Source organism: Carcharodon carcharias, chromosome 19, assembly GCF_017639515.1.
Source record: "Carcharodon carcharias isolate sCarCar2 chromosome 19, sCarCar2.pri, whole genome shotgun sequence".
NCBI classification, from domain to species: domain Eukaryota; kingdom Metazoa; phylum Chordata; class Chondrichthyes; order Lamniformes; family Lamnidae; genus Carcharodon; species Carcharodon carcharias.
The window spans coordinates 78,191,348-78,263,436 of record NC_054485.1 but is presented as its reverse complement, the minus strand read 5'-3'; the positions used below and the strand labels follow the sequence as shown (position 1 = coordinate 78,263,436).

At 44.3% G+C, this 72,089-nt stretch overlaps 1 protein-coding gene and 3 non-coding genes across 8 annotated transcripts; all 4 read left to right on the top strand.

Moving 5' to 3' along the window:
• Positions 1-20,646: 20,646 nt before the first annotated feature.
• On the top strand, positions 20,647-40,902 carry LOC121291493 (bromodomain-containing protein 2-like). 5 transcript variants are annotated; one of them, XM_041212753.1, is made up of 13 exons: positions 20,647-21,046; positions 26,551-26,694; positions 27,091-27,400; positions 29,022-29,159; positions 29,311-29,446; positions 30,532-30,752; positions 31,793-32,155; positions 33,782-33,910; positions 34,902-35,108; positions 36,742-36,965; positions 37,459-37,769; positions 38,559-38,678; positions 39,279-40,902. In XM_041212753.1, the coding sequence occupies exons 3-13, from the start codon at positions 27,170-27,172 to the stop codon at positions 39,416-39,418; spliced, it is 2,220 nt and encodes a 739-aa protein (XP_041068687.1). In that variant the 5' UTR covers positions 20,647-21,046; positions 26,551-26,694; positions 27,091-27,169; the 3' UTR covers positions 39,419-40,902. The 5 variants fall into 5 exon arrangements, with proteins under 5 accessions (XP_041068687.1, XP_041068689.1, XP_041068688.1 ...); XM_041212754.1 differs by lacking the exon at positions 20,647-21,046 and adding an exon at positions 22,432-22,548; XM_041212755.1 differs by lacking the exon at positions 26,551-26,694.
• Positions 27,889-28,025, top strand: LOC121292054. Its single transcript, XR_005946177.1, has one exon. It is a non-coding gene; the product is annotated as a small nucleolar RNA SNORD10 (small nucleolar RNA).
• LOC121292053 lies at positions 30,253-30,390 on the top strand. The gene has a single exon (XR_005946176.1). It is a non-coding gene; the product is annotated as a small nucleolar RNA SNORD10 (small nucleolar RNA).
• LOC121292051 lies at positions 37,231-37,321 on the top strand. The gene has a single exon (XR_005946174.1). It is a non-coding gene; the product is annotated as a small nucleolar SNORD12/SNORD106 (small nucleolar RNA).
• Positions 40,903-72,089: the final 31,187 nt, after the last annotated feature.

Here is a 72,089-nt window from a genome sequence, read left to right as displayed (position 1 = left end):
AGTTTAGTGACTGGGTCTGCACTGGTGTGTGTTATATTTACTGTAGTTTAGAGACTGGATCCTCATTGTTATGTGTTATACTTAAGGTAGTTTAGAGATTGGATCCTCAGTGGTGTGTGTTATTTTAAAGGTATAAAGTGACTGGATCCTCCGTGGTGTGTGTTGTTTTTAGTGGTATTGATCCTTCTTATTATTATTAGGCAGTCCCTTGGAACTGAGGGTGACTTTCCTACATACGAGCATACGAATTTGGCTCAGTTATTAGCAAATCAGCCCTTCCAGCCTGCTCTTCTTTTCAATCAGATCATGGGTGATCTGACTGTAACCTCCAACTTATCCCAGATAACTTTACACCCGTCAGGAATCTAGCTACGTCTGCCTTAAAAATATTCAAAGGGCAAAATTCTCTCGTTGACAGGCTCAGCATGCCCGTGTGTAAAATGATATATGGTGATGTCGGGTGAACGGCCCAACATCACCGTGCGCCATCGCGATATTTCGCTAGGCGGGTACGCGATGATGTCCGATGCGTGCCCGCCACTAATTAACAGGCCACTTAAGTTCCTCGACTCACCAGTTGACGCTAATTTTTCAGCAGCCATGCAAACTTCAGGTCGGTACATGGGCGCAATGGGCAGGCGGGTAGCTCACTTTGTATAAACCCCATCCATGAGCAGCATAAGAGGGCTCACTGGGGTCGTGAGTGTGCACTGTCAAGTATTTATTTTTCAAAGTTATTGAACTTGCCTGTGTGATCTGTAGTGCTTCAAATTGCATACTAGCTGCTTTTTCTGGACTCTTAACCTTCAGGTCAGCACACTGCGGTGAGTAATTTTTTTCGGTGCCTGCATATTTCAGGGAGCCTTCCCCTAGCCGGGGAATGGGAGCAGAACTGTCCATTGGAGGCACCTCCTCTGAGGAGGAAGGGAGGGCTAGAACGGGGAGGAGGCCAGGAGTGCACATTCAGCCTCCAGGGGAGCCATGTTCGGGAAGACAGTTGTAGGCACAAGGGGCACAGGGCCAAGGGGTAGTCCAAGGTGGAAGGGGCCACAGAAGACGCCACTATCCTGCTGCCAAGGTATACAGGCGGCGAAGCAGCTACCTCAATAAGTCTGAGGTGCAGTGCCAAAGGAGGCTCCATCTCTCAAGAGAGACAGTCAACTGCATCTGTCAGATGATTCAGCCTGAGATCTCCGTTGTGTGGGTGGGCATCCAATGCCAGTGGCTCTGAAGGTCACAGCTACCCTCAGTTTCTATGCCTCTGGCTCCTTCCAGGGCTCGGTGGGTGATCTGTGTGGTATCTCCCAATCAGCTGTCCACACTTGTGTCAAGCAGGTTACAGACGCTCTGTTCAGGCGGGCATTGATCTTCATCCACTTCCGCTGGGAGAAGGCAAGCCAGACACAGTGAGCCAGAGGCTTTGTGGCGATTGTTGGCATCCCCCGCATCCAGGGTGTAATAGACTGCACACATGTGGCTAACAAGGCGCCAGCAGGTGAGCCCGGTGCCTCCGTCAACAGGAAGGGCTTCCACTCCATGAACGTGCAGATGGTGTGTGATCACAGGATGCTGATTCTGCAAATTTGTGCAAGGTACCCAATCAGCTCCAATGACGCCTATATCCTCAGACACTCCCAAGTACCAGGGCTCTTATGTGCTCCATCCTGGCTTGATGGATAGCTGCTGGGTGACAAGGGCTGTCCCCTCAGAAGGTGGCTCATGATGCCTCTCCACCATCCAAGAACAGAAGCAGAGCAGCAGTACAATAGGAGCCAGGGCACCACAAGGACTGTGGTGGAGAGAGCCATTGGTCTTTGCAACATGTGTTTCTGAATCCTGGACCGCTTGGGGGAGTCACACTCCAGTACCCCCCAGATCATGTGTCGGTAATAGTGGTTGCATGCTGTGGTCTCCACAATCTTGCGCTGGAAAGAGGGGATGCAGTGGACGGTGAAGACGTCGAAGCAGTGGCTGCGGCTTCACACAATGAGTCCAGCAGTAAGTCCGAGGATGAGTATGCTCAAGGAAGTGCTGAGGAGGTAGGCGCTGACCCGGGCATACTGCAGGGAGGCAGAGACACCCGGGAGGCTTTAATAACGAACCTTCAGCTAGCACACCACAGATGGGCCTCCAGGACAAGTAAGCTCCATACTCAACATGTAAGTGCAAACTCTGCCAGGTTAGGAACAGTAACTAAGGGCCTTGTTAATAAAGCTAAATGTCCAACAAAGCACTCATAATATTTTTGGAAACCATCCACTCGCAGAAGAAAAGAGGCACTCTCAGTCATGGTGACATATCTGAATTTAATATGTCAAGCAAACAAACTTAAGCAAAAAAAATGACAATAATGTTACAAATCAATACAAATCATAAGGACCTCATCTCGGGCCAACACAAAAGCACCAGTGTAAAACCTATGGTGTGCCTAAGGTGCCTTATGTTTTTGTTTTGCTGAGAGTGGCATCTGAGACAGCCTGCTGACTCTGCAGTCCTGTTGGCCTCGATGACCTGGGCAGTTGTCCTCTGGCCCGTGGAGCCTGTGCTGGCCCCGCCAGGGAGGGAGCTGCCAGATCCACAGCTGGCACCTCCCCAGTCATCGCAGACTCACCGGATGCAACGGTCACTGGCAGAGGGGCGGAGGAGCTGCTGCCCTCATCTGGAGCACCCTGAGAGGTGCCCGCAGAGATGACAAGCAGCTGCTGCACTGACATGAGGTCGCTTCGGACCTCCCTGGATGGGCACCGAACTAGGAAACTTGATGCCCAGACCATCTCCCAAACTGGCACTGACCAGCTGAGGTCACTGCTGGTGTGAGGGCTTGCTGATCAGAGCGCATCTCCAGGAAGCCCTGACGGGTCTCCTGGAGGAGCCTCTCCATGAGAGGCCATGGAAGATGTATGGTGCTTGGACCATGTGGCTCATTGCTTCGGCGATTGTCTGCGTAGACACCCGCACCACGGAGACCAAGCTAAGCATAGCCTCATATATCTCACCCAGATGGTCCCATACACCCAGCTGCATTTCCTGCCCCTGCTGCGATGTGGACAACTCCAAAGGCACATCATCAGGCACCGACTGAGTATGTGGTCTGGTCCCCTGCAGTCCTCCAACTGCTGGCACCATGGGCACTCTCTGGCTCTGTCAGCTCCTCCAGTGACTGTGAAGTGCCCTCACCACTGTGCCCTGGGACACTAGCTGATGTTCGAAATCTCACCAGAGGTGCTAGTATCTGCGCTGGTGCCTGCCTCGCAGGGATGGTGTGACGCTGGTGAGGCTTCATGCTCCTCTGCTGCTCCTCCTCCCGGTCCTGCTCCGATGATGCTGAAAGGAAGAACAAGGACAGTGGATCAGTTAACGTGGAGACAATGTCAACATGCATACCTGTCCCCTGGATGATTATGTGCTCATCCTTCCATAAGCAATGGTCAAGCCATGTTGCAAAATTAAATCAATTGACATTCAGCACTGCTATGGCTGTTGGGACAACAATGCTGACCTCACTGTTGGGCATAAATACTTGGCCATGGCACCCCATCCTTACCGACACCAGTGGACCTGGGCGCATGGTGCCTCTCCAGATCCAGAGCCTCCTGCTTGAAGCGGCTAAGAATGGTGCTCTGCGCTTGGCCGCTGCCATTCCTCACCCGGTCTGCTGCGTTATGAGCCTTCTTCTCTTGAAAATGAGAGAAGAACATCAATTTGTGCAAATTGTACATAGACTCTCTTCGCGCATGGCCCACCCCAACCAGAGTGAGACATATCAGGGCTCCAGTGCTGCTGCCAAGTACTCACACAAAGATGCTAGGCTTGTTTCCTCCCCATGCCGGACACACGTTGTCTACATCACATTAGGCACCACACGGTATATCCTTCCATAGCAAGGAAATGCAAGCACATGGAGCGCAGAGCGCAGCAGATGGTTCGTTGCCACGCCACCTTGAAGCTCCCCTCCCAGCATGTCATCACCCTGACTTGGACATGTCCTGGAGTTCGAGCACAGCACCTAGGTGCAGCTCCTCCAGGTTGCCCCCAAAACAGTCATGTGGGACTCAATGTAACACATATTGCGGGGGCAAAACCCTCTCTTCATCGCCCTCTTAGGTTGACCTTGGCATGGGCAATATCTGCTGGCGCGCCCAACAAAGGACACATGCCATCAATGATTCAATGCAGTCATTGCACTCAGACTTCAGGGGGGTACAGCAAGTTGGGGGGGGGGGGGGTAAACCGACCTGCTGGGTTAAATAACCAATGCCAACTTGGTACTCACCCTGCCAGAGAGCAACAAGTCGTTGAAGTGCTTGCGACACTGGATCCAGGTGCGCCACACCACATCGCAAGAGCTCACCACCTCTGCCACTTCCTTCCAGGCACGTTTCATCATGTGGGCCTCTTCCTTCCATCCTGAGGAACCAGCAGCTCCCGCCGTGCTGCCACCTCCTCAAGGAGGGCAGCAAGCCAGTCATTGGAGAAATGAGGGGCACACTGCCCCCCCCCCCCCCCACCCTGGCCTGGCCTGCCCCGATGGCCTACCCGCCAGACTTGCATGAACTCCATTGCACCTCTGCAGAGCCCTTTGCCCAGCCATTGTGAGCAGCCTTTCCAAGGCCGCCAGGGCCTTCCTTTATACAGGCCGCCGGGTCGTCATTGGACCCGGTGGCCTGAGCGTGCCCGCCACTGCCCGCCCATTCCCGCTATGCACGGGAATTGTGAAGTTGCCTTAATTGGCCTGCCCGTGTAAAATGGTGGCGTGGACCCAATCGCGAGCAGTGATCGGGTCCGCTCCCGCCTCCGCTTTGCCCCCCTGCCAACCAGAAAATTCATCCCAAAGAGTCTGCTTCCACTGCCTTTTGAAGAAGGGACTTCCAATGATATTTTATCCTTGGAGAAATAATTTCTCCCCTTCTCTGGCTTAAATGGGCGATCTGATATTTTTAAACCGTGACCCCTAGTTCTAGATTCTCCCACAAGAGGAAACATCGTCTTGACATCATCCCTGTCTGGACTCCTAAGGGTCTTATATGTTCCAATCAAGTCGCCTCTTAATGTTCTAAACTCCAGGGAATACAAGCCTAACCTGTCCGGCCTTTCCTCATTAGATAACCCGCCCATTCCAGTATTAGTCTGGGAAACCTTCTCCGAGCTGGGTCTAATGCATTTACATCCTTCCTTAAATAAGGAGACCAATACTGTTCACAGTACTCCATTTGTGGTCTCATAACTCTGTATAACTGAAACATAACCTCCTTACTGTATATTCAATTCCCCTTGCAAAAAAACAATGGCATTGTATTAGCTTTCCTAATTAGTTGCTGTACCTGCATACTTTTGTGATTCATGCCCTAGGACTCCCAGATCCTTATGAATCTCAAAGCCATGCAATCTCTCACCAACTATAATATAAGCTTCCTTTTTATTCTTTCTGCCAAAGTGGACAATTTCACATTTTCCCATATTATAATCCATTTGCCAGATCTTTGCCCACTCACTTAACCTATCTCTGTCCCTTTGTAGCCTCCTTATGTCCTCTTCACAACTTACTTTCGTACCTATCTTTGTGTCATAAGCAAACTGAGCAGCCAGGCGCTTCAGTTCCTTCATCCAAGTCATTTATATAAATTGGAAAGAGTTGAGGCTTCAGCACAGATTCCTGTGACACACCACTCTGTGCCAACCAGAAAAAGGCCCATTTATGCCAACTATCCATGGCAATATGTTACTGCATACACCATGAGCTTTTATTTTCCACAATAACTTTTGATGTAGCATCTTATCAAATGCCTTCTGGAAATCTAAGTACAGTACATCCACCGGATCCCCTTTATCCACAACACATGCGACTCCTTCAAAGAACTCCAATGAATTGGTTTATCATGATTTCCATTTCATAAAACCATGGTGATTCTGCATGATTGCTTTGAATTTTTCTAAGTTCCCTGCCATAACATCTTTAATAATAGCTTCTAACATTTTCCCTATGACAGATGTTAAGCTAACTGGCCGGTAGTTTCCTGCTTTCTGTCTCCCTCTCTTTTTGAATAAAGGAGAAACATTTGCTATTTTCCAATCTAATGGGAGCTTCCTGGAATCTAGAGAATTTTGGAAAATTAAAACCAACGCATCAACTATCTCTCTAGCCACATCTTTTAAGAGCTTAGGGTGAAATCCATCTGGACCTGGGGATTTGTCAGCCTGCAGCACCAACAATTTACTCAGTACTACTTCCCTGGTGATTGTAATTTTCCCGAGTTCCTCCTTCCCTTCCATTTCCTGATTTACAGCTATTTCTGGATTATTACTTATGTCCTCTACAGCGAAAACCAATACAAAATATCTATTCAGTTCTTCTGCCATCTCCTTATTTGTCCATTATTAATTCCCCAGATTCACTTTCTATAGGACCAATGCTCACTTTGTTAACTGTTTTCTTAATTCAATACCTGTGGAAACTCTTACTATCTGCCTTTATATTTCTAGCTAGATTTCTCATGTACTCTAATTTTTCCCTTCTCATTAATCTTTTGGTTATTCTTTGCTGTTCTTTATATTCTGTCCAATCTTCTGACCTGCCAACTGTCTTTGTGCAATTATATGTTTTTTCTTTATGTTTGATCCTGTTTTTTAGTTTTTAACTTTTTAGTTAACCACAGATAGTAGGTCCTCCCTTTGGAATTTTTCTTTCTCATTGGAATGTATCTATTCTGAAATATTATAATATTAACCACTGCATCTCTATTGGCCTATCCATTAATCTAATTTGCCAGTTCACTTTATCTAGCTCTGCTTTCATGCCCTCATAATTGCCCTTATTTAAGTTTAAAATACTAATCTCAGACCCATTCTTCTCTTCCTCAAACTGAATGTAAAATTCAGTCATATTATGATCACTTCTACCTCGGGGCTTCTTCACTATGAGATAATTAATTAATCCTGTCTCATTGCACAATACTAGGTTGAGTATAGACTGTTCTCTGGTTGGCTCCAAAATGTGCTGTTATAAGAAATTATCCTGAAAGCATTCCATGAACTCTTCAGCTCGACTATCTTTGCGCATCTGATTTTTCCAGCCTATATGTGGATTAAAATCCCCCATAATTATCGCTGTACCTTTCTAACAAGCTCCCATTATTTTTTCTTTATACTCTGCCCTACCATGTGATTAGTTAGGAGGCCTGTACACCACTCCCACAAATGACTTCTTGTCATTTTTCATCTCTACCCAAATGACTTCTATATCCTGGTTTCCTGAACTTAGGTCGTCCCTCTCTATTGTGTTAATAGCATTAGTAATTAATAGAGCCAACCCTCCTCCTTTTCCTAGCTTCCCAAATAACATATACCCTTCAATATTCAGGTCCCAAGCTATGTCATCCTGCAGCTATGTCGCTGTAATGCCTATCAGATCATATTGATTTATTTCTATTTGCGCTCTTGGTTCATTTGTTTTGTACGAATGCCATGTGCATTCAGATACAGAGCCTTTAGTTTTGTTCTTTAATAATTTTTGTAACCTCTAGCCTTACGCATTGATGTACTCGTAGATGTGAGCTCTCTATCCCTTTCTGTCATAATCTGTTTATCATTTCCCATATTAATACCTTTCTCTCTTGCCTTGTCTCTATTCTTTGATTTACCACATCTTCCCAAATTTGATCCCTTGCCCCTACTATTTAGTTTAAAACCCTATCTACTTCCCTTGTTATGCAGCTCGCTAGTACGCCCGTCCCAGCACAGTCCATCTATTGACAGTCCCAACAGTACAGCCCCTGCTTTCCCCAGTATTGGTGCCAGTGCCTCACGCACCATGACCCAATTCTCCCTTGCCAGTCTTTGAGACACGGATTCATTTCTCTAATCTTATTTGCCCTATGCCAATTTGCACATGGCTCAGGTAATAATCCTTCTAAATTTGGTGCCTAGCTCTTCATACTGACTACGCAGAACCCCTTTCCTTGTCCTGCCTATGTTGTTGGTACATGGACAATGGCTACTGGATCCTCCCCCTTCCAATACAAGTTCTTCTCCAGCCTTAGCAGATGTTCAGAATCTTAGCACTGGGCAGGCAAACAGCCATCTGGACTCTCACCCTTTGCTACAGAGAACAGTGTCAATCCCTCTCACCATGCTGTCCCTTACTACTACCATGTTCCTGTTTGCTCCACTGGCTTCCTGTACCACGGTGTCATGGTCAGTTTGCTCATCCACTCTCATCCAAACAAGCTGAAAGAACTTTATTCCTGTTATACAATTGCAAAGGCTGAGATAAAAGCAAAATACTGCGGATGCTAGAAATCTGAAACAAAGACAGAAAATGCTGGAAAAACTCAGCAGGTCTGACAGCATCTGTGGAGAGGAAAAAAAAGTTAACATTTTGAGTCCTTATGACTCTTCTTCAGACTTGCAATGGCCAGCAGAAGGGCTCCCCAGAGCACTGCTTGAGAGCAGGCCAGGCAGGAGGGTAGGGCAGCAGGGAAGTGTGCCACTCGGTTTTCTGAGGAATGCCTAGCTGCCCTCCCGGAGGAGGTGGCAGCACGGCAGGAGGTCCTCGTTCCAAGGGATGGGAGGCAGAGGCCTCCCCACCTGACCAAACGTGCCTGGAAGGAGGTGGCAGACATAGTCAGCCTCCATGACGTGGTGCGACGCACGTGGGTCCAGTGCCGCAAGCGATTCAGTGACCTCTTGCGCTCGGGAAGAGTGAGTACCATATTGGCAGAGGTCACTTAAGATAGCAGGTAGGCTTTCCCCCCAAGCTCCACACACCCCCCAACTCTAGTGCAGTTATAGCATTGAATCCTTTACAGTGTGTTTCCCTCGCTGGGTGGGCCAGCAGATATTGCCCATGCCTAGTTCACCCTGAGAGGCTAGTGCTGAGATGGGTTCTGCAACTGCAGCATGTGCGACTCTGACACCTACAGTACTGTTTAGGGGGCAACCTCAAGGATCTGTACCTAGGTACAGTGCTGGAACTGCAAAACGTGTCAAAGTCAGGGTGCTGACATGCTGGGAGAAGAGCTTCCAGGTGGCGGGGCACCAATCCAACTGCTGCCCTTGGCGTTCCACGTGCTTGTGCCTCTTTGCTTTGCAAGGTTAGACCGTGTGATGCAAAATGTGATGGAGACAGCATGTGAGCAAGTGGGGTTCAGCCCTGGCTTCTTGGTGTGAGTGTGCGGCAGCTGCGGGGTGACGAAGCACTGGAGCCCTGCAATGTCCCACTGTGGTTGGGGTGGCAAGGATGCAATGGGAATCCAGGTAGAGGGTGGACTAATCAATGCTCTTCTTTCCTTTTCAGGAGAAGACTGCACACAATGCTGCCGAGCGGATGCGGACTGGCGGAGGCCAGGCCCAGTTGGCCATCGTCACCAGATACGAGCAAGGGGGGCGATGGATCTGGAGAGGCAGCATGCGCCCAGGTCCACCGGAGGCAGTGAAGTTGGGGTGCCGCATGGAGGTAAGATTGTTGAGCACTGAGGTCACCATGTGCGTCCTAGCAGCCATGGCAGTGCTGAATGTTCAGTGATTGAAGTTTGCAACATGGGTTTCCATTGATTATGGAAGGATGAGTGCATAATGATCCGGGGATCAGGCATGCACATTGACATTGCCTCCACTTTAACTAATCAAATGTCCTTGTTCTTCCTTTCAGCATCACTGGAGCAGGGCCTGGAGGAGGAGGCAGAGGGGCCACTTCTCACACCTGAAGGCCCTGAACAATTGGACTCACCAGTGTCACACCATCTCTGCCAGGCAGGCACCAGCGTAAATACTAGCATCTCGGTGGGAATTAGATCATTGGCTGGTGTCCGGGGCACAGCGGTGAGGGGACTTCATACTTGCTTGAGGTGCAGAGTACCCATGGTCCAGCAGTCAGAGGACTGCAGGGGGCCGGGAACATGCTTGATTGAAGGCTGATGATGTGCCTCTGGAATCGTCCATGAGGCAACAGATGCTGAAGTGCAGCAGGGTATGCTAGAGGATCTGGCGTGAGGCAATGCATGGCATGGTGCCTGTGCTGGAGGAGCCCACGCGGCGCATCACTGATGCAATGGGCCTCATGACCGAGCGTTTTGTTTCCTCCATGAAGAGACAGTGGTGACTCCTTGGAGAGGTTGCTCCAGGTTGCGCATGAACCTGCAAGCCCTCTCAGCGACATTCACCTCAGCTGGTCAGTGCCAGTGTGGGAGATAGTTTGGCACCAAATATTCCAGCTCGGTTCCCATCCATCAGTGGTGAGCAGGGAGGTCCAAAGTGACCTCACGTCAGCGCAGGAGCTGCTTGTCGTCTCTGCGGGCTCCTCTCAGGGTGCTCCGGATGAGGGCAGCTCCTCTGCCCCTCTGCCAGTGACCGTGGGGTCCGATGAGACTGTGGCGACTGGGGAGATGCCAGCCGTGGAACTGACCGCACTCCCCTGGGTGGGGCTATCAAAGGCTCCATTGGTCAGAGGATGCCCGCCAAGGTCATCAAGGCCAACAGGACACCAGTGAGCGTGATGTCTCAGATGCCAGTGCCAGCAAGGGAGGAGCACCCAGACGTAGCACCCAGAAACATAAACTTAAGGCACCTTAGGCACAATACGAGTTTCTCACTAGTGGTTTTATGTTGCTTTGCTATTAGTTGATGACCACTCAGTGTAATGCGTGACATCTTTGTAGTTTTTTGCGCTTCATTTTGTTAATTCATTAAACTTTGATGTGTGAGCATGGCTGAGGGTGATTCCTTGCTTCTGCAGGTGGGCGGGAACCTATGATGTTATGAGTGACTTATTTGTCATTGAGCTTTATTGATAAGGCACATAGTTCCTGTTCCTAACCAGGCAGATGTTGCTCTCAGGTATCAAGTATGGAGCCTGCAGGCCTGGCTTGTGTTGGCGGTCCATCTGTGGTGGGTTAGCTGAAGGCTCGTTGGATTAAAGCCTCCTGCTTGTCCCTGCCTCCCTGGAGTATTCCTGGGTCAGCATCTACCCCCTCAGCGTTCTCCTGTGCATGCTCGTTCTCGGACTCACTATTGGACTCATCGTGTTCAGCCAGAGCAACTGCGTCTACATCTTTTTCCTCCACTGCATCCCCTTTTCAGTGCCAGATTGTGGAGAGAGCAGCATGCGACCACTATCAATGACCCCCCTCGATCTGGGGGCTATTGGAGTGTGCCCCCAAACGGTCCAGGCATTGAAAGCGCATCTTGAGCAGACCGATGATTCTCTCTGCCACAACCCTTGTGGAGGCGCGGCTCCTATCGTACCACTGCTCTGCCTCTGTTCTTGGATGGCAGAGGGGTGTGATGAGCCACCTTTTGAGGGGTCACCCAGCAGCCATCCATCCAGCTGGGCTGGAGCACTGAAGACCTCAGCACCTGGGGGTGTCTCAGGATGCAAACATCATGGGAGCTGCCTGGGTACCTTGCACAGACTTGCATTATCTGCATCTTGTGATCACACACTATCTGCACATTCATGGAGTGGAAGCCCTTCCTGTTGACGAAGGCACCGGGCTCATCCGCTGGTGCCTTGATGGCCACGCGTGCAGTCGATTGCACCCTGGATGCAGGGGAAGCCAGCAATGGCTGCAAAGCCTCTGGCTCGCTCTGTCTGGCTGGCCTCGTCCCAGCAGTAGTGGATGAATGTTAATGCACGCCTGAACAGAGCGTCTGTCACTTGCTTGACACAAATGTGGACAGCTGGCTGTGAAACTCCACAAAGATCACCCACTGACCCTGGAAAGAGCCAGAGACATAGAAGTTGAGGGCAGCCGTGACCTTCAACACTATTGGCACGGGGCGTCCACCCACACAGTTGGCACAGATCTCCATCTGACAGATGGAGGTGGCTGCCTCCCTTGACAGTCGGAGCCTCCTTTGGCAATGCACTTCAGGCATATTGAGGTAGCTGCTCCGCTGCCTGTATACCCTTGCAGCAGGATAATGGCATCTTCTGTGGCCCCTTCAGCCTTGGACCTGCACCCCTCGTGCCTGCACCTCTCCTCCCAAAGGTGGCTGCCCTGCAGGCTGAATCGCATGGGCCCCGAAAAATCATAGTCAATTGCTGCCTCAAGGGCCTTAAGTGGCCCGTCAATTAATGGCGGGCGAGCATCGGAGATCATAGCGCGCCCACCCAACGAATTATCGCGATGGCGCTTGGTGATGTCGGGACGCTTGCCCGACATCACCTGGCCTCCTCCCACTTCTGGTCCTCCCTTCCTCCTCAGGGGAGGCGTCTCCAGTGAATAGCACAGCTCCCATTCCCAGGCTAAGGGAAGGCTTCCTGAAGCCAGCAAGGCCCCAGAAATGATGTTTACTCAGAGTCCTGACCTGAAGGCTGTTACTCCTGTCCCAGCAGAAGAGTTTTGAAGTATTCCTGCTCACACAGGCAAGTATTAGTAACTTTAAGCATTAAATGTCTGACAAATAACCCTCGCGACCCTACTCACCCCTCTTATCACGCCCGTGGATGAGGCTTTTACAAATGTGGCCAACCCGCCTGCCCGTTGCTCTTGTCCAACGACCTGAAGATCACACAGGCCCCAAAAAAATCACTGTCAATTGCTGCTTCAAGGGCCTTAAGTGGCCCATTAATTAATGGTGGGCGAGCATCGAAGATCATCGCGCACCCACCCATCGAAATATCGTGATGGCACTTGGTGACATCGGGACGCTTGCCCAACGTCATTTTACGCAGTATGGGCGCCCCCACAGCCGACGAGAAAATTAGAGTCATAGAGGTCTACAGCACAGAAAAAGGCCCTTCAGCCCATCAGGTCTGCGCTGGTCAAACAAGTACCTAACTATTCTAATCCCATTTTCCAGCACTAGGCCTATAGCCTTGTATGCCATGGTATCGCAAGTGCACATCCAAATACCTCTTAAATGTTATGAGGTTTTTGCCTCTACCACCCTTTCAGGCAGTAAGTTCCAGATTCTCACCATCCTCTGGGTGAAAAAATTCTTCCTCACATGCCCTCTAAACCTCCTGCCCCTTACCTTAAATCTATGCCCCCTGGTTATTGATCCCTCCATCAAGGAGAAAAGTTCCTTCCTGTCTGCCCTATTTAAGCCGTTCATAATTTTATATACCTCAATTATGTCCCCCCTCAATCTCCTCTGCTCCAAGGAAAATAACCCCAGTCTATCCAATCTCTCCTCAAAACTAAAACTCTCCAGCCCAGGCAACATCCTAGTAAATCTCCTCTGCACTCTCTCCAGTGAAATCACATCCTTCCTATAAAGCAGATTCCAGAACTGCACACAACATTCTAGCTGTGGCCAAACAAGCGTTTTACAGTTTCAGTATAACCTCCCTGCTCTTCTATTCTATGCCTCGTCTACTAAAGGCAAGTATCCCATATGCCTTTTTAACCACCTTATTTACCTGCCCTGCTACCTTAAGTGACTGATGGGCATGCATACCAAAGTCCCTCTGATCCTCGGTACTTCCCAGGGTCCTACCATTCATTGTGTATTCCCGTGCCTTGTTTGTCCTACCCAAATACATCACCTCACACTTATCCAAATTAAATTCCATTTGCCACTGATCAGCCCATCTGTCCAGCCAATCTATATCCTCCTGCAATCTAAGGTGAAAATCCTTACTATTTACCACGCCACCAATCTTCGTGTCATCCGCGAACTTACTGATCAATCCTCCTACATTTAAGTCTAAATTGTTTATATATACCACAACAGCAAAGGATCCAATACTGATCCCTGTGGAACCCCACTGGACACAGGCATCCAGTCAGAAAAACACCCCTCGACCATCACCCTCTGCTTCCTGCCACTCAGCCAATTCTGGATCCAATTTACCAAATTTGCCTTACTATAATGCAGATTCCAGAACTGCTCTTACCTTCATTATCAGTCTCCCATGCTGGAACTGCTCCAACGAAAATAACCCCTGTCTATCCAATCTCTCCTCATAACTAAAACTCTACAGCCCAGGCAACATCCTGGTAAATCTCCTCTGCACTCTCTCGAGTGCAATCACATCCTTCCTATAATGCCAATTCCAGAACTGCACACATTTAGCTGTGGCCGAACCAGTGTTTTATACAGTTCCAGCATAACCTCCCTGCTCTTATATTCTATGCCTCAGTTAATAAAGGCAAGTATCCCATATGCTTTCTTAACCACCTTATCTACCTGTCCTGTCTCCCATGCTGGATCTTACCAAAAGCCTTGCAGAAGTCCAAATAGATTACGTCAAATGCATTGCCCTCATCAACACACCTGGTCACCTTTTCAAAAAATTCAATTAAGTTGGTCCGACATGACCTCCCCTTAACAACACCCCTTCGACCTTTTGTTTATGACATCTTTTGCTATCTCGCCCTTGCCTCCATCTGTCACTGGCCTTCTATCCAGCTTCACCTTTCCCCACCCTCTTTAACAGTATATATTTCATCACATTTCTACCTCTCTTTAGTTCTGAAGAAGTCATTCAGACTCGAAATGTTAACTCTCTTTCTCTCCATAGATGCTGTCAGACCAGCTGAGTCTTTCCAGCAATTTTTGTGTTTGTGTTATATTTACTGTAGTTCAGTGACTGGATCTGCACTGGTGTGTGTTATATTTACTGTAGTTTGGAGATAGGATCTTCACTCATGTGTGTTATAGTTACTATAGTTTAGTTGCTGGTTCCTCACTAGTGAGTGCTGTATTTCTTGTAGTTTAGAGACTGGATCCCACTTGGTATGTGTAACAATTACTATAGTTTAGTAACTCAATCCTTACAGGTTTGCATTATATTTACTGTACTTCAGTGACTAGATCCACAGGGGTGTGTGTTAGATTTACAATGGTTTTGAGACTGGATTCACACCAATGTGTGTTATATTTACTGTGGTTTAGTGACTGGATCCTCACTAGTGAGTCTTATAGCAACAGTAGTTCAGTTACTAGATCCTCACTGGTGTGTCTTATATGTACAGTTATTTAGAGACTGGATTCTCACTGGTATGTGTTATATTTACTGTAATTTAGAGATTGGATCCTGACTGCTGTGTATAATTTTCTATAATTTAGTTGTTGAGTCCTCGCAGGTGTGTTTTATTTACTGTTGTTAACTGACTGGATCCTCATTGGTATGTGTTTTATTTACAATAGTTTCGAGATTGGACGCTCACAGGTATGTATTATATTTTCAGAATTTTGTTGACTAGGTTCTCACTGGTGTGAGTTATATTTACTGTAGTTTAGAGATTGGATCCCTACTGGTATGTATTATATTTACGGTAGTTTAGAGACTGGAACCTCACTGTTGTGTGTTATATATACATATTTTAGAGACTGCATCCTCATTGGTGAGAGTTATATTTACTGTTGTTTAGAAACTGGATCCTCACTAGTGTGTGTTGTATTTACATAGTTTAGAGACTGGATCCTCACTGGTGAGAGTTATATTTACTGTTGTTTATACAAACTGGATCCTCATTGGTGTGTGTTATATTTACAGTAGTTTAGAGACTGGATCCTCACTGGTGTGTGTTATATTTACTGTTGTTTAGAAACTGGATCCTCACTGGTGTATGTTGTATTTACAGTAGTTTAGAGACTGGATCCTCACTGGTGAGAGTTATGTTTACTGTTGTTTAGAAACTGGATCCTCATTGGTGTGAGTTATATTTACTGTTGTTTAGAAACTGGATCCTCATTGGTGTGTGTTGTATTTACATAGTTTAGAGACTGGATCCTCACTGGTGAGAGTTATATTTACTGTTGTTTAGAAACTGGATCCTCACTAGTGTATGTTATATTTACTGTAGTTTAGAGACAGGATCCTCACTGGTGTGTGTTATATTTACAGTTGTTTAGAAACTGGATCCTCATTGGTGTGTGTTATATTTACATAGTTTAGAGACTGAAGCCTAAATGGTGAGTATTATATTTACTGTAGTTTAGTTGCTGATTCCTCACCGACGAGTGCTGTATTTACTGTAGTTTAGAGATTAGATCCCGCCTGATGTGCTTCACATTTTCTGTAGTTTAGTGACATGATCCTGAGAGGTGTGTGTTATATTTGCTGTAGTTCAGTGACTGAATCCACAGGGGTGTTGTTATATTTACAATAGTTTTGAGACTGGCTCCTCACTTGTGGGTATTACTTTTGCTGTATTTTCGTGACTGGATTCCCCTTGGTGTGCATTATATTTAGTATAATTTAGTGACAGGATCCCCACTGGTGTGTATTATATTTACTGTACTCTAGTTACTAGTTATTCACAGGTGTGCTACATAACTGTAGTTTAAAGACTGGATCATCACTGGTGTGTATTATATTTACTGCAGGTTAGACACTGGATTCTCACCGGTGTGTTATATTTACAATAGTTTATGGACTGGATGCTCACAAGTATGTATACAGTATTATATTTGCTGTATTTCAGTGACTGGAGCCTCAATGGTGTGTTACATTTACTGTAGTTTAGTGTCTGTATTCTCATTATTGTGTGTTATATTTATTGTAGTTTAGTGACTGGATCCTCAATGGTGTGCATTTACTGTAGTTTAGAGATTGGATTTCTACTAGTTAGTGTTATATTTACTATAGTTTGGAGACTGGATATGCATTAGTGTGTGTTATATTTAGATTAGTTTAGAGACCTAATGCTCAATGCTGTGTATTTTATTTACAATAGTTGAGAGACTGTTTCCTCTCTGGTGAATGTTATATTTACTGTAGTTTAGAGGCTGGATCCTCACTGGTTAGTGTTATATTCTATAATCTAGTTGCTGGATGCTCACTGGTGTCTATTATTTTTACGGTAGTTTAGAGACTGGATTCTCACTGGTCTGTTATATTTACTGTAGCTTAGGGACTGGATTCTCACTGGTGCGCATTATATTAACTGTAGTTTAGAGGTTGGATCCTCAAAAGTCAGTGTGATACTTACCATGGTTTAGTGGCGGGTTCTTCACTGGTGTATGTTATATTTACTGTAGTTTAGTGACTGGATTGTCAGAGATGTGTTAGATTTACAATAGTTGCAAGACTGGATCCTCACTGGTGCATGTGATATCTACTCTAATTTAGTCACTGGATCCTTACTGGATAGTGTTATATTTAGTAGTTTAGAAACTGGATCCTCACTGGTATGTTTTATATTTACTGTAGTTTAGAGTGTGGATCCTCACTGGTGTGTGTTATATGTACTGTAGTTTAGCGACTATATCCTCACTGGTGTGTGTTCCATTTACTGTAATTTGGTAGTTGGTTACTGACTGGCAAGTGTTATATTTACTGTAGTTTGGAGACTGGATCCCCACTGGTATCTGTCATATTTACTTTGATTTTGTGACTGGATCCTTACTTCTTCTTCCTCTTTATGCTCCTTCCATTGCAGCCTTTGTCACCACAATGATGGTTGAACACCCTTCACAAGCTCCCCTTGGCAGTCACCTATTCCTCTTCCAATCCCGCTGTGATTAAGTTAGTTGCACCGCATCTGTCCATCTGGTCTGATGCCTTCCTCTTCTGCTTCCTGTAGAAGTCCCATCTCTATCACTCAACACACCACAATTTCTCCCTCACTCTGCAGCAGATGATCATACCATTTTATTCTTTCTCAGATACTCTCTTCCATGCTTCCCCCAATCTTCACTGACCTCATGATTTACTGGTTGCTAATTTTGTTCCTTCTAATTACTTCACAAATCCTCATTGGTTAATTCTTCCTTAACCAAGGTTTTCCACCCACGGTGGTTGACAGGGCCCTCAACCGTGTCCGGCCCATCTCCCGCGCATCCGCCCTCACTTCCTCTCCCTCCCAGAACCATGATAGGGTCCCCCTTGTCCTCACTTATCACCCCACCAGCGTCTGCATTTAAAGGATCATCCTCCGCCATTTCCGCCAACTCCAGCATGATGCCACCACCAAACACATCTTCCTTTCACCCCCCCGGCGGCATTCCGCAGGGATTGTTCCCTCTGGGACAGCCTGGTCCACTCCTCCATCACCCCCTACACCTCAACCCCCTCCCGCGGCACCTTCCCATGCAACCACAGAAGGTGAAACACCTACCCCTTTACTTCCCCTCTCCTCACTGTCCAATGGCCCAAACACTCCTTTCAAGTGAAGCAGCATTTCACTTGCATTTCCCTCAATTTAGTCTACTGCACTCGCTGCTCCCAATGCGGTTTCCTCTACATTGGAGAGGCCAAACACAGACTGGGTGACCACTTTGCGGAACACCTTCGGTCTGTCCACAAGCATGACCCAGACCTCCCTGTCGCTTGCCATTTCAACACTCCACCCTGCTCTAATGCCCACATGTCCATCCTTGGCCTGCTACATTGTTCCAGTGAAACTCAACGCAAACTGGAGGAACAGCACCTCATCTTCCGACTAGGCACTTTACAGCCTTCCGGACTGAATATTGAATTCAACAATTTTAGATCATGAACTCTCTTCTCCATCCCCACCCCCTTTCCGATCCCCCCTTTTTTTCCAATAATTTATATAGATTTTTCTTTTCCCACCTATTTCCATTTTTTTAATGTATTTCCATCCATTGTTTTATCTCTACCTTTTAGCCTATTTCAATCCCTTCCCCCAACCCCACCAGGGCTATCTTCACCTTGTTCATCCTGCTTTCTACCTTAATGTCACCTATTATCACATTCCTTAGATAATATCACCACCTTCAACACTTCTTTGTCCTTTTGTCTATGACATCTTTTGGTTATCTCCACCTATCACTGGCCCTCTATCCAGCTCTACCTGTCCCACCGCCCGTTAAACCAGCTTATATTTCACCTCTTTTCTATTTTTCCTTAGTACTATTGAAGAGTCATACGGACTTGAAACGTTAACTGTGTTCCTCTCCGCAGATGCTGCCAGACCTGCTGAGTTTTTCCAGGTATTTTTATTTTTATTTTGGATTTTCAGCATCCGCAGTTTTTTGCTTTTAACTGAGCATCCACTGTTGACATGCATATCGCTCCAAAATGTTGCAAATAAAAGGGCCGAATTTTATGATCCCATCATGTCAGCAGGATTTTCCAGTCCTGCCAAAGTCACTGGACTTTTGAACGCCTCTCTGCACTTTACAGCCCTGCCCCTGCCACGATGGGGCCATAAAATTCTGCTCAAACCTGGGAGTCCAGGGTTATGGGTGACAGGCAGGAAAATGGAGTTTAAGGCCACAATCAGAGCAGCCATGATCTTACTGAATGGTGGAGCAGGCTCAATAGACTGACTCTTGGTCTACTCTTGCTCCTATTATTATGATCTATGATATCTGCTCTGAACCATTGTTTAGAGATTTGCAAGAATGTTTCCAGGGCCTGAAAATTGCAGCTAAGAGGAGAGATTGGATAGACTAGGGTTGTTTTCCTCAGAACAGAGAACGAAGGGGTGACCTAATTGAAGTGTACAAAATTATGAGGAGCCAAGATAGGGCAGACAGGAAAGATATGTTTCCCCTAGCTAGGGATCAATTACCAGGAGGCATATGTTTGTGATTGGTAAAAGGATTAGTGGGGACATGAGGAAAAAACTTTTTCACCCAGCAGGTTGTGGGCATCTGGAATTCACTGCCTAAGTTGGTGGTTAAACGCTTAACTCAGCTCAAAGGACTAAGGGTGATGCGAGGAAAAACTTTTCACCCAGAGAATGGTTGGAGTCTGGAACAAACTTCCTGAAAGGCTGGTGGAGGCAGGTTCGATCAGGGTATTCAAAAAGGAATTGGATTGCTACCTGAAAAGGGAGAACGTGCAAGGTTATGGAATAAGGCAGGGGGTGAGACTAAGTGGAATGCTCTTTCAGAGAGCTAGTGCAGACTCGATGGGCAGAATGGCCTTCTTCTGCATTGTAAATATACTGTGAAGTAATTTAAAACGTACAAGGATCTGTATCTGAAGTGCAGTAATCTGCAAGGCTACGGACCAGATGCTGGAAAATGGGATTAGAACCAATGGCTAGTTTTTTTTTCTCTTTTTTTCGGGCTGGTGCAGACATGATGGGCTGAATAGCCTCTTTGTGCACTTTAACTTTTCTATGGTTCTGTGGTTCATTTCAAAATCACTCCTGAAGAGTGAACAATAGCAATCTTGATTGCCTGGCCACGTTTACAAGCATTGTAGCAAGAGTCACTGAATGCTGGATGTTTAGAAATTTTATGGAGGAATGGTGGGAAGTTTGGAAAAGAATTAGGCCAAGTAGCACATCCCTGTGTTGGCTGTTATACAGTAGACATTAAACTGTATTGCTTTCTGCTGCTCAGGAAATTGTGGATTGCTTTTGTGATCATTTTTTTCAACTGGTTAATCAGGTCTTACATTTTTGCTCAGGTTTTAGTTAGAATTCACCATTTAGTACATCGTGGGGTTGGATGCACCACCCTGTCTGCTAACTTGCCAAACCTTTGTCGTCTTTTGTCAGACATATTTGAACAACAATTCTGGTGATTTAAGTGTGCCTTTTGTTCTGTTATGGTCATTCTTAGAAAAAAAATACATTTAGCTCCGCAATAAATCTGGTCTGTGCCTTGTTACTGGTTTCACAGAGAGGGGGACGGTAGTAAGTCCAGCCCTAAGCTTTACTGAACAGAGACAAAGGTGGAAGGAAGAGCAAGTACTGGGGAAAGGGGGGAAATGCGCACGCGCATTGTCAGCACGGTTCCCATCCCCCTCTCTCTGCACATGCGCAGTTCGCCCTCCAGCGGGACCACGCCGACATTAACCCGAAGCCGCCATCACAGTCGAGACACCCGAGAGGGTTAAAGAACATGCAAAGGGCGCTGCTGCAGACCCGATACTTACGGGAGTCGATGCATCGCGGTGCCAATGCTGCATTTCGAGGGCGGAATGCTGGAAAGCGGTGGCCGGGGAGGAAGAAAAAGTGTTTTAAAGCTGGTGGCACGTCACGTGACCGACAGGCGGCCAATGGGCGGGCGCCTGCGGGGCGAGCGCTGACGTAGCCGGGGATTTTCTTTGTTAACATTTTGTGGAAAATGGAGGACAAAAGGCTGTTAAAAGCGGGCTCCCGGAGCCGGGCTCGACGCAGGGGACGGAAGAGGACGCGGCTGAGGCGAGGGGAGTTTGGCCGCCGGGCGAAAGGTGAGAAATGGGCTCGATTTCGGGGTGAGTTGTCGGCGAGGGGAGGCTGCGGGGTCATGTGACCGGCCGCAGCCAATTAGCCGTCGAGCTGGCTGCTCCGGCAGCCGTTAGGAAATGGAAGCTGGAGGAAAATTTCAAATCCAATTCCAAATTCCTGACAGCTTAACGGAATTTAACGGTGCAAAAACAAAACTCATCGTCGTCCCTTTGAAAACACCCGCTGTAAAAACCCTTGGACTGTCTGTTTGACGGCCATTCACTTACTGAGAGGAAATTTTTAAAATGTCAATTTTTTTTAAAGTCATAAGTTAAAATACATATATTTCGACTTGTTGAAAAACCGAGGCGAAATATGTGGGTTTGAAGAAAATCCTTCAGGCTTTTGAGTTGGCTGATCTGGTTTGGGGGAAGGGAGGAAGCAAAGCATCAACTAGTTAAATCGATCAACTTTTTTAAAAAAAAAAGTTTCTTCTCCAGTTTCAACATGTCTAAGCGCAGTTGGAAATATGACCATGGATTAGAGTTTAATAATTTGGCAGTGATTTGGTTTGAGTTGCTGGTTTAAATTGGGGTTATTGGGGGAGGGGAAGGAGGTTAGGGCTTCCATGGCTCTCCCTTTGCCCCACAGCACGCTACGGCCCCTTAACCCTCGAGAGAATTACAGGGTGAGGTAGCAGCTCTTGCCGTAGGGCCTGAGCTGTTTGCGACACTCTCCTACCCCCGCCGCGCCTCTCCTGTGGCAGCCCTGTCCTGTTGTATTTTTGCTGTGTAATGTTCCCAAAGATGGCGGCGGGCCTGTGCTTTATAGCCTGAGGCCTGGCCCCAGCCGGCGCCGCCTTACATTCCTGCGTTCCCCTGCTGAAACCCCCACTCTGTCGGTGTATGTTAAGCCACAGGGTCTTATCTGTCGTTGGCTTCGCTCCCCGTTTTCTTTACTGGGGAAAAGAAAAGACGTGGAATGAAGGAACCGTGTTAATTCCTCCAGGGAGTGAATCTCCCCTGGTGGGCTGGGTATTTTCTTCTCCTCCTGCCGCTATCTGACTCCACCTCGGTGGCTGCAGTGTGTATATATGGAAAGCCGGGGTTTCGGCTCCGGGTGCAGTATCCCTGCCCCCCCCCCGTAATATGTGTCTCCCCTCCCTGTTGTGTAATGGCTGACTTGTCCTTTCTCTCCCTCTCGGCTGACGGCCGCCACCGGCTCGGCCGCGTGACTCGGCTGCTCCATCCAATTGCAGCGCGCCCGGCCGCGGGGCCTGCGCTCACGTGTCATTCCTCGGCCAATGGTGGGTGGCGGCGTGTGACGGGCAGGCAGGCTGCCGGCCGGCCTCGCCCAATCAGCTGCAGCGGCCGGGCGGTGGGCGGTATAAAAGGGCGGGCTGGAGCGTCGCGGCGCCATTTGCTTTTGCCGAAACCGGAGAGGGAGAGACGTGGGGGAGAGAATCGAGTGGACGGGCAATCAGGCGGCATCTGATGGAAACGGCCACTCATCCGGGGCTCGACAGGTACGGCAGAGCAATGCAGATCCCCGGCCGTGTAATGGAAGCAGTATTGAAGAGAAATGCAAGGGCAAGCAGGCAGAAAATCCCGGAGGCGGAGTGAGAGAGAGTGCCCAGGGAGCAGGAGAAGGCCCGGCAGCCGGGGCCGCCATTTTCTGCCATTCACAAACAGTATACATACAGTACACATCCGGGCTGGGATGCAGGGGAGCGGGGATTCACTGAACTGGGGGGGAGGGAGGCGATATCCAAATTAATAAACGATCATTTCCAAAACAGAATCTCTCCACAAGTGTAGTGCTACTTCGTTTGCAGCTGTGAATTTTGTTTTATTTTTCTGAACCACATTTCCAAATTTTTGGTCTGTAACTTGTCAATGCTATTCGCATTATGTCTACATTAAATGGAACGCTCTTCACTAATATTTGCAGAATGTGTTTTATATAATCAGCAATTCTCAGGGTATTTTCTGCTGCAGAACTTCTGTAATTTGAATGAATTGCAGGAGTTCTGTCATCATTATGTTTTTGACCATCTTCTCAGCTGAGATTATTGGAAAACTGAGCCATGCTGTTTATTTTTGGTAAGAGTGCTATATTTATAAAAGGACAAAGGGGACATTTACTGTTAATTGTAACATCTAATCTTAGACCCTTTGCCATTCCTCGATGTCTATGGTTCAGACCAGAACCTGATTACCTCTTGGTGATGAGAAAATATAGTTTGCGTTTAATTTAGATGTACATCAAAGGTGCGCAGCCTGATGCACTTTTAGTGGGAATACACGTGGGTTCAAGTACACAAATTTCAGAATTATGTCTAATGATGAAAAAACTAATGGAAAACAATCTTCTATAGTATGCTGTATCTCTTCGGTGTTCAACTATTTGCACTGTATATATCTCTTAAATTAAAAATTACCAAACTGGCTTGTTGAGCTGTTTCATTTTTATTTTTGGATTTATTTTAAATTTCAGTGCTACTTACATTGTCATGCATATGTTTGTAACAGCTTATGTATTTTTTGGGCACAGTGCAGATTGTCTTCATAACGCAGGAGAAAATTGGTTTTTTTTTTGGGTAATAATCAGAATATTTGAACTGTTGTTGTTGAGGGAAAGAGGGAGGGGCTCCAGGACAAAGTAGCCATGTGGAAATGTATCTGATGTCACTTGTAGCAGAGTGGGCGTGTGTAGCAGAGCATTTAGATCTGATGCTAAGGGTTTTTCTGTCTCACCCGAGCCTTAACTGCACACAGTATTTGATCAGTTACTAGAGTTTTACACATTACACATAAAATTTCCCTGAGATTTGTGTAGGTGTGCATCCTTTCAAAATTGAAGGCAAGCAAGTAATATTAGATTGCACAAGTGGACAGCAAGTGAAGTTCATTAGGATGGAAAAGTAGCCTACTCATTTTCTGTTTTAAGCAAATGTTGTTCAACTGTCTACTGGATGTGTTTTTCCCTCTTTCCAGCCCAAAGATGTGATGAGGAACAAGTCTAACTGATCCCTTAAGCAAGGAGTCCTAACCTTAATTCCTTTCTATCTTTATCTTACGTCACATTTCTTTACAATCATTTATTTGTAGTCGTTTTTTCTTCTAAATGCTGTGCAGTGTAGATTTGGCCTGAGATGTGTATTTTACCTTGTGTTGCTTTTCATTTGAGAGTCTTGTAATTCACACTAAAGTTAGCTGTATAGGTGAACATTTTTTCCTTACTTCATTTCTGATTCTATTCCTCTCCCACGGTACAGTTTTTTTCGTCTAAATGCTTCCACCCACAAAGTTTTGTAATTTTCTGCACCTTAAATTTTGATTACACTCTGACCAGCTTGAGGACTACCTGAAAACATTGGAATTAACATAATACATATCCTTAAATGATTTTTTCAGTCCATTATTGAATGTCTTGTTTACAATGGGGCAGCATCAGCGAAACGATGTTATGATTCCATATTTTGGCTTCAATAAGCACAATAGATCAGCCCAAGCAGCACTTATATTAACAGTGGATTGTGGATCCCATGTGTTGCTGTGAAATCTGATTCATTGCTGGCTAAGTCATGACATTGAATGTCTGTCCACATAGAATGACAAGTTCTAGGACTGGGATTCCAACCAAAAATGTTTCTAATGCAAAGCTTCTGAATTTTATTTTGGGTTAAAAAGAAATTCAATCATTGATTCTCACAACTTGGGAATGTCACGCTAGGTTCTTAACATTGAATAAGTGGGTGTTAGCTTCCACAAAAGAGGCTGGGCTGCACCGTTTAGTAGGAGAGTGGAATTGCATTCATCTGTGTAGTTACATCTCCTATGTTTTGGTGGATGAAAAATCCTGCATTTGATGAAGCAGCTGTTCTCCTTGGCAAAAAGCTCTTGCTGTGCTAAGTCATTGGGGTTGCAACTGGGCCTCTGCGTTTCTTTAAATATTGTTGTTGCATCGGCTGGTGGGGCCGGACAGATGGTCTTGCTGACTATGTTGAGGGTACAAGCTGCAATGGGAAGACTACAGTCACTGCCATTGAATTGGCCTTGTGTGCATCTTGGTGATTCTCGAGCAAATTGCACAGTACTTGTATGCAACATGTTGCATACTTTAACTAGAAGGGAGGAGAAGTGTTGTGACTTAATGCAGACTGGATTGATTTGACCTGCAGAAAAAATGTATAGAGATGGTTAGTTTAATATACCAGTGACTTCATTACCCTAGCTAGTGGATGCATCAGTTCATTCGCACATCAGTGATCGATTCTCATTTAGCACTTAGGGTAAGAGTGTTTCCCTTTAGAGGTTCCTGGTTTGTTAAACAATGCTACAGTGTTTCATGTATTTGTATTGCAGTATTTTGAGGCTGCTTTGTAACTACTGCATATATCAGGTACAACAAATGTTTATAGTTCTCTTACTGACAGCACAGAATAGCTGCTTTGTGTTGAGTTAGATGAACTATGGATCATGTCCTGATCCTAGCATTAGTAACCATATAACTCATTTGGGTTAGTTACTTGCCTACCTTGGCAGACAGTGACCGAATAATCCTGGAAACTTGTGCTTTTACTGCACCTTGCCATTGGTTGTATAGCAAAGTTGGAACTGTTTGCTTCAGAACACTGGTTTACAGTGAATTATTGTGCTGTTCGTGTAGGCTGCAACATTCACTATGGAATTGAGCTTTTAAACATGGATGGAATCCAGTTTTTCCTTTGACTCTCATTCCTGTTTGTGTTTTTAAGCATGGAATGCTTTGACTGCAGTAATGAGTCATCCATGCATTATAATAAAACATATTGATCAAGTTTGAAGAAATCTATAGCAATTTTTTCTCCTTGTTTCTGCTCTTAAAAAACTTGTTAGCCATTGGAAATGCATCATTACACATGCATCAAAGTTACCTCAAAGACACCTTTGACAACCTGTAGTTTGGATTGGTTTTCAGTGTTTCCATTTTGAGTAATTTGGTAAATAACACTAATGGAGTTTGTAATATTGGAACCTGTTGGGGGGAAAGGAGTGAAATGGATGTTTGACTGATGTGACGGAGGATCTAATTTTGATAGGATATGGGGAGGGGAAAAGTAGTAATCATTTTGGTGGGAGCTTGTTTTTCCATCAATAACCCCATTTCTTTTGAGTAATTTTGAGTTGAGGCCCTTTTTTTCACATGTTGACCTTGATGGATTGTGATCAGGTAATGCTATTAACTTGATTTCTTACTGTGTGCAAATGCAGCTTTTATGATTCGTTGCAGTCTTGAGTTGCCTGTTTTCCTGTGGCTCTGGAGGTGCTTGGTGGCCTGGTTTTTGGAAGTCATGCCTTGTGAGACTTTCTTCTTCCCTTGTGATGACAATCTATTCAAGCTGGTCATGGTGCTACCCTTGCTAGCCAATGTTCAGAAGGATTACTGAGTGCTGATTTACTTTGTGGGTGGTAAAAAGTGACAAATGAAATTCTGCTGCTTTCAAAAAGGTGTTTGAACATTCTGTATTTTTTGTTTCTTATAGCAAAATTTCCCATGACGAACTTAGAATTATCAGGACTGAACAGTACTGACGGCAGAGAAGACGATCTACAGCCAGGCCTTTATGTAGTTGCCTCTCTATAGGGATCCTCAGAAAATCAAGCGACTGTTAGCCTGATTCCTAGTGGTTGGTATTTTTTATTTTATTTTATTATTTTTGCACCAGTACAACTCAGTCAGGTTGGAGAAGTAGTTTCCATCAGGCTGATAGCAGTAAACCGGTGGGAGGGGATGCCTGGGATTCCTTATGGTAAACGGGGTCTAGTCAATATAGTCCACATGGCATTAAGTCTGTCCTGGTGCAATGTGCAGTGTAGATGTGGCATTTAAACGTTATGGGAGGAGGGACGGTCTGGATGGTGTCTTTGAACAGTCTTCTGAACATGATCCTTATGGAATTAAATAAACCTTGGAGTCTGGCTGTATCGGGCTAAATAGATGCAATCAGACAATTTTGTAAATTTTAGAGCTGCATTAGGATGTTTAATGCAGTGAACATTGAGCTGTTTTTGTTTTATTGAAGGTTGCAGGGGGACGCTGGTAATGGGATAACTGGCCTGTCTGCTGATCCAGGGTCTGGGAAGCGCATCCGTAAGCCATCTATGCTGTATGAAGATTTCGAGAGTCCCACAATGTCCATGTCTACTTCAATTCATTCTCAGAACAATTTTGTCATTAGTCCTCCTCCACCTGAGGTGTCCAACCCCAAGAAACCTGGCCGAGTGACTAACCAGGTCCAGTACATGCAGAAAGTGTTGATGAAAGCGCTTTGGAAACACCAATTTGCGTGGCCGTTCTATCAACCAGTGGATGCAGTGAAACTCAGTCTCCCGGTGAGTGCGGATACCTGCAGGGCAAGTTGTGTTATGTGGTATCAGTTGCCATATAATGTGTTAATAATGTACTCTGGCTGCATGGAGAAGTATGGGTAGCAGGTTGAGAGTAGTGTGCACTTGAGTATGGTGAAATAAGTGACAAAAAGTAATGAAGTTTTTAAACATTGCTCTCAACGTAAGCTAATTTATGACTGGCTAAGTAGATGTGGGATTTACTGCACCTACTACTGGGTATCTTAACAGTGGGTCTCAAAGATAAATCTCAAATCACTCGTTCTAAGCAAGAGGTTATCAATTTTTGCTAATTTAATCTGGAAATTAAGTTCACACTTAAATGCTATCATTTTGCAATTTCAGTGACTGAGTCTGATTGCTTAAGATTTTGTTCACTGACCTGTGAGCGCCCCTGTTAACATGCAGTAAAGTTTCCTTTTCTTGTTTAAAGAATGGTGCTTGGAGGAGGAAGGACCTCATTGCACTACACTGTTTTATGATGATCACATGCGTGTCAGCTGATCCCAGAGTTTGCCACGTGACTGGCTGCTTGCTGATGTTTTGTTAGTGAGCAATGTTGGTTACTGAAGGATTTTGGGAACATGATCATGCTATCTTTTCTGAAAACAGTTTTTGCATATGTGGTAGGATATTTGGATCGGAAGCCAGATTCTTTGAAGTGATATTTCTGTTGGAAACCAGTAAACTGGATCCTTGTCTCATTTATTCAATTTGGAACACTAAAGTTGTCAGTGGGTTTTTGCCTGGCTTTGCCTCAGTTTTCATTGTCTGCTATAAAACTTTTGCAAATAAACATCAAATATGATTTCTGGCCTGTGTTCAATTAACTAATCTGCCAGAATGACAGTGGAGATAACACCATTTTATCTTGGTCTCCTGCAACTGCTGAGTGGTTTAGGTTTTAATACTATAGTTCCTGATCCTGATTGAATTAACAGAAATGCGCTTCAATCCTGTGTGGATACAGTGTTTGTTTCTTTCCTTGTAAAAGAATAAACAATACAGGGAAAGTTAACCTGATATTAAGCATGCTTTAATTTCAAATGAACAGATAAGTCACCGTGCAATTTAAGTTAAGTCAAACCTCTTTCTCTTCTCCCCCCCCCCCCCCATATCTAGCCCTTTGCAGGGCTTCCCATGGCAATTGAACAGGGAGCTTAATTACTTTTGAGTGTGCTCACTTGTAGGAAAGGCAGCCCTACAACCTACAAAAACTGATGATGGTTTGATCTATTCTGATGAATGGTAGCTGGAAGTACTGCCCTGCTCTTTGGATGTTATCGTGGCACTTTTTCCATATGTACCCGAGCAGTATTTCTGAAAATACAGCATTCCCTCAAACCGCATGAAGCGTCAGCTTAGGGACTGTGCTCAAATGTTAGAGAAAGACATGAACCTGCAACAACAGGGGAGTAGTGCACTTTTATTTGTGAATCCTAGTTAAGTTTATCATGATTTGTATGGTGATGTTAGGGCACTATGTCTTGTGATTTGGTAGAGCTGCTGAGTTAGTTACCAGCTTGTCATCTGTGATGTGCTTATGCAGTATAATAACTGGGCAGTTTTATCTAGAAACACTTTATTAAATCTTATTCTTTTGCAGGATTACCACAAGATAATCAAGCAGCCAATGGACATGGGCACTATCAAGAAGCGTTTAGAAAATAACTATTACTGGAGTGCCAGCGAGTGCATGCAAGACTTCAACACAATGTTTACTAACTGTTACATTTACAACAAGGTAAACTCTGGAGCTCTTAATTAACCCACGTGCTTTTTTTTTTTTCCTTTTGGCTTACTGATTTTAATTTAGTTATATTCTGAAGTGTGCTGTGCAGTTTATGGCAGTAAGATTTTCCTTGATGTAGTGATTTGACTTTTGTCTTACACAGCCTACGGATGACATTGTGCTGATGGCTCAGACTTTGGAAAAGCTTTTTCTGCAGAAGGTGGCGCAGATGCCCCAGGAGGAAGTGGAACTAACACCTGCACCAAAATCAAAGCAGTCAAAGGGCCGTAAAATGGGAGGTACGGTTAACCTATTGGGATGGGGCAGCGTCGTTTTTAATTATGTGCACAAATTTGACAATTTGGAACAGGCCATCTCCCCGCTCAAGTATCAGTGTTATGCCATTGTGACATCTAATGTAGAATTCCCATCCAGATTTGGAAATAGCAGTGCTTGTGGTCAGAATGTGATTTCTAAGTTTCGAAACTGGCTGGATGGCCCTTTTGGCTATTTCCTGATGTGTGATGGGACAGGTGTGCGTGTTTTCTGTGTTAGTACCAACAGTTTTTCACCAGTTTCAATATATAAACTTGATGCATCTTAAGTTTCCGACTGCCATGGCAAATGGTGAACAGTGGGAATACTCCCATTTTCTCCCCTGACTTGGACAGACATTAATTTATAATGGTGCGCACCTCAGTGTGTGGCCCTTGTGAGAGTTTGGACAGAATGTTAGCAGCTACATTCCGACAAGGATGTCACAAATGAACCCATTCTCATCCTTTGTTGCCCACACTGTTAAGCATCTGGGCAGCTTTCACTCAAACATGAACTTCACTGTCGGATCAAAATCCTGAACTCCCTTCCTAACAGCACTGTGGGTTACCTACACCACATGTACTGCAGCGGTTCAAGAAGGCAGCTCAGCCCCACCTCCTCGAGCCCAATTAGGGATGGGCAGCAAATGCTAGTGCCACGTTCATCCCATGAAAAAATTAATCAGCATGGACAACTTGCTTGCCTTTATCATCAAGAAGTTTTACGTTTAATTGTGTATGAAAATATGTTGCTTACTGTTAGTGGGAATGGAGTGGAGCTCTGCACTGTTTTGTGATGATCACATGCGTGTCAACTGATCCCAGCGGTTGTCTGGTAGCTAGCACCTTACTGATGTTTTATCAGTGAGTGATGTTGATTATTGGAGGATTCTGGGAGTATGATCATGCTATTCACTTCTGAAAATGGTTGCAGTGCTGATAAGGCTTGAAGGTGGGGACAGGGAGGGAGGTATTTGTTTAAAACAAAACATTGAACCCTTTTTTGCATTCAGTTAAATGGTTGCAGTAAGTTAAAGACTCTTGTGCTAATGGGTTCTTATTCACAGGGGTGCCATCTGTCCAAGGAGGAGTGACCATGTCTCAGGTCCCAATGGTATCTTCTGTGTCTCAGCCAACAGCCTACTCTCCTCCGACACCAGAAGTGCCCACACCTATTCTTGATGTGTCTCAGACGTCGGTCATCTCGACACCAATTGTGCATAAGCCCTCACATTCTCCCCCTCAGTCTGTATTAGCTGTACCACCACCTGCACAGCCTGTCACCAAGGTAAGCAGGTTTCTCTGCATACAAGCCAATACTTGGGTAAATTATAGTTCCATTCTTGGTTTGCTCATAACTTGGCCTAATAAATTTGGTATATCAAGAATGAGTGACCTGAAAGTGAGCTGCCAGTGGTAATTCAGTGGGGTGATTCTGATAAATTGGGAGTACACTTGAAGATCAGTGTAATATTGAATAATTAGAGCTTATACCCCCTGACTACTGTACGGAGGGTGTTTGATGACCTTACCACTTTTAAAAGAATGTTATGAGTGCCTTTCCAGAATAGTGGTTTTGGTCCCTGAATTGTTTCAGGAAGTATAAATTCTGAGCGGTAAGAATGTCTTGCCAAGGGGATGGAAGTGAATGAGTGATGTATCCAGTGATCTATATTGTGTCCTGTAAATGATGGGATTGATGCCTGTAATCCACTTAACGTGTTGGGTTCTGACATGCCTTGTAGGTGGTGGTTGAACCTGTTGGAATGCTAAAGGAATAGAATCGTTTTTGATTGGTGCCAGTGTGATTTTTTAAGCATGAAGTGAGGTGTGCTTATGCATGTTTTGGCAAGTTCCCAGTTGGATGGGATATTGGGGGTGTAGTACAGCTCCTTCGTCAGCACAGCTTAGTAATTGCCAGCAGGTTGTTAACACATTTAAAATGATGCTGGTGCAGTTGATACACAGATCCCTGTTTGTATATTTTTAATTACTTTAAATCCGTTTGAGCTGTATCAGGCTTAGTGGTGTCCTGGGAATTCTGTTATGATACAAAGAAGTATTTGGATCTTTTCGCAATATTGAAGTTGTGCTTGTATGTGGATTGGTAAAGTGTGTTAATGTTCCAACAGGATGAAGTTTGAAACCTTGTAAGCAGTTCCCACGCTAGTACTTTGAAAGATCTCAGGATAACTTGGCCTGTGGAGTTTTTCATTTTTGGTGCCTAGCTTAGAGCAAAACAACTATTTGGAGAGCAGATTGCCTCCCTATTGGGTTGTGGGAAATGATGACATGATTGCGGTGAGTAATAATGTTTTTCTTTTACAGAAGAAAGGAGTGAAGAGGAAAGCAGATACAACAACTCCAACCACTTCTGTTGTCACCACAAGTGGGGAGTCATCCCCGTCGGTAGCAGAAAGCAAGGCTGCAAAGATTCCAGTTAGACGGGAAAGTGGCAGACCGATCAAACCGCCAAAGAAAGACTTGCCAGACTCCCAGCAACACCAGAGTTCGAAGAAAGGCAAACTGAGTGAACAACTCAAGTACTGTAATGGCATCTTGAAAGAGCTGCTGTCAAAGAAGCACGCAGCATACGCCTGGCCCTTTTATAAACCTGTGGACGCCAAAGCCCTGGGGCTTCACGACTACCATGACATAATCAAGCATCCCATGGACCTGAGCACTATCAAAGTATGTCGCGTCCAAGCAACACATTGTCTTAACGCCATACCGTTTGTACACGGATACAGTGAAACCTGTACGTTAAACTGACTCCTGTCTTCATGGTGCTCTTTCCCAGCCAAGGTCTTTACTCTGAATTAATTTATGTCTAGGTCCTGGAGTTAGCCGCCTGCCTGAGGTCACACTTGCTGCTTCTAAAAAATAAGAGCTAGCAATTTAAGGGAATGGAACTTGCACCTGGATTAATCAACACTTAGACACTGACTCCAAAGTAGTAAATTTTCAGCGTGGCTGGGTTGAGCTGTAATACTTTCCAGGATTCAGATGCTGTCTGTCTTTTTTCCTTCAGTCTTAAAGGTGACTGCTAAATGCAGGTTTCACTGTACCATATAACTGAACCCCTCCCATAGCTACTTCAGAGAGATGATGTTGGGTTAGGGAATGTGCACATTTATTTGCTCATAAGCATTTTAAATGACTTATTTGGACAGATAACAGTGAAACGTTTCAAGTCTTATGCAGATCCTCTTTTACTGCCTTTTGGACATCGCAGCATTCCCCAACTGAATGAACAGCTAACATCAGTTACAGGACTAGAAGAATCCCTGATCCATGACACCATAAATCATAGATGTGGGTAGCATTATCGGGAGAATTGTATCCCTTGAGCTCTGAAACTCTCAACTATTGCATGTATTTTTAAAAATCTACAGAACCTGCTGAACTCTTAGACAGAAACATTAAAATACATACTGATGGAACAGAAGCTTGAATCACCTGTTGGATACATAAAGCAGGTGGCTGCTGTTCTCCAGCTCTGAACTACAAACCCTGACACAGTTCTGGTTTGAAAATATGTAAAAGATTGACCTGTAGTAGGCCAACTCTCTTGTTTATTTCCCAGTATCTGGTGCCATTTTGTTTTACTGTGAGGAGGGTGTGTCTTTGCTACACATTTTAGCACATGGGGATTGTTGCATGTTTTGGGGCTGTTTTACTTATTGGTATTCTGGCTAATTGCTGAGTTACATAGCAAATTGTGGATTTTGCCTCTGTTCTGCTGCTCGTGTTAGAAGCTTGTTTTAGGGGTAAAGATCACCTCACCCTCAACAATTTTAGATTGGTTGCTGCTTCTGGCGCTGTACGAACTTGAGGCTCTTCTGTGAAATCTGAAGCTAACTGAAATTCACTTGTCACATCTCATTGTATATAAGGCAGTTGAGCATCCTGTCACTAAAATTCACCAACTGTCCTGGCATTGTATTTTCCAGTAAATAAATCTACTTATGGAGAGGTGTGCAGGATTGCATCTGCAAGGTAGCATTTGTCCTAAACAGCTACACTTTATGTAGGCACTGTCCTTCTAAATAATCAGTGAATTTTGTTTATTAAAGACATCTCACAGATGAATTGTCAGCACAGATAGCTTCCTTTTTTGGGGTTGATGCATCTTCAGTTGAGAAGAAAATATTCAAAAGTGACTAAAATCAGGAATGTTGCTACTGTATTGCTTATGTCTCAAGGGAGGGATGAGCAATGCAGCCCCTTTTAAGTTCTGATGGACTGTTCGCTGAGAAGTCCACGCTCTCTGTGGTGCAGCTTGATAATCTGTCTTGTACTTTTCTCCCCCTGTAGAGGAAGATGGATGAGCGGGAATACCAGGATGCACAAGAATTTGCAGCCGATGTGAGATTAATGTTCTCGAATTGTTACAAGTATAACCCGCCGGACCATGATGTGGTTGCCATGGCCAGAAAACTGCAGGTACCTTCAGCCTCAGTATTTGAGAGAGGATTGTGTGTATTTACAAGCCTCTTCAGCACCTGATTTTCTACTGCTATGTGGCATGACATCCATCCATCCACCCACCCACCTTTATTTGGAGAAGCATTGAGGTCTATAACTTTTGCATTAATGGCAAGGTGTTCCATTTCAGTAGTGGGGTTTCACTTTTTTAAAACTTTAATTTTAGTTCCAATTGTTAAGGATTTCAATCCTTTTAAACTGGTAGTGTTTTTGTGATGTTTATTCATTTAGTAGTAGTAGTAGTTGACCATTTGTGAACTGTAGCCTGATCCTCATCCCCACCAACTTGTTTTCATCCAGTTCTGGCTTTACATGTACCAGCAAATTTTTTCATATTAGGAACACAGGACTTAGGGCTGAATGGCCTACTCCTGCTCCACTATTCAATAAGATCATTGCTGATCTGATTGTGGTCTGAACTCTACTTTCCTGTTAGCAACCCCACCCCCCAGTAACCCTTGAATGTTATCTATCAAAATCGGTCTTATTCTGTCTTGAATAAATTCAGTGACCCAACCTCCAATGCTTTCTGGGGAAGAGAATTCACAGACTAATGATCCTCTGCAAAGAGTATTCTTGTCCACAGACTAATGATCCTCTGCAAAGAGTATTCTTGTCCTTGTCTTAATCTTGCATGGCTTTACCTCTCCACACCTCTGCAACCTCATCCAGTCATATGTAGCTACCTGCAAAAAAGGCATTTTTCTGGTCTGGCTCGTTCTTCCTGTAGCCAATGTAAATGACACCCTGCTGTCTGGGCAGTTTTGGCTACATGCCCACATCCCTGTAATCTTTACAGTGTTGTTTGTGCTGAGCATTATAGAATTGTGCGTTTAATGTTTTTATAGCTTTCATTTCTCTTCGCACCATACTGAATATAGTGTCTTGGCTGTGTCAGAGAGCTGTATCATCAAATCTCTTCATTTGAAGAGCCCTGTTTTTGTTTCAGGATGTCTTTGAATTCCGTTTTGCCAAGATGCCGGATGAACCTATAGAATTCACACCTCCACCTGCACCAACTCCTCTTCCTCCTGTTGTGACCAAATCATCATCTGATTCTTCTAGTAACAGCAGCAGTGAGAGCTCGTCAGACACTGAGACTTCTGATGATTCAGAGGAGGAGCGAGCTAATCGCTTGGCGGAACTACAGGAACAGGTAATCAATAATCCTGGTGATTTTCTTAAATAACAACTGATTTCTTTTCCTACTATTGGTGATGCCTTGCCTGCAAAATGGATTAGCCACTGCTTGCCATGCTCTGGTTGTTAGTGACTTGTGTTCTAGTAGTTAGCTGCAAGAATGACCATGAAGATGGAACTGGGCAGATGTAGTGTCTGTTCTACCCACCCCCACAACCTCTTAGAGTTTAAAGAACTACAAGTAATGACTAAATTAAGGGGGGTGGGGAAGCAAAACGCTGTGGATGGAAATCGGAAATAAAAACAGAAAATGCTGGAAAAGCTCAGCAGGTCTGGCAGCATCTGAGGATAGAGAAACAGTTAACGTTTCAAATCCGTATAACTTCAGCTAAAGAGAAGTAGAAATGTGATGATATGCTGGTTAAGAGGGGATGGAGCAGAGTCGAAGGTCAGGCGTAGGTGGGAGCTCAGGTCAGATTGACAAAGATGTCATGGACACAAGACAAAGGGAGCGTTAATGGTTGTGTTAAAGACCAAAGAAGGTGTTGATCGTGGCATAAAGGTAAGATAGCAATGTGTTTAGGAGAGTGAGGGTCAGCGCTCTGAAAGCACAACATAGAAACAAGTGACAGATTACCCTGTGAGGGGAGCTGGGGGGTGGGGTGGGGGGGGGAGGAGAGGTTGGGGAAAAGGATAAATATACTAAAAAAATTAATATAATTGAAAATAAAATTTAAAAATCAATTTTTAAAAAACGGATTTGAAAAGGGGTCAAGATGAGGGGTGGTTTCATGGTCTGAAGTCAGTGTCAAGTCCAGAAGGCTGTGAAGTGCTCAATCGGAAGATGAGGTGCCATTCCTCCAGTTTGTGTTGGGCTTCACTGGACCATTGCAGCAAGCCATGGACAGACATGTTAGCATGAGTTTGAAATGGCAAACGACAGGAAGGTCTGGGTCACGTTTGTGGACTGAGCAAAGGTGTTCCGCAAAGTGGTAAACCAGTCTGTTTAGTCTCGTCAATGTAGAGGAGACCACTTTGAAAGCAGCGAATATTGTAGACCAAATTGAAACGCTGCTTCACCTGAAATGTGTTTGGGGATGGTGAGGAGTTAATGTGGTAGGTGTTTCACCTTCTGCGATTAAAGTGGATAAGGAATTGGGGGTGATGGAGGAGTGGACCAGGGTATCACACAGGGAACGGTCCCTATGGAACGTTGAATGGTGGGGTGAAAAGGGAAGAAGTATAAAAATTGTCACATTTCCAATACTTCAGCTTTGAAGAAGTCATATACATCTGACGTTATTTCTGTTTCACTCTCCAGACGCTGCCAGACCTGTGAGCTTTCCTAGTATTTTTTTATTAAATTAAGGGAATTTCTTTTCCCTCATGGCTTCAGTCCCTGCTATGCCAAAAACTTTTGGAGCACTGATTCCTGTAACATTTTTTTGAACGTTAGAAAAGATTTATTTCAGAGCATTAGCAGTAAGGCATGTCTGCCTTGTACATGTGTAGATTCTTGTATCTGCTACTTATTGCCTAATTTGTTTACAGCATGATGCGGATGATAGGAAGTTGTTGCAAATGCGATCAAGTCCTGTTAGAAAATTCTGAGCAAGCACCATATTGGAGTGATATTTTTCTTTCTACAGCTAAGGGCTGTCCATGAGCAGTTAGCTGCCCTCTCGCAGGCTCCTATGTCCAAACCAAAGAAAAAACGGGACAAGAAAGAGAAGAAAGACAAAAAGAAGAGGAAAGAGAAGCACAAGGTGAAAGATGAGGAGGAAAAAGCATCCAAGCCATCCAAATCAAAACCAGCACCGAAAAAACAGTCAAAGAAAGCATCTGGAGGCAGCAGTTCAGGGAGTAACAATAAGTAAGTGTGTGCATGCCTGCTGACCCAGCTGCCCAACACAGTGGCCTGTTTAATCATATCTCAATACTGTGTCTTTGTACCTCACATCTGGATTGGGGAAATTTATGCTAGTATTGAGATCTAAATATTGTGGGTTTGCTCGGTCTATGTCTGAACTCTGTGCAAAGAACATACTCAACTGAAGCATTGAGTCTATGTGCAAAGAACATGCTCAACTGAAGCATTGAGTCTAAGCCCAGCTGGTGAGACGAATAGCATTTAGTCACTGTGGCTCAATGATGACTATACTTTTTTCCCCATCGGATCGGCCATGTCGACATGCTATATTTTAAGCCAAAAATGTCTGATGGTGACAGTGACTCAATTGGTGTTGACCTCTCTCTCGTGAAACTGATTTACAGATGTTACTGAGAGACCAGGAATTGCTTGCATTTGCTTCAGAGTAGAGCCAGCTTCATTTAACTTTTTCCATTTTCGGATTTACTGTTCACAGGCAACCCAAGAAAGTAAAACAGCCTCCACCGCAACCACCACCTCCTCCTCCTGGCTATGATTCAGAAGAGGAAGATAACTGCAGGCCCATGACATATGATGAAAAGCGACAGTTGAGCTTGGACATTAATAAACTACCTGGCGACAAGTTGGGCCGTGTGGTACATATCATCCAATCACGAGAGCCGTCGCTTAGAGACTCCAACCCTGATGAGATTGAGATAGACTTTGAAACTCTTAAACCATCTACCCTTCGGGAGCTTGAACGCTATGTTATGTCCTGTTTAAGGAAGAAACCTCGGAAACCTTACTGTAAGTACAGAATGGGTGCCTGCAATGTTATGCTGTTATTCTGGGGCCTTTGTTCATTTAACCCAAGTTTTGTATAATCCAAGTGATTTGACCTGGAAAGCATGGAATGTTGCACTTGTTCACCAGAACAGTTTGCTTTTTATTTAGGTGTTCAACCGTCAGCAGAGTGGGTTTTGTGCAAAGCAGGCATTCTACAAACTGACTTGTTTGCACAGGAATCTTGTTAGGTGGGAGCTGGTATAAATAATGACCAGTTTTTATTGAAGTGCTTTCTAGTGTGCCCCAGCTTCCCACTATATGACTAATGTCAACATTGCTGATCAGACAGACTGACTGACTAGATTTGTCTGGTATTAGGTTAAAAAAAAAAAGATATTTTTGAGATTTATCAATTTTTTGAAGATTTCTGTTCACGTGAGTGATATTTACCCAAGTACTGAGCAAGAAATGCTGTGTTTGTAGTTAACCTGTGTAACACCTGGCCTCAGCACCAATTATATACATGAGTGGAGATAATACTGCTTTATATCCTCTAAATTTAAGGAAGAGCTTATGACTTGGGTGCAGTTTAAGAGAAAGCTAGAAAAGCACATGGGAAACAGGGTGAGATGAAGTGGGGTGGGAAGAGTCTGTGGCTCTGAGCTGCAAATCTAAAGGAACTGATTCCAAAACTTTTTAAAACTCTTGACATTGAGGCTTTGATTCCAGCCATCTTGTTACCCACTTTGTTGCCCTTATCTGTCCAAATTGGGGAAATAATTTTACCAACTTGTTGCCATGATCTTCCAGCCAAGAAACAAGCGGGGAAAACCAAGGAAGAATTGGCTCTGGAGAAGAAGAAAGAGTTAGAAAAACGGCTGCAGGACGTGAGCGGACAGCTGAATCCCAGTAAAAAACCTCCCAAGAAAGGTATTGTTCAATAGTCAATGCCTGATGTTAGCAATTTGTAGTGAAATTTGTAGTGAAATATACTGAGGGTAAGTTATAATTACGCTATAGCCTTTGATTTCCACTAGAACTCTTCAGATGTCCTTTCTTTTGATAGAATCCCTTTTTGTTCTATCTGTATTTATGGCTGATCTCCAATGTTAAAATCCAGTTTCTGCTTATCATACATAATTTATATCTAATTAGGATTAACTGCTAGGTGAAGAGCAGACTGCAGTGGGTGTTATCATTCTAGGTTGGATCCAGTTTAAATTGATCTAAACCAAATACTAAAGTACCATCTCGAGCAGTTCCTACTCTTCTCTTAAAAGAATCTGACAACAGAAGATTGTAAGTTTGTTTTGGGGAGGGGTGGACATGGGAGCAGGGCATGGAGGTGGGAAAAGAGAAAGTAATGCAAAATTGCATAGGGTAAATGTGTTCAAGGAGCTCAAATGTTCAGCGGGCTCTTGAGATAGTAAAGAATTGTGCCTTTCTAAACAGGATTACTGCAGTATGAGAATTGATACTTTTTAGACTGCCTTAGAGTAAGAAACACTAATAAGCTTTCTCTCTTTGCAGCAACTGAAAAGCCAGATCCTGTTCAACCAGTAGGCCCTTCACGCCTGAGTGCCAGCAGCAGCAGTTCTTCAGGATCTGACACTAGTAGCACTTCCAGTGGATCGAGTTCATCAGACACCAGTGATTCTGACTCTGGTTAGAATTGGCAAATGCATTGCCAGGTTTCTGGCGGGGGGAAATTGGTGTAGGATTGGTTCGAACTAATCTGCAGGGTCGGACGAAGTATGAACCAGACTGTTGGGAGATGGCCTGTCCCCACTTGCCCGCCATTACTGACTGCAGTGTACATGGTTTGATGTGATTTGGTTTTTTTATATAAAAAACTACACAGCGATGCATCGCAAGGACAGACATGGTAGAGGATTGTACCACTCCCTTACATATCAGCTAGATCTCTTAATTCGTCTGTCACAAAAACGTGTGCCGTGTGCAAGGCCAAACAGGGGCCAAGGGGTATTCGAGGCTGAGGTTTGGTTCCTTCTTACTCTCCGTAGTGGAAGGCAACTCGAGGTCAGGACAGAAGAGAGACTGCAGCCTCTAAACCCAGAACCCTCCTCTTTGTTGCATAAAATCATGTGCAGGATCCAATGTGATATTTGTAGAGGGGTGAGCAGCTTTGAACCCATGTGTAGAGTCGCAGTAAGCAGTTTTTTTTTTTTTGGAAAATTTTTCCAGTTTGAAAGCATTTTAAGCTGTTGGTCTCTGAACTGTCACTCTGAAACCCATGTTATATAGCAATGTTCAGTGGAAGAATTGTTTTTCTTTATACAGATTTTAGTTCATTACATCTTTTAAAGATGGTTCATAAGGATTGTGCTCCATCTCGACTTGTGTTCAGCCACTGTCCAGAGGCCACTGGCTCCTCTTGCTAAGTTTACTGATTCTAGTTAGCATGGCAATTTGAGAAGCATTTTGAAAAGGCAGTAGTCTGGCTGAACGTGAGCAGATAATGCTGAGTTCTGCCCAATGCTTTATTTTTCTGATACATCCGATACTTGAATGCAGAGCAGTAACGCTGTAACCATGGTAGTGTTGGTCAGTGCACAGTCTGTAAGCAATTGCTTGATGTGCCTACCTTATTTCCCCTCCCTCTTTTGGTTTGGACTAGGCTGATGGGATAGTCTTGCTGATTATCTTCTAATTGGTGCCCTGTCTCGTTCAGTTGCACGACTTGGCTTGGAGCAACGGATTGTTTTTAATGTGTACAGTTTAGTTGTAGTCTTCATTTCTGCAGAGGTTACAGGAAAAGCTGACAGCTGAATTTAATCTTTTTTTTCATCCAGTTACCTGGTGTTTTATTTATTTTGTTACAAAATAATTATGTTTTATATTGTAAAGACTGAACCAATGTGCCTGTTGATGCAGGTCACAAGAGAGTGTAGAGTGAGATTTTAACAAGTATTGTATATACGAAGATGCACAATTGAGAAGCATGTTTCTTAATGTAAAGGTGATTTTATTTTTTATCTTAATCTGTAAAGTTTTTTTCTACAGTCCGTTTCTCCGTTTTTTGTTATTTGTAGAATTGGACCTCATGTAGCAGTTAACAACTTGTATGTGACAATGTGTATTTGTTAAACCTTCAGTTCTCAAACCTGTACAGTAAAAGTGTTCTTTAAAACTAGTCTGTGTGTTTGTTGACAAAACTGATTTGTTGGAATTGGTGTTTGTCAGAAGCGAAGAGTTAAAACCTGATGAATAAGATGTGTAATGTTGGGTGGAAGGCTGAAATGTGTTTGATATGAAATTGGAAGGACAATAATAGGGGCAATGGGGCAGCCCTAGACACTGAACTAAGATACATTCAAAATCAGGAAGATTACAGGGTTTAAAAACTGCCCACTGTCAGAATGATGCAGATTCTCGTGGGGGAGGGGAGCCATTTCTGCCCAATTTCTTAAATCGCTTACTTACACTATTCGGTGGCTTTCATTAGTCTGAACTTCAATCATTGGGTGTGGTGAAAGGCAACTGGTTCTTCAAGACATTGAATCATAAAGCAGAAGAAGTCATTTGGTCTAAGGTGTCTGTGCTAACTCAACTACCAATTGTTCTCTCAACTTGTTCTTTCAACAGTAATGGATCTGATTTTTATTGGCTTCCATCAACTTGTCAGCTTTAGCACTGTTGCTTGGGAACACACTTGCCATCAGTCTGAAAAACAATTCACCACTCTAATTTCTGATTTAATTTTATGTCCATGCTGATCCTTAAATAGTTTAGGGTTCAATATCATCTGTATTGTTCCCATCAACCCACTTGATTTGAGTTCTTTTGACCAAGTTAGTGAAAGATCATCAAGTCCATGCTGACTTTCATTTATGAATCCATACTTTTCCAGAATGCCAATTAATCGTCTCTGGGATTGTTGTCTCACCATTGTTAGGCTGGTGAGACCTCTAGTTGTCTGACTTATCCCTTTAACAGGTTTAGCACTTATATTCTTCCAGTCCTCAGGCACCACCCTCATATCTAGAGAAGATCATAATCCTGGTCAGAAGCTTTGCAATTTGAACCTTGGCGACACAGACCAGGTGACCTTTCTACTTTCTCATCCTATCCCATATTGCTGCCACCTTTTATTGGCATCATTCTCTTTAGTGAAGAAAAATGCAAAGTACTGCAACTTTTAGACTACTGTTTTACTATTTATAAAATACTTGGGTTTCCTTTTTCTTTGTTCACTGCTAATCTATTCTCATACCCTTTGCATCTCTTAACCTCTCTTGGATTTTTCCATACTCAGCTTGGTTCTCTACTATATTGTGTGGCATACATTTGTCATAAACCTCTTCCTGTTTTAATTTTTGTCATTTAGGGACCTTGAGCTTTGGATGTCCTTCCTTTTCCCCCTTGTGTTTATTCTAACCCTGCACAATCTCCTCTTTTTAAAAGCCTTCCATTGTTCAATTACTGTTTTCGGCTACCAATTTTTGATTCCTGTCACCTGGCCAGACTTCACCTGACTTGAAGTTGGCTGCCCTCCCTCCAGTTTTTAGTATTTTTGCACTTGATTGTGCCTTGCCGTTATTTTTCAGAACCATTCAAAACTTGATGTCACTGTTTTTTAATATTTGTTCGTGGAATGTGAGCATCACTGGCAAGGTCAGCATTTATTCCCCATCGCTAATTGCCCTCTAAAGTGGCGGTGTGCTGCCTTCTTGAACCGATGCAATCTATGTGTTGTAGGAACAACCACAATGCTGTAAGGGAGAGAGTTTCAGGATTTTGACTGGGCGACAGTGAAGGAATGGTGATTACAGTTCCAAGTCAGGATGGTGAGTGACTTGAAGAGGAACCTGCAGGTGATGGTGTTAACCATGCATCTGCTGCCACTGTTCTAGGTGGTAGAGGTCACAGGTTTGGAAGGGGCTATCAAAGGAGCTGCTGTGAATCTCTTAGATGGTACACACTGCTTTCACTGTTGTGCTGGAGGAAGTAGTCCTTGGGGTGTCAATCAAGTGGAGTGATTGATCCTGGATGGTGTTGAGCATCTTGTGTTGTTGGAGCTGTACTTATCAAGCAAGTGGAGAGTATTCCATCAAACTGCTGATTTATGCCTTGTTGATGGTGGACAGACTTTAGGGAGTCAGAGGATGAGTTACTCTGCAGAATTCTCAGCCTCTGCCTTGCTCTTGTAGCCAGTTTCTGGTCAATGGTAACCCCCAGGATGTTGATAGTGGGGATTCGGTGATGGCAATGCCATTGAATGTCATGGGGAGATGGTTAGACTATCTTTTCGGAGATGGTTATTGCCTGGCACTTGTGTGGTGTGATAGTCCCTCACTGAAACATGCCACATTCATTTCCTAGAATTAAATCCAACACTGCTTCCTTCCTGGTTAACTGAATCAGACTGATCAAGAAGTTCTGTACCCAGACACTGGTTAGAATGTGGAACTTCTTACCACAGAAAAGCTGAGGCACCAAGAATAGATGCATTTTAGAAACTAGATTAAAAACAATAAGGAAAAAGGACCATGTAGGATAAGGAGGCTTGTGCAGATAGCATGCACAGTACAGGAACAGACCATGTATGAATTCCTTATCTTTGCACTTAGGCTGATACTATCTAGGTCAATTTTAGGAATGTTTGAAATCCCCCATTATTTGCTCAGAACATGGAGCAAGAGTTGGCAATTTGGTTTGTCGAGCCTGTTCTGCCATTCAGCTAGATCATGGCTGCAAGTCTACCTGAATTCCATTTAGCCATGCTATCCCCATAACCCTTGATGTGATTAATATCCAGAAATCAATAGATTTCTGTCTTGAGCATACTCAATCACTTAGCCTCCACAACCCATGGAGGGGGTAATTAATTCCAAGATTCATTACCGTCTGAGTGAAGAAATTCCTGCTTACCTCAGTCCTAAATGGCTTGCTCCTTATTCTGACTGTCTTCTAGTTCCAGACACCTTCCAGCCTGCATGTACACTGCCAGCCTTTAGAGTTTTCAGTTCTTTGTTCCCCTCATCTTTCACCTCTTCATGCTCAGTTAATTTGATCAATACTGCCACAGCCTACCTTTTCCTTTCCAGAATAGTTTGGAGCCAGAAACATTAAATTCCCAACAATCCATTTCTTGAGATGGATCTTTGTCCCATGTGATGACTTGCAGCCATATCTCACCAATCTTATTTATCATAAAAACAAGTTGCTGGAAAAACTCAGCATATCTGACAGTATCTGTGAAGAGAAAGACAGTTAACATTTTGAGTCCAAATTACTCTTTGTCAGAACTAAAGAGAAATAGAAATGTGATGAAATTTAAGCTGTTTTAAGTGGGGTGGGACAGTGGAGCTGGAAAGAGGGCGAGTGATAGGTGGAGGCAAAGGAGAGATTATCAAAGATGTCATAAACAAAAGATCAAAGGGGTGTTGAAGGTGGTGACGTTAGCAAAAGGATGTGCTAATGGTGACATTAAGGGTAGAAAGCAGGATGAGCAAGTGACAGATGGCCCTAGTGGGGTGGGGGGAGGGGACTGAAATAGGCAAAAAGGTGGAGATAAAACAGTGGATGGAAAGAAATTTAAAAAATAATAGAAATAGGGAAAAGAAAAAAATTATTAGCAAAAAGGGGGTAAGGATGTAGGAGAGAGCTCATGATCTGAAGTTGTTGAACTTAGTGTTAAGTCCGGAAGGCTGTAAAGTGCCTAATTGGAAGATGACATGCTGTTCCTCCAGTTTGTGTTGAGCTTTACTGGAACACTGCAGCAGGCCAAGGATGGACATGTGGGCATGAGAGCAGGATGGGTGTTGAAATGGCAAGCGTCAGGAAGGTCTGGGTCATGCTTGCGGACAGACCGCAGGTGTTCCGCAAAGCGGTCACCCAGTTTGCGTTTGGTGTCTCCAATGTAAAGGAGACTACATTGGGAGTAGCGAATACAGTAGACTAAATTGAGGGAAGTGCAAGTGAATTGCTGCATCACTTGAAAGGAGTATTTGGGCCCTTGGATGAAGAGAAGGGGGGAAGTAAAGGGGCAGGTGTTGCACCTTCTGTGGTTTCATGGGAAGGTGCTGTGGGAGGGGGCTGTGGTGTAGGGGGTGATGGAGGAGTGGACCAGGGTGTCCTGGAGGGAACAGTCCCCACAGAATGTTGATGGGGGTGGGGGAAAGGTGAAGGGAAGATGTGTTTGGTGTTGGCATCATGCTGGAGTTGGCGGAAATGGCGGAGGATGATCCTTTGAATGAGGAGGCTGGTGGGATGATAAGTGAGCACAGGGGGGACCCTATCGTGGTTCTGGGAAGGAGAGGAAGGCGTGAGGGTGGATGTGGATATTATTTTTGATATGTTCTCATGCACTGCAAAGATTGTTTTGCATTTTTCCCTGGTCTGATCTGTCCATTTTTTAATTATTGTTTAATGCTATTTCCGCCCCATGTCCTCAGTTCACTATGCTCCACTTTTTCAATGTTTAATTCTATGGCCCAACCCCAGCTAAATTAGTTTAAAACCTCCCTTTCAGAACTAGTTAATCAGCCTACACTTACCTTTTGGAACTTGCTATCCAGGAAATTCTGTTTCCTGTGTGCCTTGCTGTGACTCTAGCTGCTCCTCAAGCTCTCATTTTGAGTTTGAAGAACTGGAGACACTTCCTGCAAGTGGGACTCTCCCAGAACATGAATCATCCTTTAGTTCTCCCATGGTGTAGGAATTGCAAGCAACTGACCTCAGTTGTTCCAACATTTTGCAGATAAATAGGTAATATGTTAACACAGATAATGGATTGTTTAATAAATGAAGTTATTTTCAGATTAGCAGGCTGTTTCTAATGGGTTGCTACAAGGATCAGTACTGGGCCCTCCTACTCTTAGATGAAGGGCCTGAGTGTAATGTATGCAAGGTTGCTGATGCAAAACTAGGTGGTAAAGTGAGGAAAGCAGAATCTGTAAATGGATGTATAGCTCAAGCCAGTGTGCAAGAAGGTGGTGCATAGAGTATAAGTGAAGAAATGAGTTTATTCACCTTTTTGTAAAGCAGAATATTCAATGTTTGCTTGGAGAGAGTTGGTAAACTTGTATACGAAACCATGAAAGTTAACAAGCAGGTTCAGCAAACAAGGAAGACAAATGGTTTAAATGAAAGGAAGACTTGAATTTATCTAGCACCTTTCACCATCACAGGATGTTACAACCTGCTTTCCAGCCAATGAACTTTTGAAGTCTAGTCACTGTTGTAATATAGAAAACTATGGACATTTGTACTCCAAAACCCATTCAATAAAGGCCAGAGCAATGTGGTCTTGGAGTGATTGGTGAGACCATGCCTCTGAAGTAATGGGTACAGTTTTGGTCTTTGCACCTAAGGAGGGATATATTTGCCTTAGATGGGGTACGACAAATGTTCAGTAAGGTGGACCTATAAGGAGAGACTAAATAGATTGGCCTACACTCAGGAGTTTAGAAGAATGGGAGGTGATAAGATTTTCAGGGTTTGACAGGGTAGATGCTGAGCGGCTGCTTCCCCTGACTGCAGAGCCTAGAACTAGGGGACATAGTATCAGGATAAGGGGTCAGCGATTTCAGATTGAAATGAGAAATTTCTTCGAATGGTGAATTTTTGGAATTCTCTACTGCAGATGAGAGGGCTGTGGATGATCTGACATTGTGTATGTCAAAGGCTGTGACTGATAGATTAAGCCAATAGGAAAATTGAGCGGTATGAAGATATGGTGTGTTGAAGGCGAGGATTACATAAATTGAATGGGACCGAATGGCCGCCTTCCCTTTCTTGCACTCAATTGTACTACCTGCATGAATACTGTTATCTGGAAACTAGGCACCAAAAGATATTTAGCTTCCTCCTCTGGTAGCCGCCTGTGACCTGAATTATAAATTCATTTTTAGTTACCCATAACTGTCACCTCCAGTCCACAGCTATTCCAATATTCTATTTGGTGACTTTCCTATCTTCTGCCCCTCACCATATGTGAACGCTGTCACCAAAACTGCCCCCTGTATTTTATCCAGCCTTTCCCTCTCAAAACCACCCTCCTCCCCAGCCAAACTCTGTTCCTAGACTCTTGGTTTTTGTACATTCCACCTTTTTCACCTAAGACAAGTGGCTGCATCTTCCAATGCTCAGCCCCAAACTCTGGATTTCTTCCCCTAAACTACTATTCTCCTTAAAAACCACCTCACCCCTCCTAATATCTCCTTTGGCTTAGCGTCTAGTTTAGAAATAAATACGACCATGTAGCTTCTCGAGCTTGCACTGCCATTTAACAGGATCGTGGCTGATCTTTGACCTCAATTCCGCTTTCCAACCTATTCACTAACAATCAATCTCAGCCTGAATATACTTAACAAGTGAATGTCCACAGCCCTCTGGAATGGAGAATTACAAAGATTCACAACCCTCTTAAGTGCAGAAATTTCTCTTCATCTTAGTCCAGAATGGCTGACTCCTTATCAACAACTTATCCTGAGACCCTCTAGCCAGGTGATGCTGGTTCTCAGAATCTTATGTTTTAAATGCGATCACCACCTCTTAACTTCAGAGTATAGTCCCATTCTACTCAATCACTGCTAGAAGGACAGTTCCATCATCCCAGGGAACAATCTAGTAAACCTTGACTGCGCCACCTATCAGGCAAGTATATCCTACTTTAGGTACATAAACTGTACACAGTATTCCAGCTGTGGTCTTACCACAGCCTTGCATATTTTCAGCAAGGCATCCCTACTCTTGTACTCCAATCCCCTTTCAATAAAGGACAATATACCATTTGCCTTTCTAAATGCTTGTACTGGCCTCTTAACTCTGTTTTGTATACAGGGACACCCAAATTCCTTTGAACATCAAAAAGTAACAGCTTCTCACCATTTTAAAAAATCTGTTTTTCTATTCTTCCCACCAAAGTGAATAACTTCATTTCCTCACCTTTAATTCCAGCTGTCATGTTCATTCTGGCTCCTGTCTTCCTTATTGTAGAGATTCTGACAATCTATTTACATTTCTTGCTATTTTACTCATTCTATTTTCTCCCTGTTTAACAAATATTTGGCTCATACTTTGCTGGTAGCTAAAACTCTCCCCAACTCCAAACTTACTACTCTTCTTGGTAGCATTCTAAGTTATTTGAAACCGATATAATCCTTAACCTCTTAAGTTAGCCACAAATGGATCACTTATCCTGTGGAATTTTTCTTTCTCAATGGGATATAGATTTGTTGAAAGTTATGAAATATTTCTTTAAATATTTGCTATTGCTCATCCACCATCTTTCCATTTACCTTAACCAACTTGCCCCACATACTTGGGTGATTAGCTTTATTTTAAGCTTAGTACTCTTGTTTTGGATCTATATATATTGTTCTGAAACTTTAGAGAAATTCCATCATATTATTCTTTCCCAGAGGATTTCTTAGTATGACATTGCTGATTAAACCTGTCTCACAACATGAATCAAGATATAAAATAGCCTCTTCCCTGATTGGTTACATGGCCTTTTATTCCAGGAAACTGCCTGGAATGTGTTCCACAAGCCTGTCCTTAACATTTGTCGATTTTCTTCGTCTAATCTATACCAAGATTAAAGAACACTCCCCCACCCCCCCGGCCCCACAAAGGTGGTGGCGGCTTGATCCTGGCACAAGGGAAGTGACGGAATCCTGGATTCATGTTTATAGCTGCAGAACCACATGTCTGTTTCCCTAACTGTATAATCCCTGATCTCTATTGCTTTTCGATGTTTTCCCTATACAGCTATGGTGACATAGCCTTGGCTCTGGCTGTGCTCCCCAGGTGCACTATCACTCACCAGTTTCCAGAAGAGTGGGATGCACTTGGGAATTTGAAGGTCACCCATTCCCTCTCTGCATATCTATAAGCCGCAGGGTTATCACCTTCTGAAATGGACTATTCATGTGGCTCTCAACCTTACTGATAAACTGCAGTGAGTCCAGCTCCTGCAGCTGATGACACTCCCTGCACACATGGTTGACCAGGACAAAAGAAGCATCTGGAATTTCCACATGGAACAGGATGTGCGCTGAAAAGGATTGAGATCCCCTGCCATGTCTTTATTTATTAGATTATCTAAATTTACCAGAAAGAAACTTAAGACTCATCCTTGACCTGGACAGAAAAAAAACACTCACTAGCTACTCAACAATCAGCTTCTTCCCTTACGCTGATTTAGCTATTTTTTTGCCCCTCTCCTGCCTGTCCTCTGTTACCTCCTGGATCTCTGACTAATCACCCCGATTGTAACTTGAGGTCATCCAAAGCTCAGAGGGTAGAATGTGGGAACCAACCAGGAGTACATTGGAATAGTTGAGTCTAGAGGTAACAAAGGCATTCATGAGGGTTTCAGCAGAGCGCAGAAGACTTAAGATATGAAAGAGGTGTTCAAAATTATGAAGCTTTTGAAAGAGTAAATAAATGGCAGGAGGGTCAGCAACCAAAGGGTATGGATTTAAAATAACCGGCAAAAGCAGTAGAAGGGTGGGGAGTGGATTTTTTTAAAAGAGCAAATTGTTGTAATCTGGAATTTGCTACTTTTGTGAATTTATTTTGACCATCCATTAACAACTTTCAAAAGGCAATTAGATAAATACAAGAAAACGAAGTATTTACATAGAGAAGGAACTGGGCAGTGGGACAAATTGGATAGTTCTTTCATTGAGCCAGCACAGGTACAATTGGCTCTGTTGTGCAGATTGCCACAGCAATGAATCATCCTTTTGTGTTGACCAGGAAGTGTGACACGGTCCTTTATAATTCAACCTGTCTGCAGCCAGGTTATGCAGATTTCCACGGTGATCAGTCTTTTCTTTCAGCTTTGAGGTATAAATCAGCAGCGCTTTTCGTCCACCCCTTCTGGAGCTAATTTCTCCCTTTGTATACAGCACTTTCTTTATTATATATAATATAAAAAACAGCAAAATCTGAATATATTCAGCAATCAGCTGCATTTCAAAACAGTGATTTTACTTATACTTCCAATATAGCATATTGTATTCACAATATTCTCTCCCCTACATTGGGGAGACAAATTCAGAATGGTTGATCGGTTTGATGAACAGCTCTGTTCAGTACCCAAGCGTCAGCTTGAGCTTGCCATTTGAATTCTCTGCTCCACCCGCACTCTGAATTCCCTGCCTTCGGTCTCCTATACTTCCATTGAAGCTCGAGGAACTGCACCTCATCTTTCGATTAATCACTTTACAGCCTCTGTACTCAATAATGACTTCAACAATTTCGGGTCATAATTGCTGTTGTCATTTCCTCAGACAGCAAGTGCTGGTTCTGCTATTGCCATTTTCAACTCCTCCAGACAGATTTTTGTTTCTTGTCCTTTTGCCTTGCACCACCAATCTTTTTGTCATTTAATCTCTCAATGCCTTCCACCCTATCACAGATCTTCCTTTTACCAACCCTCCCCCTTTCCCTTGCTTAAAACCTGTTGCATTTCTAATTTTTCTCAGTTCTGATGAATTAGCATTTCATGTCAATGACCAATCTGTTTCTCTTTGCGAGGATGCTGCCTGACCTGAGTATTTCCAGTATTTTCTGTTTTTATTGCACTTCAGAATAACTGTTTTGAGACGCTGAAATATAATAAATCACATTGATCCAATTTTATAGGGTTAAAATTGTTCTGAACTAATGTAAAATTGAGTAGAATCTTTTTAAATGTACAATTCAAATATTCTCAGAGAATTTGGGAAGAATAGTTACAATTTCTAAATGCTCCTATTTTCCTTTCTGAGCAATAGTGTCACTTCCCTGTCCATCTGACTGGGCAGTGAGTGCAATCACGACTCATTCACTAACTTGGCACACATCAGGAATTGAGCCTGGACAGTCTGTACGCCTGAAAGGTGATCTTTGGACCATTGCAATGGCAGAGATTGAGTTCTAAGCTGATGATAGGAAACTGGTTTGTGAAATGAAAGTGCCTGTAAACCGGTGGTGTAGTATAGCAGCATCCATCAGAAACCACTCAACTGGCTGTTTTGTGGCTGCTTGCTGCAGCAGTATAATTAGAGTAATCTTTATGCCTTCTTAAAGCATTATTGTCTTGACATGGTTCTGAATCTTGAGGAACAGTCCTGCACTATATCAATCCTCAGAAACCTGACCAGTTGATTTGCAGCAAGAATAAACTGGAAAGGTTGACGGATCACTGACCACAGGGGGTCCAATGTGGAGAACAAGAGAACATTCTAATATAAATAAAAGCAAAAAACTGCGGATGCTGGAAATCCAAAACAAAAATACCTGGAAAAACTCAGCAGGTCTGACAGCATCTGCGGAGAGGAACACAGTTAACGCTTCGAGTCTGTATGACTCTTCAACAACTATAGAAAAGAGGTGAAATATAAGCTGGTTTTTGGGGTGGGGTGGGACAGGTAGAGCTGGATAGAGGGCCAGTGATAGATGGAGATAACCAAAAGATGTCATAGACAAAAGAACAAAGGTGTTGAAGGTGATATTAAGGGTAGAAAGCAGGACAGCAAGGTAAAGATAGCCCTAGTGAGGGTGGGGTGGGGGGAAGGGATCGAAATAGGCTAAAAGGTAGAGATAAAACAATGGATGGAAATACATTTAAAAATAATGAAAATAGGTGGGAAAAGAAAAATTTATATAAATTATTGGAAAACGGGGATCGGAAAGGGGGTGGGGATGGAGGAGAGAGTTCATGATCTAAAATTGTTGAACTCAATATTCAGTCTGGAAGGCTGTAAAGTGCCTAGTTGGAAGATGAGATGCTGTTCCTCCAGTTTGCGTTGAGCTTCACTGGAACAATGCAACAGGCCAAGGATGGACATGTGGGCATTAGAGCAGGGTGGAGTGTTGAAATGGCAAGCGACAGGGAGGTCTGGGTCATGCTTATGGACAGACCGAAGGTGTTCTGCAAAGCGGTCACCCAGTCTGCGTTTGGTCTCTCCAATGTAGAGGAAACTGTATTGGGAGCAGTGAATGCAGTAGACTAAATTGAGGGAAATGTTGCTTCACTTGAAAGGAGTGTTTGGGCCCTTGGACGGTGAGGAGAGGGGAAGTAAAGGGGCAGGTGCTGCACCTTCTGTGGTTGCATGGGAAGGTGCCGCGGGAGGGAGTTGAGGTGTAGGGAGTGATAGAGGAGTGGACCAGGGTGCCCTGGTGGGAATGATCCCTGTGGAATGCTGCCGGGAGGGGGAGTGGTGAAGGGAAGATGTGTTTGGTGGTGGCATCATGCTGGAATTGGCGGAAATGGCGGAGGATGATCCTTTGAATGCGGACGCTGGTGGGGTGATAAGTGAGGACAAGGGGAACCCTATTATGGATCTGGGAGGGAGAGGAAGGTATTAGGGCGGATGTGTGGGAGATGGACCGGACACGGTTGAGGGCTCTGTCAACCACCGTGGGTGGAAAACCTTAGTTAAGGAGGAAGGAAGACATGCCAGAGGAACTGTTTTTGAAAATGGCATCATCAGAACAGATGCAACGGAGGCGAAGGAACTGAGGGAATGGGATGGAGTCCTTGAGAACATTCTTGTTTATCTACAACAACAACATAAGAAATAGGAACAGGAATAGACCATACAGCACAACATCCACCATTCAGCACTGTCATGACTGATCTTCAGCTGCACTCCACTTTTTTGCCCCCTCATGGTGTAGGTACACCCACAGTGCTGTTAGGAAGGGAGTTCCAGGATTTTGACCCAGCGGCAGTGAAGGAACGGTGATATAGTTCCAGGATGGTGAGTGGCTTGGAGGGGAACTTCCAAGTAGTGGTGTTCCCATGTACCTGCTGCCCATGTCCTTCTAGATGGTAGTGGTCGTGGGTTTGGAAGGTGCTGCCTAAGGAGCCTTGGTGAGTTTCTGCAGTGCATCTTGTGGATAGTACACACTGCTACTGTGTATCGGTGGTGGAGGGAATGAATGTTTGTGGATGGGGTGCCAATCAAGTAGATTACTTTGTCCTGGATGGTGTCAAGCTTCTTGAGTGTTGTTGGAGCTGTACTCATCCCAGGCAAGTGGAGAGTATTCCATCACACTCCTGACTTGTGCCTTGTAGTTGATGTGCAGGCTTTGGGGAGTCAGGAAGTGAGTTACTTGCCGCAGGATTCCTAGCTTCTGAGCTAATCTTGTAGCCACAATATTAATATGGCTAGTCCAGTTCAATTTCTGGTCAATGGTAACCCCCAAGATGGGGGATTCAGTGATGGTAATGCCATTGAGCATCAAGGATGGGGTGATGGTTAGATTCTCTCTTGTTGGAAGTGGTCATTGCCTGTCACTTGTGCAGTGCACAATACGTTGTCCAGGTCTTCCTGCATATGGACATGGGACTGTTTCAGTATCTGAGGAGTTGCAAATGGTGTTGAACATTGTGTGAACATCAGTGAACATCCCCTGTTCTGACCTTATGATGGAGGGAAGGTCATTAATGAAGCAGCTGAAGATGGTTGGGCCTAGGACACTACCCTGAGGCATTGCTGGAGCTGAGATGACTGACTTCCAACAACCACAGCCATCTTCCTTTGTGCTAGGTATGATTCCAACCAGCAGAGAGTTTTCCTCTGATTCTCGTTGACTCCGATTTTGCTGGCGCTCCTTGATACCATACTTAGTCAAATGCTGCCATGATGTCAAGGGCAATCACTCTCATTTCACCTTGGGAGCTTAGCTCTTTTGTCAATGTTTGAACCAAGGCTGTAATGAGGTCAGGAGATGAGTCGCCCTGGTGGAACCCAAACTGAGCATCAGTGAGCAGGTTATTGCTAAGTAAGTGTCACTTGAAAATATTGTTGATGACCTGTTCCGTCATTTTACTGATGATGGAGAGTACACTGATGGGGCGGTAATTGACCAGGTTGGATTTGTTCTGCTTTTTGTGCACAGGACATACCTGGGCAATTTTCCACATAGCTGGGTAGATGTCAGTGTTGTGGCTGTACTGGAACAGCTTGGCTAGGGGTGTGGCAAGTTCTGGAGCACAAGTCTTCAGTACTATTGCCAGAATATTGTCAGAGCCCATAGCCTTTACAATTTGCAGTGCCTTCAGCCATTTCTTGATATCAGGCGGAGTGAATTGAATTGGCTAAAGACTGGCACCTGTGATGCTTGGGACCTCTGAAGGAGGCAGAGATGGATCATCCACTCAGCCTTCTGGCTGGAGATTGTAGTAAATGCTTCAGCTGTATCTTTTGTACTGATGTGCTGGGCTCCCCCAACATTGAGGATGGGGATATTTGTGGAGCCTCCTCCTCCAGTGAGTTGCTTAATTTTCCACCACCATTCACGGCTGGATATGGCACGACTGTAGAGCTTAGATTTGATCCGTTGGTTGTGGAATCGCTTAGCTCTATCACTTGCTTCTTATGCTGTTTAGTATGCAAGTAATCCTGTGTGAGAGCTTCACCTAGTTAACATCTCATTGTTAGGTCTGCCTGGTGCTGCTGCTGGTATGCCCTCCTGCACCTTCATTGAATCAGGGTTGCTAGCCCTGCCCCACTGTGATGTTCTGTGTCGTTTCATAATCAAATCGTGGGATACTATTAGTGCAACAAGTGTCATCAGATTATTCAAAAAATGTGGAATATCCGATTTGATGGATGCAGAGGAAGATGATTTTTTTTTGTAGAGTGATGATTCTGAAAACTTAAAGCATCACATTTGATCCAGATCCTTACGATGATGCTAAAACCAAAGTAACTTAATGAATTCGATGAACTTGCGTTGAATGCTGAAGACAATGAATTTGGTGGTTTTAAACTGCTTTTATTGTGGTTATAATTAATTTCTTCAATAAACTGTGGAGGAAAGTGAAGTGGAGAGGTGTAGGAAGGTTAATCCAGAGTTTAGGGATTAGGTACTGTAGCTGAAGGTGTGGCCACCAATGATGGAGTGGTTAAAATTCGGATGCTCAAGAGGCTAAAATATCTAGTAAATTAGCTCCACCATGATCTACTTGCTCTGTTTTGCCTTCATTATCTTGGGAAATTGTTTCATTTATCACTGAGAAAAGAATCTTTTTCCTGTTGTGTCTCTCATTCTCCATTTTTATCCTCGGTCCTTAGTGCACTTTGCAGTACCATAGATTGTGGTGTATAAGTCCAATTTTGAAGCCTCCAAATATCTTTCCAAAAACAGAGGTTGACTTATAGGCCGAGTATAAAAAGTAAATTGCTGGTTTGGGTGTGGGTGGTCACCATTTTGAAGTGTGAAAAAAAAAACTATAGTAATTCATATTCAATTAATATGGCATGGCTTATTGAATGAATTAATTGTAGATATCTTTAACTACAATCAAAGTATCTTAAAACCACCAAATTGATTGTCTTTGACATCCAACAGAAAGAATGCATTGAATTAAGTTTGTCACTTCGGCAATATCGTAAGGATCTGAATCAAATGTGGTGCTTTAATTTTCAGAATCATCCCTCCACAACAAATCATCTTCCTCTTCATCCATTGAATTGGGCACTCCGCATTTTTTGAATGATCGTTGACACTTGTTGCAATAATAGCATCCCATAATTTAACAATGAAACCAAGCAGGGCAGCACTCTTTGTGAAGGTTTTTTTCTCTGTCAACAATCCACCTATACCGTTCTGTATGGACATGATCCTTGAATGGCTTGATGATGCATGTATTCAAGGGATGTTAGACCCCCCAGTGTAACTACAACATGGGTGTTATTCCTTCACAGGCACCTCTCTCTTGATGTCATCGGTTATTTGCTGCATTCTTTATGTAGGCCGCCGGGATGCCTATTCCACACATTTTCAATCCATAACTTCTCTCTATTCTCATCCATCCAACTGTTATCATGGACATGCACAAAAACTCCTGCAGAGAACTTGATGTTCAGCATGGTTTTGCACTTGAAAATTACCATAGGCTTTAATTTCATTCCATCAGCCATGCAGGTGGGCACCATGTGAATCTTGTCTTCTCATGTCCTGTCATTTTAACAAGAACTTTTCCACCCCACAGTTTAGCTGCTGGCTCATTGAAATTCATAGGCATTTCACTCATATTGCTGATGTGACTTAATGGGTACTTGTGTTTTTGCCGCCATCTGATGATGATTCACTGGAAACTGGTAATTTTGGCATCAAGCTCTTTTGGTTGTCTCTGAGAAATCTTGGCCTTCTGCTGCAATACTATACTGTTTCATTCCATAAAGAGGCTACCGCAACTAGTGGTTAGTCTGAAATCTTTGCTGGACTCAGGGTTTGATTTGGCCCACTTAAGTACATATATACATGTAGCGTTTCTGATGATGATGTAACCATTCAGACAACTTTTGAGGATCCATTCCATTACATGCTTCTCAAGATCAGGCCAGTGGCTGGTCCCTGTTCTGATGGGGCGTTTGGTCTTGGACATCTTCTTCAGGGCAGATTCATTCTTCCTCCATTCTCACAGCAGTTTCTCACCAACACTAAATTCCTTCGCCGTAGCCTAGTTATTTGATGAGTTTGTAAATGTTACAACCTTTAGCTCAAAAGCAGCTTCATATTTCATCCGCTTTTCTGGAGCAACCCATTTCTATTCATCACTCACCACGCCATGCATGGTCTGCTATGTGTGGACCTGTCTTAAACCCCCACACATTCTCATCACAAAACGGCTATGTCATCTGCTTGATCCCATGAGCCAAGTTACATGTAAAACATGTATTTTCGGGGGTGAAAAATTGAGGTCAACTAATGTGAGTATAACATTTTGTACCCGAAAAAAGGGTCGACCTATACACAGAGTAAATGCAAAAGCATGATTTTGGTGCCGGAAAAATGAGTTCCTCTTACATGCCAGGTTGAGTTATAAGCCACGATCTATGGTAGTATTCTGGACTCACCTTCTGTCACTTGCTATTTTATATACCTCGGGTGGATTGATTTTCTTCCATCCTCAGTAAGCAGCTTTCCGGACAAGAGATTCTGATTTTTCCTCTTAACCTGTTGTCTTCACAACAATTTTCATTTATATAGCACCTTCAATGTAGTAAAGCATGCCAAAATATTTCACAGAGGCAGGATCAGACAAGACAGGACACTGGGTGCAAGATGGAGACTTTAGGAGGGGTGGGAAAAGGCTCAAACAGGTGAATTTTAAGAATGGCCCTTGTGGAAGTGGAAAGGTTTAGAGAGCAAATTCCAGAATGTAGGGCCTAAAGGCTGAAATCAGCTGCTAGTGAGATGAGAAAGCGAGGAATGCACAAGGTGAACATCCTGGGCATGTATGGCTGGAAGAGCTCACAGGAATAGGGAATTGGGGGACGAAGACCCAATGAAGGTCATTGAGGAGAACAGTGGTGAGTGTGGAGAAGAGACGAGTAGGAGAAGAGATGGGTAGCAGAATTTTGGATGAGCTGAAGTTTATGGCATCTGGCCAGGAGCATGGAGTTTGTGACTGATCTTGCTAACCGGAAGAAATTGCAGTTTATCCAAAACTGAATATCAGAGGGGTCGAGAGAGGTGGGACAGAGATGTTGGGTGTCGTCAGTGTATATGTCTTCAGACAGTCACTAAGGGGCAGCATGTGGTTGCAGTAGGGGATCAAGGATAAACCATTGGGAGAATCCAGCTTGTCAGAATCTGAACTTGGCTTTATCTCTTCCTCTTTTCTTTCCCACCAAGTACCAAAGGCAACACCTTTAACCAGGCCATGGTGTCTGTATTCTGGAATTTTGGTTCTATACTTCGCCACATCTTTCTCACCTTTAAAACCAAGTTCCCTGACCCCTGTGACTGTTCATAATGATCCTCTTGCTGCTCGATACCTGTCTCCCACTCTTTTTGCTTGTGTCTCCCCACCCCTGCTCCCTTACCCCAATAAACTCCTTAGAAAGTTTCACTATGTTAAAGGCACCATTCAAGTATTGTTTTAAAGATTATTGTAAAGGTTCTCTGGCCACCTCATTAATTGAAAGAGATCTGCTTCAGTCATCAGACCAGCTAGAAGGGACAGAAAATAAATATTGTCAGACTCTAGATATGAAGTAATCCAACACCTTGCTGGAACCCATGGTGTCTATTAATCTCAACAGCAATGAAGTTACCTGCAGTTTTATTGTTCATCATCACTATTCACGGGCTTTGAACCAGACAATCTGGTCTTGGTGCTCTGCAAATTGGTTACAATATTGAAAAACTGAACAGAAGACATCACATTTTCCAAATCTAAGCCAAAATAAAGGGCAAAGGGACAGCCTGATCCCAAACGTCTGTGAGCACAAAGTAGGTCTGCTTCACACTGGCATGTGAGCTGGTGAATGAGCCAAGCCATTTCATGTACACAGCAATTGGACTGTTCTGGGGATGTGTGGGTAGACCTTTCCACCTCAGCTCCATTTATCTGATGGCTGATAATGAGGAACAAGGCAAATCTCTCTGCAGCGACCACTTTGTGGGCCAGTGTGGAAAGGGTCTCTGTTGCTGCTGTACAGAAAAGAACAACTTGTAGTTATACAGTGCCTTCAACATAATGAAACATCCCAAAGAGCTTCATATGATCATTATAAAACCCAGTGTGAACTCAAGCCACATAAGGAGACAAGGCAGAGAGGTGTTGAGAGGAGGTTTCAGAGCTTGGGACCTAAGCAACTGAAGGCACATCTCCCAATGGTGGAGCGATTATAATTGGGAATGTACAAGAGGCCAGAATTAGAGAAGCACAGATATCTCAAGTGCGTTATGGGGCTGGAAGAAATTACAGAGATGATGAGGGGCAAGGCCACGGAGGGACTTGAAAACAAGGACGAGAATGTTAAAGTCAAGATGTTACTTGACCAGGAGCCAATGTAGGTCAGCAAGAACAGGGGTGATAGGTAAACAGGACTTGGAGCAAGTTAGGACTCGGGTAACAGAGTTTTGGATAACCTCAAGTTTACAGAAGTTAGAATACAGCCATGTGTATCTCATTGGGGCTCTGTGTCCTGGGTTTGGATAGATCCAATAGAGTGTAAGTATGCTAACATTTATTCTTCTTGATGATCACACTTGAGTTATATTAGTGGCTGTTTTGGGCTGTGCTGCCTGTCACCTAATAAAACCTTATTGGTTGCAGTTACACATCAGAACAAGATGGAAATTTTTATGAAAGCAGGCCGAGTCAGTGATTTATAGATTCACTGTGGTGCTTGAGCTCCTTAAGGCAAGTTCGATGCTTCATCTTAGCTATGCACAAGAGCTATGCCTACAAAGTCCTAAAGCCCAATTAGGAGTCAGAAGCAACGCCCACAAATTGAAGTAACTATCCTTCTAAATGAAGCATTGATCTAGTTAGAGTCAATCATACCCAGGACAGATTGTGTGGTTTGTGCACAGCAACAGCTGCTGAATCATCTGGAAGACTGCTACAAAAGAGTGTTTGGGGACTTGAAATGACAGCTGTAAATGAGAATTACTGAAGCCTCATGCAAGGCTAGTTTGCATTTTCCCTTACCCTACACTGCCTTGAACTGAACTCTTGCACACGTGTCTTTCCCTCCTTGTGTCTAGCGCCTCCACTTGATGGAACACGGTTATATTCAGGCTCCTCACCTTGGAGTTGTGAATGTGACACAGCTTTCAGGATACAAGTTGAAATGTGTCCCTCCCTTTCAGAGCTAGACCTTTCAGGGATGAAATTAGGAAACATTTGCACACACAAGGATTAATGAAGCTTGGGACTCTCTTCCATAAATGGTAATTAATGCTCGATCAATTGTTAGTTTGAAATCTGGCATTGAGTTTTGCATTAAGGGATATGGGGTAAAGGCAGGTATATGGAGTTAGGTCACAGATCAGCCATGGTCTTACAGGCTTGAGGGGCAAAGTCACCTACTCCCAGGGCAATACAATGGAATTCTCCCATGCCCCCGCCGGCAGGATCAATGGCGGGCGGGGTCCCAAAAATTGGTCTCACGCCGGCCTGAAATTACAGCAGGATCTTCCAATGCTGCCCGCCATGGCGGAGCTGGAATCCCGCTGGAGGCTGGTGTGAAACCAATTTGCATCCAGCTAATGGGATGAAGATGAAGGCTCGACCGGAATCTCTCCCCCCGCCCCCCCATTCCTGATTCTCCATGACGCCAGCAGAAAAATATGCCGGTCCAGAACACACCTGGACTAACGTGGCATGCAAAAGTCGGGACTTACCTGAAGAAGGCCTGGGGCTGCCTCCGGAGTTCAGGATGGAGGCCTCCACTGACCTTAGACCAGGGAACATCATAGCAGTGGGTTGGGGGAGCATCTATCAGGTGGATCTTCCAGCTCCAGTGTCTTCGACGAGGTCCATTTTCCAGCCTCGGAGTGTTCCTGGAGGTTCATCTTCTTTCTTCAATGGTGGATTAGTGATACTCAACCCCTTATAAATTTGGCACCAGGGAGTGCACCATTCAGCCCATCCCCGCCATGAAAGTCATCGCAAAACCCCTGGATGCATAATTAATTACATCGGGAGGCATTCCCTGTCCCTACCCCTGCCATGGGATTTAATCCCAGATGGGAGAATTCTGCCCATGGAGTCATTAAGGCAGAGAAGGAGACCATTCAGCCCTCTAGTCCATACTAGCTCTCTATAGAGCTGACCAGTCAGTTCTATTCCCCCACTCTCTACTTGTAAACCTGAAAGTTTATTTCCCTCAAGTGCCTATCCAATTTTCTTTTGGAATAATTGATAACTCTGTTTCCACTACCCTCTTAGGCAGTGAGTTTTAGGTCATTACCACTTGCTGTGTAAAAAAAGTCATCCTCATATCCCCTCCCCATATATCCTGCCTAAACCTTTAAATCTGTGTCCTCTAGTCCTTGTATCATTAGGTAATGGGAAAAAGTATCTTTGTCTACCTTAATTAAACCTGTCATAATCTTGACCTCTATCAAATCTTCTCTCAAGCTCCGAGAAGAACAAACCTAGCTTCCCCACCTAACTTTATAGCTAGAATCCCTCACCCATGGTAAATCTCCTCTGCACCCTCTCAAGGATGCTCACATCCTCCTAAAATGTGGTGAACAGAAATGGATGCAATACTCTAGTTGTAACCTAACTAAATCATTATAAAGTTTCAGCATAAACTTCCCTGTTTTTGTACTCATATCTATTTATGGGGCAGAAGTTTCTGCCTGTCGGTTGGGCGGGCTTGACCCAATCTCTGGCGGGTGGGGAGCCAATCCACGCCAGCAAAGTGGGCCGCACCACCATTTTACATGGGCGGGTCAATTAAGGCTTTCCCAACGTGACGTTCGGCAGGAAGTGCTATGTGCTTCCTGTGCTAAATAGGCTAAAAGGCAAAGATAAAACAATGGATGGAAATACATTTAGAAATAATGGAAATAGGTGGGAAAAGAAAAAGCAATATAAATTATTGGAAAAAACGGGGATCGGAAAGAGGGTGGGGATGGAGGACAGAGTTCATGAGCTAAAATTGTTGAACTCAATATTCAGTCCAGAAGGCTGTAAAGTGCCTAGTCAGAAGATGAGGTGCTATTCCTCCAGTTTGCGTTGAGCTTCACTGAAACAATGCAGCAGGCCAAGGACAGACATGTGGGCATGAGAGCAGGGTGGAGTGTTGAAATGGCAAGTGACAGGGAGGTCTAGGTCATGCTTACGGACGGACCGAAGGTGTTCCACAAAGCGGTCACCCAGTCTGCGTTTGGTGTCTCCAATGTAAAGGAAACCGCATTGGGAGCAGCGAATACAGTAGACTAAATTGGGGGAAGTGCAAGTGAAATGCTGCTGCACGTGAAAGGAGTGTTTGGGCCCTTGGACATTGAGGAGAGGGGAAGTGAAGGGGCAGGTGTTGCACCTTCTGCGGTTGAATGGGAACGTGCTGCGGCAGGGGATTGTGGTGTAGGGGGTGATGGAGGAGTGGACCAGGGTGTCCTGGTGGGAATGATCCCTGTGGAATGCCACCGGGGGGGTGAAGGGAAGATGTGTTTGGTGGTGGCATCATGCTGGAGTTGGTGGAAATGTCGGAGGATGATCCTTTGAATGCGGAGGCTGGTGGGGTGATAAGTGAGGACAAGGGCGACCCTATCATGGTTCTGGGAGGGAGAGGAAGGTGTGAGGGCGGATGCGCGGGAGATGGGCCAGACACGGTTGAGGGCCCTGTCAACCATCGTGGGTGGAAAACCTCGGTTAAGGAAGAAGGAGGACATATCAGAGGAACTGTTTTTGAAAGTGGCATCATCATAACAGATGTGACGGAGGCGAAGGAACTGAGAGAATGGGATGGAGTCCTTACAGGAAGCGGGGTGTGAGGAGCTGTAGTCGAGGTAGCTGTGGGAGTCGGTAGCCTTGTAATGAATATTGGTGGACAGTCTATCACCAGAAATTGAGACAGAGAGGTCAAGGAAGGAAAGGGACGTGTCAGAGATGGACCATCTGAAAATGATGGAGGGGTGGAAATTGGAAGCAAAATTAATAAATTTTTCCAGGTCCAGATGAGAGCATGAAGCAGCACTGAAGCAATCATCGATGTACTGGAGAAAGAGTCGTGGGAGGGGGCCGGAGTAGGACTGGAACAAGGAATGTTCCACATACCCCATAAAGAGACAGGCATAACTGGGGCCCATGCGGGTACCCATAGCCACACCTTTTATTTGGAGGAAGTGAGAGGAGTTAAAGGAGAAATTGTTCAGTGTGAGAACAAGTTCAGTCAGATGGAGGAGAGTAGTGGTGGATGGGGATTGTTTGGGCCTCTGTTCAAGGAAGAAACGGAAAGTGATCAGACTATCCCTGTGGGGGATGGAGGTATAGAGGGATTGGACATCCATGGTGAAGAGGAGCGGTTGGGGCCAGGGAAATGCAAATTGTTGATATGATGCAGGGTGTCAGAGGAATCACAGATGTAGGTGGGAAGGGACTGGACAAGGGGAGAGAGAATGGAACCACTTACATTTCTCTGTATTAAGTTCCATCTGCCCATTCTGCTAGCCAATGTTCTGTTGCAGTAGATTGGTATCACCCTCACTGTTTGTCACACCTCTAAGTTTGGTATCAACAACAAATTTTGAAAAATCTACTCTGTATTCCAATATCAAAGTTGTTTATATATAGCAAAAGAAAGTATCCTAGCACTGACCTTTGGGGAACAACATTGTCAACAATCCTTCAGTCTGAAAAGCAACCATTTACCATGACTCACTTTTCTTTCCTTCAGCCATTTTTTTTTATCCAAGCTGACACTGAACCTTCTATTTCATAAGCCTCAGTTTTATTAACAAGCCTTTTATGTGGTATTTTGTCAAACAGTTTCTTATTAAAATCCACGAAAGCAACATCGGCATTCCCTTCATCGACTTTTTCTGTTACTTCATCAAAAAATTAGTCAAGCGTAATCTACCATTTACGAATTCATACTGGCTCTCATTTATTAACCCAAACCTCTCCAAGTGGATTTTTGATTTTTTTCCCTGGCTATTGTTTCTTTACCCACATGTTAAACTGACCAATCTATACTTAGTAGGAATGTCCTTCTTAAATAAGGGAGTCACATTTGCCACTCTCCAACCCTCTGGTACCTCACCCGTATCAAGGAAAGCTTAGAAAATTATGGCAAGCCCTTCCGTTATCTCCACTCCCACTTACTTTACCAACCTGGGATGCAATCCACCCAGACTGTTAATCTTATCTACTCTAAGTTAGCCTTTCTAGTACATCCTGCCTATCAATCTTCACCCCATCTATCACCTCTACTATCTCTGCTTCTACCAATATTTTGTCAGCATCCTTTTCCTTAATAAACACCAATATAAAGAACTTATTCAGTATTATAGCCTTGCCCTGTACCTGTAAACATATATCACCCTCTTTGTCCCTAATAGGCTCATCCCATTTCTTACTAGCTGCTTACTGTTCATATGCCAGTGGAAGATCTTTTTGGAATAAAAACAGAAAATGCTGGTAAAACTCAGCAGGTCTGACAGCATCTGTGGAGAGGGAAACAGAGTTAATGTTTCGAGTCCATATGACTCCTTTTCAGAGCTGAAGAGAAGTAGAAATGAGATGGAATTCATACTGTTTAAGGGGCTGGGGTGGAGCAAGTAAAGCAGGATAGAAGGTCAACAATAGGTGGGAGCTGAGGAGAGATTACAAAGATGTCATGGACACAAGGCAAAGGGAGTGTTAATGGTAACGGTGAAGACTAAAGAAGGTGCAGATAGTGCAGAAAGTTAATAACGTGTTATAGGATATCCTGGGTTCCTTTTATGCCAACTGCTGTTCCTTTCTCATACTCTCTCTTTGCCAGTCTTATTTTCCTCTTCACTTCCCCTTGAAAATTATTGTATTAGGTTTGGTTCTTGCTTGAAGAAATCACCTGACATCCATCATGCACCTTTTTTTATTTCTTCATATTCTCTATCTCATTGATCATCCACGGTGCTCTGAGTTTCGTTCCTTTACCTTTTGCCCTTGTTAGAATGTACCTAGCCTGTACCTAAAACATCTCCTTTGTAAAGATCACCCATCTTCTTCTATGTGCTTGTGTTCATGGATAGATGGAGAAGCTGAGCATCAAGTCTAGTGTAGGGAAACAAATTGGCCAATCTGAATACATTCACCTGCTATGTATTTCTCACCGCTACAACAGTCTCATTGTCTTCTGCCTTTTATTCCTCCACAGTTTCCTCAATTCTCCCAGAACTAGTCCAAAGGGATTCTTAGCTCTCGAGGGTTTACTTCTGTTCTTTTCCTTCTACAGCCTGGCGAATTCAACTTTAGAACTGTCTTTTATGGTGAGAGTTTTCCTGGAGATTCTACCTCTAGCCCAAGTTAGGTGAATCTTCCAGCCTTGTTTTAACTCATCATGAATTTGATCTTTTCAATTCGATTTGCAGGCACCACCATATTTCTGCATGGTGAATCAGAGTGACTTGCTGCCTCTATATGCCCTCTCTCAGATTCTGGTGGACTGTCTGACCTGTCTTTGAAATTATTTTTAGAGAACCTTGTACCCCAAGCACACAATGGCTTCCTAAGGACTCTCCCCATCTCAAAATTCATCCCCATGGCAATGTGAATCACATGGGCCTGGTATCCATGTAGAAATGTTAATTAATCATCCTCTAAACTCCCAATGTTACTCTATTTGAAATCACACAGACAATTAAAGTATAGTTGTTTATAAAACTTGACATTCTCAACAATTTTCTGCAACTTTGCAAACTAATAGTTTATCCACTATTAGCACAGATGCCTTTGCCATTGTCTACAGGCATAAATACGTTGCACCTTCTCCCCAGTAAAATAATCCGAGCCTCCCCACCTAAGTTTGCTGTCCGCAGAGTTCAGAATAGGTCACATGACTGCCTTCACTCCCCCTAAGTTAAAAACACAGGGCAGAATTTTCTGTGCCTGCTGGCGTCGGGTGTGCTCGCTGGCATGAGTGGTCAATATGGCGAGAAGGCCAGAAATCAGTCTCATGACATCATGAAACCAGATAATTTATTCGTTCATGGGATGTGGGCATCATGTTCAGAGAGCATTTAAGAGTCAACCATATTGCTGTGAGTCTGAAGTTACATGTAGGCCAGATCAGTTAAGGGTGGCAGATTTCCTTCCCTAAAGGGCATTAGTGAACCAGATGGGTTTTTACAACAATCAGCAATGATTTTATGGTCACCATCAGACCTTTTAATTCCAGATATTTTTTATTGAATTCAAATTTCACCATCTGCTGTGGTGGGATTTGAACCCAGGTCCCCAGAACTTTACCCTGGGTCTCTGGAATACTAGTCCAGTGATAATACCACTATGCCACCGCCTCCCCTAGTTTACAATTGTCCGCTCAGCCCGCCAATGGCGGGCCACATTATAATACATCTGCGTATCATTATGAGGCCAGCCCATTGGAATCATTCCCCCTGCTGGATCGTCCCCCCATGTCAGCATGATTGCATGCTGGAATGTTTCACAACAGCATATAAGGCATGCGCTTGGTGGGCTGTACTTTGAGGGGAACCCAGAGGTGAGTGCACAGTAATGTTGTGCAGAGCTTGCGAGGGTCACCTGTTGGACTTCAAGGCTGAAGTGCGTTGGTGGGGGGGTGGGGGAAGAGCTGCCCTGTGGTTGATACAACTTGGGGTGGGGAGGAGTGTAAGGGCTGCCCTGTGGTTGAAGTAGCGCACAAGCACGTGGAGGGGGTGGGAGCGTGAGGGAAGTGACCACGCATTAGAGAAAAAGTGACCATTCCTCTGCAGCTGACACAGTTCAGGTGGAGCCACATTGACATGTGTGGAGCCAGGCCTCTAGCTTACCTGTCTACTCAAGCAATGCCAAGGCATAAAAGTGCCACCAAGTGCTCCAGAGCTTTTCATCCCTTGGGCACAGACTGCAAACTAATGTGCGTTTTAATGGACTGCAGAACAGTTGGATGACTGTGCACATTGTACGATCTCCTTGCTAAAGCTGGCCATGGAGCAGTCACTGCTGGAGATGCTCACAGCCCCTTGCAATGTCATCATTCAAGTTTGGACCGGTCTCCCCTATGGTTCAAGTTAACAGGGCAGACTTGCAGCATGGGTTAGGAGAATGCCTACACCTGAACTGAGAGCACAGCATATAGTCCAATGGGCAAGGCTGCAGCCAATTGGTCAGATAGAGGAGGGTGAGGTTTCGGGCAGCCATGCAGCGCACTACACACTGGCCATTCAAGTGGTGGTCAGCACTCTCTGGGATGCGTTAAGGGTCCTTCAGACTTAACCAAGAGAAGTTCTTGGTACCCAAGCTAACCTACATGTCTCTCTCATTCATCCTGAAAGGTGAGTACATCAAGATCATGGAGCCTGATGAACTAGCTGTATGCCTCATGGCTTACAGAGAGCAACTAAGGCACCTGGCTGCAGAGATAGAGGAGCAGCACCCTCAGGAAGAAGATTCAGATGGGGCTCCTACACATGCAGCCAGAGAGCCACAGCAAGCCATTGCTGGTTGGCGCCTAGCTAGACCCAGGGTCTATAGACAGCGCCTTTCATTCCTGCAGATGATCGAGAACCAGTGTCGCTGAAGACTGCACGTGTCTAGGGAACTGGTTGGTCACATCTGCAGCTTGCTGCAGGATTTGACGTCACAGGGACATGGAGGCCAGTGGCCGTCAAAGCGACATTGGTGCTCAACCTTTACACAAGTGGCTCCTTTCAGGGCTTCATAGGTGACAGATGTGGGATATCACAAGCCTCTACTCACAAATGGATCCGTGAGGTCACAGATGCCATCTTTGCGAGGGCATATCGCCTGGGACCAGGACAGCCAGGATGCAAGGGCGATTGGATTTTCCCAGATCTCGGGTTTCCCACAGGTGCAGAGTGCGATCGACTGGACTCACGTATCACTCAGATCTCCGTCATAATACGCGGCAACTACATTAACCACAAGGGCTTCCATTTGCTGAATGCGCAGCTACCACAAATACATCCTGTAGGTCTGCGCACGGTGCTGGGAGCACATAGAGAGAATGAGGGAAATCTGTGACACCTGCCCACTACATTCTGGCAGCAATAACAAGCACCATCGAGGTAAATGTATCAGTAATATGTCCAGAGGTTGTGAGGCTGGACCATCAATTTGGTCTGAAGGCTACACAAAGCACAGGGAAGAGACCCTAGAACGAGACACCTGACTTTATCTTGTGCAGAAAGGTTTCGCATCTGAGTGACACGAACACTTCATCAGAACAAGGAGCCATAGGCAGGGAGACATTCTTGGGAGTTTATTTACAATGATGAACATTAATTACTTGTACATAACACCCATGTCCAGGCTGTGCAACTACATCTTCTTAACCTTCCTAACCCTGTCACTATGTCTTGGTGCTCCCCAGACATCCACAGTGGAGGTGGAGGCAGCCTGCTGACTGCTACACCCTGTATGTGATGACCTTGAAAGGTATCCTCTGGAGGGCCAAGTACTGGAGGGCCCCGGCCTGCTTTTGGGGTCCTGCTGTGTGGCAGTGGCACCCTCCTCAACCTGTGGAGCTGGTGCTGCTGAGGTCACAACATGATGGTGGGTGGGTGAATGTCAGCGCGCCAGCCATTGAAGCGGCGTGTTAGAAGGCGGTGGGTTTGGGATGATAGGGCGTGAGAAGCCGCCTTTGTAACTGGCGGGTAAAATGTCGTTTTTCCTGCCCGCTACTGCACTTAGTGCAAATCTGGGCTGATTCCCCCCACAGTCCCAAAACATAACAATCGTATAAAACTTTACATGTGTAACAACATTAACACACTAAGATACACACAAGAACTAACATCCACACACATACACAATTTAGGCATACATAAACAAATACAAAGACAGAAGGGCACACAGCCAACACACACAACCCAACACACACATCTTAAGTAACCCAAACTTACAGAAACAAAGTAAACTACAGCACAAACTAACACAATGCCACAGGTGTGATGGTCATAAATAATGAATGCGTGTCAATTGATTAACTTGAACTGTATAGAGCGCAAATTATTGTGCTCAGAGAGCTGAGAAATTATTTTACGATGAATTGTGAGATTAATGCACTGGATATTGAGTGGTTAACTCCTGCCATCTGCTGGAATTTATTAGAACTATTCCAGTAATAATCTGTGCACAGTTAATGCTGATTTTTTTACAAGATCATAAATAACACTCAATATGTGGGGTCCATGTTGTATTTAGACTGCACACTTGCTAACTCACTCTTATCCTCATTTTCCAAAAATTTAACCCTTTAGAATACAACGGGCATTTCACCACCAGAAGAGTACTCAAACTGAGCTTCAGGATATTTACCCAGGAACAACAAAGGAATGGTGATCTCGTTTCCAGTCAGGATGCATGGTGTGCAGCTTGGAGGGAAGCTTGTAAATGGTGGTGTTTGCTACACCTGTTGATCTCATCTTTCAAAGTGGAGGAAGTCACGGCTTTGGAAGGTACTATTGAAGGAGCATTGCCGAGTTGCTAATGTGCATCTTGTATATGGTAGGCATTGCTGCCACTACGTGCCATAGGAGGAGGGAGTGAATGTTTAAGGTGGTGGACAACAGTAACAACAAGAACATGCACTTATATAAAATTTTCAACATAATATAATGTCCCACAGTGCTTTGCAAGAGCATGATAAATCAAAATTAGACACCAAGCCATGTAAAGTAGTATTAGAGTAGAAAAGCTTGGTCAAAGAGGTAGGTTTTAAAAAGTTTAAAGGTGGAAAGTAAGGTGGAGAGGGTTTAGGGAGGGACTTCCTGAGTTTGCGGCTGAGGCAACCAAAAACATGGCCACCAATGGTAGATCATTTAAAATTGGGAATACTCAAGAGGGCAAAATTAGATGAATGCAGGTATCCCAGAGGGTTGTAGGGCTGGAGGAGATTGCAGAAATAAGAAGGGGTGAGGCCATGGAGGGACTTGGAAACGAGGATTTTAAAATCAAGATGTTGCTTGGCATGGAAGCCAATGGAGGTCAGCGAGCACACGAGTGTAGGGGGAATGAGACATGCTGACAGTTCATAAACAAGCAGCTAGGTTTTGGCCCCCCAGGATGATGATTCAGTGATTGTAATGCCATTGAAAGTCAAGGAGAGATGGGTAGATTCTCTCCTATTGGAGATGCTCATTTCCTGGCACTTCTGTGACAAGGATGTTACTTGCCATTCCTCAGCCCAAGCCTAGTGTTGTCCAGGTCTTGCTGCGATTGGACATGGACTGCTTCAGTATCTGAGGAGTCGCAAATGGTGTTGAACACTGTGCAATCATCAGCAAACATCCCCACTTCTGACCTTATGAAGGAAGTAAGATCATTGATGAAGCAACTGAAGATGGCTGGGCTGAAGACACTACCCTGAGGAACTCCTGCAGAGATGTCGAAGGGCTGAAATGATTGAACTCCAATAACTACAACCATCTGCTAGTAATGACTCCAACCAGTGGAGAGTTTTCCCTCTGAATTCCATTGACTTCAATTTTGCTAAGTCTTATTGATATTACACTCGGTCAAAGGTTACCTTGATGTCAATGGCAGTCACTCTCACCGCAGCTCTTGAGGTCAACTCTATTGTCCATATTTGGACTAAGGCTGCAATGCGGTCAGGAGCTGAGTGGCCCTGACACAACCCAAACTGAGCATCGCTGAGCAGGTTATTGTTTAGCAAGTATTACATGATAGCACTGTCCATAAGACTTTCCATTACTTTACTGATGATCGAGAGTAGACTGATGTGGCGGTAATTGGCTGGGTTGGATTTGTCCTGCTTTTTGTGGGCAGGACATACCTGGGTAATTTTCCACATATATGGGTAGATGCCAGTGTTGTAGCTGTACTGGAATAGCTTGGCTAGGGGTGCTAGTTCTGGAGCACAAGTCTTCAGTACTATAGCCAGGATGTTGTCAGGGCCCATTATCTTTGCAGCATCCAGTGCCTTGAGCTGTTTCTTGATATCACGTGGAATGAATTGCATTGGCTGAAGACTGGTATTCGTGATGCTGGGGACCTCAGGAGGATACCAAGATGGATCATGCACTCAGCACTTCTGGTTGAAGATGGCTGCAAATGCTTGTGTTATGTTTTGCACTGATGTGCTGGGCTCCCTCATCAATGTTGGTGGGGATTTTTCTGGAGCCTCCTCCTCCAGTTGTTTAATTGTTCACCACCATTCACGACTGGATGTGACAGGACTGCAGAACTTACATTTGCTTCTAATCAAGATCGCTTAGCTCTATCTATTGCACGCAAGTAGTCCTGTGTTGTAGCTTCACCAGGTTGACACTTCATTTTTAGGTATGCCTGGTGCTGCTCCTGGCATGCCTTCCTGCACTCTTCATTGATTCAGGGTTGATCCCTTGGCTTATTAGTAATGGTAGAGTAAGTGAAATGCCCAGCTTTGAGTTTACAGATGGTGGTTTAATACAATTCTTCTGCTTGATAGCCTATAATGCTTCTTTTGAGAAGTGCCTCTTTTGAGCTGCTAGATCTCTTCAGAATCTATCGCACTTAACATGGTGATGGCACACCACAGCATGATGTAGGGTATCCTCTGTGTGAAGATGAAACTTTATCTCAAAAGGACTGTCCAGTGGTCACTCTTATGCTATGGCACAGCAGATGGACTACTTGCATGCAATAGATAGAGCTAAGCGATCTTCCTTAGAATCATATGTAAGCTCTGCAGTCCTGCCACATCTAGTCGTGAATGATGGTGAACAATTAAACAACTAACTGGAGGAGGAGGAGGCTCCAGAAAAATCCCCATCTACAATGATGAGGGAGCCCAGCACATAAGACAAAACTGAAGCATTTGCAGCCATCTTCAGCCAGAAGTGCTGAGTGCATCTTGGCCTCCTCCTGAGGTCCCCAGCATCATGAGTACCAGTCTTCAGCCAATGCAATTCACTCCACGTATTATTGCAGTACAGCTACAACACTGGCATCTACTCATATATGTGGAAAATTACCCAGGTATGTCCTGCCCACAAAAAGCAGGACAAATCCAACCCAGTCAATTACCATCAGTCTACACTCGATCATCAGTAAAGATATGGCTGAAGGCACTGGATACTCCAAAGATAATGGACCCTGACAACATCCCGGCTATAGTCCTGAAGATTTGTGCCCCAGAACTAGCTGCACCCTTAACCAAGCTGTTCCATGGTAAATGCTAAGCTGCTCAAAGCCCAAAGGGAAAATGGAAACAACTGCCACAACTGTTTTGCAATTTGTATATTTATTTTGACATGCGTGCCTTGAATTCAGTAGTAATAAGTCCACCGAGTCTTAGAGAGTTTTTACAAAACTAAATTAAACATTTATTAATAAAATAAATAAATTTAATAATTTTAAATAATAATTAATAACAATTTTAAGTACATACTTAGGTCTACAGATTACTACTATGATAACTCCTTGCTCCCCTAATTAATCTGACTCCCAGTTACACCTCCATTAAAGCAACAGTAAAAATAAAATAGATTTTAACAGACCCAGGCAAAGCAACACACAATACCCTGGACAGGGATGTTCAAAGTGAGTTTTCTTAACTTCAGTTCTTGCAGACAGCAATTTGGGGCCCAGTGGCTGAAGGCTTTTCTTACTTGTTAGATCTTAAAATGCCTTCCCCTTACAAACAACCTCATCTCCTTTATACATGTTTCTCCCTTTTTAATGTAAATCCCATCGTGCCAATGTGTCTTTGGACTTTACCTTTCCAATAATAAAAATCTTTCATAGTACCAATTTTATCAGTAAGCTTTGTGAAAAATAAACACACTGTCTGGCTTCTTCTAGCTAAGCGTAACATTTCATCCTCTCTTTGAAATTCACGACTACTCTGGTTTATATCAAAATGCAAATTTTCCATTTACCCTCACATTCTAAATCTTCAACCATGTTTACTTACTTAGCATTTCAAACCT

Excerpts from the sequence above, each read along its gene's own strand:
- LOC121291493 (XM_041212749.1), top strand. The coding sequence starts at position 22,517 with ATGGAAACGGCCACTCATCCGGGGCTCGACAG. Across the intron at positions 36,966-37,458 it reads AGTTCAGGGAGTAACAATAA|GCAACCCAAGAAAGTAAAAC; the intron begins GTAAGTGTGTGC and ends TACTGTTCACAG. Across the intron at positions 38,679-39,278 it reads TAAAAAACCTCCCAAGAAAG|CAACTGAAAAGCCAGATCCT; the intron begins GTATTGTTCAAT and ends CTCTCTTTGCAG.